Source organism: Mirounga leonina, unplaced genomic scaffold (assembly GCF_011800145.1).
Source record: "Mirounga leonina isolate KUSES-001 unplaced genomic scaffold, KU_Mleo_1.0 Mir_173, whole genome shotgun sequence".
Classification (NCBI taxonomy): Eukaryota; Metazoa; Chordata; class Mammalia; order Carnivora; family Phocidae; genus Mirounga; species Mirounga leonina.
Window position 1 is genome coordinate 82,600,224 of NW_023270447.1, and position 68,204 is coordinate 82,668,427.

Below are 68,204 nucleotides of genomic sequence, written 5' to 3' on the forward strand. Positions count from 1 at the left end.
GCCCGGGTCCTTGCCCTGCTGGAGGCCTCCAGCTCCATGCCAGCCTCCTGCCTCGAACCTTATTCATCCCTCAAAACCCTGCCCAGGCCATCACCAGGGTCTTGAGGGGAGCCAGTGAACCTGGCTTCCTCACCTGTAAGAGGTGCACAGGTAGGTGTAGGTGTAAAGAGGGAGATGTGTTGGTGCATGGGAAGGTCTGCTAGAGAGCTGAGTGTGTGCGTGCCTGTGTGTCAGTGTGAATGCAGATGACACATCCGCGTTTGGGGGAACCCATCACCCCCCAAATTTAGTGTGTGCACTTGTCTATGAGTGTGTACGAGTGCGTGGGGGCACGAGTGAGAGCGTGCTTGCAGGTGTGTGCCTGATGGAGCCGCCGTTGCCCAGGAGACAGGAGACCCGCGGCTGAGAAGAGGCGCTGGGCCGCGGTTCTCTTCACCCTGGCTGAGCCCAGGGAGCCAAGGGGTGATCGATTCTTGTCCAGCAGTGAGGCCGCTGTTACGGCCCCTCTGTACCTCCCTCTGTACCCCCACCCTTAGCCAGCGGGCCCGAAGCAGGAGCTGACCGTCAGAAGCCGCTGTCCCTCACAGCCAAGGGACCCCAGGCAAGGCATTGGCATCTGTGAGCCTCAGTTTCTTCTCCTGCAAAATGGGCGTCATGGAATTAGTGTTACTGCGCTCCGCCAGGTGTCTGGTCCAGGTTGTTAAACTAAGGTTGTGTGCTTTGTACTCCAAATGCTGGAATCTCCGCGCCTCGCCCCCTCCGCCCCCTTCCCCGACCTTCAGCCCGGGTCACCAGGTGGCGAGAAGGGAGGGCCAGATGGTCCCTCCCCTCTCCCCCGCTCCCGCCCCCCCTTCGCTCCCGCCCCCGCCAGCCCTCACCCGCGCCCCCCCCGGCCCTCCCGCATCCTCCTCCTCGCCCCGCCCCCCGCCCACTGACCCCGCCCCCCAGCCCGGGCTGCGGCCCCAGGTGCGCGCGGCTCGGGCTCCCCGACTTGGGGCGAGCGCTCCCCCGGGCCCCCCCGCCCGCTCGCCCGCCGTGCTCCCCGCGGCTGGCAGGAGCGGGCGCGGAGCGGGAGGCGGCGGCGGGGACGACGCGGCGGGAGCCGTGGGGAGCCGTGGGAGCCGAGCGGAGGGAGCCCCAGCCCCAGCCCCTGCCCAACCGCCCGCCCGCCCGCCGCGCCGGCGCCGCTCGTGAGCCCCGGGCCCGCGGAGACATGAACGCCCGGCGGCCCGACGCACCCGAGGCGCAGCGGCCCGGCCCCGCGGCCCCGTGATGGGCTCCTGCGTGTCGCGAGGTGAGGGGGCCGCCGGCCGGGTGGGGGTCGGGGCCCGGGGCCGCCCCGGAGGAGCCTGGGGGGATGGGGGTGGAGGGGCGACCCGGCCTTCCCCGACCGGCAGCACCCCACCCCGTCCCCCACCGAGCCCCAGGGGACACGGTGCCCCCCCACCCCGGGAGGACAGGGGGTGGGGGTGACAGCGCAGAGAGAGAGCAGGGGGAGGTCGCCGCAGCTCCAGCCGGGCTTGGAACCACACCCAGGCAGGTGGCGCGAAGCAGGGTCGCTTGCCGCCCAACAGCCACACGCCCCCTGTCGCGTGCTCTGGAGACGAGGGAGGCTTCTGGCTGCTCCTGGCTTCTCTGGAGGGCCGGTGGCGGCCCCGGGAGAACAAGCCGACTCTCCTTCCCACACTTCCCCAAGACACAGGCCTGACTTGCTCAGCGCCCCCACTTCTGTCCCCTTACCCCATGCGCTGTCTTCAGAGTCTCTGAACCCCCGTGGACAGCAGTGAGTTAATGGGAGATGAACAGGTTATATGGAAGGTATCCCTTCCCCCACTCTCATCCCTAACTCCCCACCCCACCCCCATCCTCAGTCAGGGGACGGGAAGGGACAGAGAAAGCTGATGTTTCTGGGAACTCCTGGGCCTTTCTTCTGTCTTGTGCAGGCGCCCTCTGCTCTCCTCTTGCACTTCCCAAGGTGGTACCCCAGGAGTTGGCGGGAGCTGCCCTGGGGGAATGGCAGTGGAGTCCTACACAGAGCAGGGGGACTGGGGGTAGAGGTGATTGAGGCCTTGGCTGCAGCTCTGCAAACCCACTGACCCCCAACCCTGGGGGCTGCCACCCCACCCATCACCCCCAAAACTTGGGGTGTGAACAGGCCTTGGGGAGGGGCTGCACAGGCCCTGGGGGGAGCGCTTGTGCTGGGGGATGCTGGGCAAGGAACACAACACCCCCCCCACCCCCCTCTGGCCTCTAAGGGGCTCACCAGTCCATGTGGGACATTCAGGTAGGTGGCTTAGGATGTCTCAGGAGGGTGTCAGGGCTGGAATCATGGGTGGGAGTTAGGTTGTGTGAGGTTCATTCACTTATTCATTCATCAACCTGGTATTAGCCTGGTACTGTGTGCCAGGCACTGTGTATATGCTGGGCATCTAGTGGGGATGAGTCCAGCACAGCCCCTGCCCTTGTGAGGCCGACAGCTTGCCAGAGGGGAAGTTAATTTTAAGAGGGAAGAGTATTTAGGGTTCTTCAGGACTGGCAGGCGCTCAGTGTGTCTCCAGAAACCCAAAGGCTCTGGGCAGGCTTTGGGTGTTGGGGATCTGGGATTGGGTGTTTCCTTGGCGACCGCGTCCCTTCCCTGTCACTTGGCCATCCCACACCCGGGGCCCAGCCCATGAGCCACAGACCCACTGAACACAGTCCAAGGGCCAGGAGGAAGAGCTGCCTGCCAAGGTCAGGCTGGTGCTCTGGTCCCTGGACCCCCCACCGGGGCTGGCTCCCTCTGCTGTGCCTGCTTGAGGTCACACAGACTGAGGATGGACTTTCTTCGCCCTTCCTTCTGTGGCTTGAGCTCCCGAGTGCCACCTCCAGATCTAGTTGTGTATTCGAACCTTGTTCCCTTCCTGAGGGGGTGGCACTTACAGTCTCGACATGCAGCAGGCAAGCTGGATAAAGGTAAAGAAGGGACAAGATACTGGAGCAGAGGACAACCGTGGTCTCAGCGACTGAACCGCTAAGTGGAGGGCACACCCCCCTCAGAGCGCTTCCGGCTTACCAGGTGCTGGTTGGAACATTTTAGGCACAACTAGCTAAGTTGGGGGAGGTACTGTCACAGTCCTCATTTTACAAATGGGGAAACGGAGCGGGGGGGCGGTAGCTGAGTGCCCTGAACAAAGCTAGGCCTGTGTCCTGAGCCTCTGCACTGCACCCCCAGCCCACAGCTAGTTGCCTGATCTGCTCCTCTCCAGGGGCAGGCTTCCATGAGCTTCTGAGCCCCGGGCCTGCTCTCCACACCTGCACCCAGTGCCAATAACCACCCCACTCTCCAAGCACTTCCCTGGGCCTGGTACGCAGTCCTGAAGCCAGGCCAGGGATTGCGAGGCTCATGCTGATACCGAGCCCAGAGCCTGCACCCAGCTAGGGCCGCCCAAGCCCCAGGTACAGGCCACACCTGGGAGAGCCTCCGCACGCCAGCATGGGGTGGCTGTTCGCTTCTCTGTGCCAGGCCTGAGAGGTTAAGGGTGCAGACTCTGGAGCCAGCCAGCCTAGGTTCCCATCCACCATTCCCTAGCTCTATGACTTCAGCAAGTTACTTAACCTTGAATGTGTATCTCAGTGTTCTCATCTCTAAAATGGGACCAATACCAATATTGATGTCCTAGGGTTGCTGGGCAGGGATTAAATGACTTAATTCATGTAAAGCACTCAGACCGGTACCTGGCACGTTTAGCTATTTCTTTCATTTTAAATTTGTTGTTATTACCCTTCTGTGCAGACAGCTAAGCGAGACCCTCTTGGCTGAGAAAGGGGACACTATGGAGGCTTCCAGCCCCATCCTGCCGCATGGATGCATGGCAGGCACTCAAGGTGCTGAGGACTTGGGGAAAGTGATGGGGACCAGAGTAAGGCAACACATGCTGTTTCCAGGAGCTGTTTTGTGTTGTCATCTACTTTTTTTTTTTTTTTTTTAAGATTTTATTTATTTGAGAGAGAGAGCAGGGGGAGAGGCAGGGGGGGAGGGAGAGGGCTAAGCAGGCTCCATGCTGAGTGCAGAGCCTGATGCAGGGCTCGATTTCATGACCCTGAGATCATGACCTGAGCCGACATCAAGAGTCAGACCCTTAACGAACTGAACCACCCAAGTGCCCCGTTCATCATCTACCTTTAAGCTACTGTTTGCCAGGAGCTTACCCTAAGCCAGGCTGAGCCTTTTTACTCTTCTGACCTTCTCATTCAACCCTGGTAGGGCTCAGAGACGGAAAGAGTCTTACCTTAGGTCACACAGCCAGGACACGGAAAGGCAAGATTTGGATTCAGGTCTGAGTTAGCCCAGCGCCTGAGCAGGGAGCTGCTGCCCTTTGCTTTCTGATGCGCCCCCTGGAGACAGGTCCTGAGTGCATGGCCAGTGCTTAAAAAAGCAACCCTCTGGAATAACTCTTGTGGTTGGTATTTGCTTGGGGCTTTGGTGCCCCAAGGGAGCAACATGTGTAGGGAGCAGGGGGAGTTAATATCTATTCCCCTCTCTCTAGCTCCAGGGTCTCTCGGGGCCCGCCCCATGCCCCTGGCACTGGAACCTCTCCACCTGCCCCAGCCTTGTCCTCCAACCAACCCATCAGCCTCCTGGCCTCACCGTGGGGGTCTCAGTGCCCTGGGCCCTGGGGCTTATGAGGACAGAAATTGGGGACTGAAGTCTTTCTTCTGGAAGGTCAGACATCTCTTATGTCTGGGAGAAGACTCCAGCTCTGTAGGGGCTGGCAGAGCACCCCACAGTACCCAGGGCCAACCAGTACCCCTCCCAGCCTCCTAGCGCTGTCTCACTTTGGCCCCTGCAGAACCAGTGAGCCGTCTGACACTGAAGAAGGAGTAGATGGGGCCTTCCCCCATCACAAGGGAGCTCACTGTCTGAGGAGAGAACTATAACCTTGCCCTAGGGGTAGTCTAATGGGGGAGGCAGGACACGGACATGGACACACCCACAGAAAAATAGCCTGAGGAGATCAACACTGGCTAGCGGTTTGAGCACAAGCTTTGGAATTTCAGACTGGCTTAGGTTTGAACCCCATCTCTGACACTTATTAGCTAGTGACTTTGGAGAAGTGATTTAATTTTTCTGAGCCTCAGTTTCTCCATCTGTAAAAACGGGCATAATGATACCTACCTACTTCGTAGGGTTTTAGTGAGAGTTAAACAAGAGATAATGGATGAAAAGGCCTAAGACAGTATCCCACACATAGTAGGTATTCAATAAATAGTGGCAGCAAATCATTGCTGGCCAGACTTTGCTTATTAAGGCTGTTGGTGGCCTATTACAGCTGAGGCCAATCTAGGCAGGCTGCCTGGAGGAGGTGAGGTTAGAGCAGGACGGGCTCTAGGATAGCTTGTCAAAGAGACTGAGCCCCGGGATGGCAGAGGAAGTAGAAAGGAGCTGAGGTGTGTGGAAGGTCCTGGAGAAGAGCCTGTTGTCTCCCTCTATCCTTGGTTGGGGATAGAAACAGACCCCCTTGTGCTGCATCAGCTCCCTGATGAAGTTACCACTGTGAGCCTGGTGACCTATAAACAAATGTCCTAGGGAGCAGGAGGGCACTTTGTCCACTCGAGGCCAGGCCTCTGCCAAGCTCAGAGGGACGGCCTGCTGTCATGGCAGTGACTCACCAGGCAGAGAGGCCAAGGGCTCACTCTTGGTGGCCTCCCTCTGCAGAGCCCCCAGGGTGACCACCAGTCCGAGGGGCAGGACCAGAGGTCGGCAAGGGGCACTGAGATCTGTCCTGTGGCCCAGAAAGAGGACCAGGTCCGGGAGCTGAGCGGGACAGAGCAGATGCTGCGGCAGGTGCTTCATCCTCTGGTAGCCCTTCCCCAGGGAGCGCGGGCGTCCTCATGTCACAGGTGAGAGCCCTCGGCTCGCAGGGTCTGTGCCACACGCCCACAGCCCTGGCTGGCAGTGACAAGCCGGGATGAGACCCGGGGCAGGGACTACGAAAGGAGCACTGGGCCCGCTGGGTCCTCCTCGGAGGCAGGGACAGGGCCTGGACCTCGGTGGGCCGGCAGCACACACGGGGGTGGGCGGGGGGGGGGGGGGGGCTGGCTGGAGGACTGTGTGGTGCACTCAGGGGTCCTGAGAAGCTTAGAGGGGAGGCCTACAGCTGTCCAGGGAGGGGAGGGTGAGGGGCTTCGGACCCAGGCTACTGCTCTGTTACTGTGTGCTTTCAAGAAGAAGTTTACCCTCTCTGGGCTGCTGGGAAAGAGCAGGGTTAACCTGGGGCCCTCCCTACCCTCCTGGGGTGCAGAGCCCTGGGAGACACTCTGGGGCAGATGGCAACCCCAGTGTCTAACGGGCTGGGACTCGAGCACCAAAGAACAGCTAAAGGGGCTAGATGGCTCGGAGACAGGGGAGAGGAGACTGAGCTGCAGACTCACCCAAGGAACAAGCCGAGAAAGCCAGGGTGATGCTTTGCAGCAAGGGGGGTTTAGGTTAGACATCAGGAGGTACTGTCTGGGTGGTTGGACTCGACAGCAGAAGGAGGGGCTGGGGTGAGAAGGCAGGAAGCATCCCTGGTAGGCAGAAGAGCGCTCTGCTGGAAGGCAGAGGGAAGGAGGAGACAGGAGACAGGAGACGTCTGGATGACACTCCTCTCCTTGAAGGGCCGAGATGGCCCCCTCCAAGTTGCCAGGGCAACCGGAGACTTGTCACTGCTGTGGCCAGGGGAGGTGGGGGAGGGAGCAGGTCTGAGAAGGGGCCTCAGACCTTGAGGTCAGAGGAGTAGGGTGTGGACTAGGGAGGAAGGGGGCACCCACAGGAGCCGTGGCCAGGGGTCCCCTCAGGCTACCCCCAGTCCCCACCCCACATGAAACACTGTGTTTTTCCAGCTGCTGCTGGTGACGTGGCCGCCGGTCCCAGCTGGGCGAAGAGCAGCCTGTGATTTCACCCTGGGCTGCTCCATTACCTGACATCTCCATGGCAACCAGCCCATGACATCACAGGGCCAAAGTCCTCAGGGGGAGAAGGCGGCTTTGGCGGAGGCTCCTGCACCCCAACCGAGGCCGGGGAGGGGTGGCGGCCAGGAAAGCTAGAGAGGGGCTCAGAGCCAGGAATCCTCCGAGCCAACCTTGACCAATGACCTTGTTCAAGTCAAGCCTGCTCCAGGCCTTTGACACTGCCTATCAGCTTCCTCGGTGCTCAGCTCCCCTTACTCCCCGGCCGGCAGTCCACAGTTTTAAAACAGCTTCAGGGACGGCCAGGGGCCCTAGAAATATTCCACACCTCGCAGAGTTCCCGGGGACAGCCTGGAGCCAGCACCCCTCTGCCCGCACCCCGGCGGGCCCCTGCTTATGTGTGCTGGAATCTCGGGAGTGGTGACTTTTCAAACGGTTTTGACTAGAACCCGGAGGAATGCGTATATTTTGCATCACGACCCGGCACCCTTAGAACATTCTTACCCCGGGAATGTGTGTATACACATTCACGTGGGTGCATGGGGGCCTGTGCAATTTAAAACCGAAGTTTCATGAAACAATACTTAACCTGACTCCTCAATAGGTTCTGGTATTTTCTGTTCAATTCTATTTTATTTTTTACACATATGACCTAGTCAGTGGCTTGCATGGCCCGCTGAAGGATGTGCCCCCCCCCCCCCGGCTTGGACACTGCCTTTGAGGGGACTGGAGCCTAGTGTTTGTACACATGGAGACTCTGAAGCTCAGGGAGGGGCAGGCCTACCTCGGGGCACACAGCCCGGACTTGGGATAAAGAGCAGATGTGCCGAATGCTCTGGTGCGTAAGCACACGGCTCAGCCCACACCGCTCTTGGCTCCTGGGTTACTGAGCTCTGAGTTCAGGGGTGGGGGCGTCCGTCCTAGCTCTACCTGCCTTTTCTTGCCCTGCTTCAGACAAGCTCATTCAGACCTCCTTCACCTGCCCGCCGGTAACAGTCTCCAGGTCAATCTCACAATTCTCTGATCCCTTAGGGATCCTAAGTCCAGTCCAGTGTGGACGGAGACTTCCACCTCATGTCCTTTTTTTTTTTTTTTTTAAGATTTTATTTATTTATTTGACAGAGAGAGAGAGCACAAGCAGGGGGAGGGGCAGAGGGAGAGGGAGAAGCAGGCTCCGCGCTGAGCAGGGAGCCCGATGCGGGACTCGATCCCAGGACCCCGGCATCATGACCTGAGCCGAAGGCAGACGCTTAACAACTGAGCCACCCAGGCGCCCCTCCACCTCATATCCTGTTCAGTGTTCGCTTCGACCCTCCAGCCAGGACTGGCCGCACCTTCTTCTGCTGGCCTCCCTCCTCTCTGGGTCCCGTACTCTGACACGCTGGGGTCTGGCATGAGGAACTTGAGAAAAAGTGGTCAAGAGATTTTTATTTATCTGGAGCTCTGGTGGTTCATCATGGCTGCCACTGGCTCCCTGTTGAGGCAGAGTTTGATGAGCAACAGGCCAGGCCCTGTGGCAGGTGCTAGGGCTATGGTGATGAATAAAGCTGACGAGGACCAGCAATCAGAGAGCTCATGGTCTAGTGAGAGACGGTGAACAAGGAAACGGACACATAAAGAGGAATGTCACCATGAAGAAGGACAGAAAATCAGGAGATAGGAAAGGATGGGTGCCATTAAACAAGGTGGCTGGAGGCCTCCCTGAGGTTCTAACATTTGAGCAGAGGCCTGAATATGGTGAGGGAGTGAACCTGCAGCTGTGTGGGAGGAGAGTGTTCCAGCTGGAGGAAAGGTGCAGCCAGTGCAAAGGCCCTGAGGCAGGAGTGTGCTTGGCGTGTCTGAGCGACCAGTGTGGCTGGAGTGCAAGAGGGAGAGTGGTGGAAGAGGAAGTGGCAGGGGGGCCACGGGCCCCAGGTTAGCATGTGTGAGTTCTCCCAGGGGCTGTTTTGGGGGGGGCCTGCCTGCAGCAGAACCCCTGTCATGAGAGATCTGACCTGGTTTGAACTTTTCCCTTCCCTGCCCAACTCCCTTGCCCACTAGGGAGGGCAAAATTGCCCACCCTCCAGCCTCTGGGGGCTGGGGTCCCCCTGCCCTGCAAGCGACCCTCCTAGGGGGCACCAGCAAAACTCAAACATGGCCCCATCCTCAGTGTCCTATTGACCCTTGAGAAACTCACAGTTCTTGCTGTGCAGGGGAAGGGAAGGCAGGCCGCTCCATCGCCCCTTCCCGTCCCAGCTGTGCAGACATCCGGCCCGGGGTGGGGCGGGTGGGTAGGATGCTGGCCTCTCCTTTGCAGGCATCCCGGATCTCTGCAGGGGAGTGTCTGAGAGCCCCTCACTTCACTTGTGGGGAGCAATAGGTGGTCAGAGTCCAAGGGATGGTGGGTGGCTGGAGTAACAGAGCCTGTTTGAACCACCTTGAAGAGGGTGTCTGCTCTCCCACCCTTGACAGTGGCTTTCTTCCAAAGTGGGGCACGCAGCGCCCCCTTTGTTCTGGTTCGGATGCTAGTAGGCAGTACCTAAAGAACAAGACCAGTCAACTGCCCATTTTACAGATGAAGAAATGGAGGATCCGAGCGGTAAAATCAAGGTCCCACAGGTAGTAGAGGGCCCAGCTGGGATTTGAACAGGCCCATCTGGCACCAGAACCTCACCCAGTCTCTGGAGCAGCGACTCAGGAGCAGACCCTGAAATGAGGATTTGGGTACAACTGGTATGTGAGGGAGATCCTCCAGAGGAAGGAATGGAGAGAGGAGACAGGCCACAAAAGCATCTATCGCCCTGCAGGGGTGGCCACAGCCCGATCCCACGGGCTCTGAGTTTTCCAACCCCCAAACCAAGGATCCCGGGGTCCTGCACCTCCCGACACTGCCGGAGGGCAACATAAATTCAGCTCCAGTTGCCGGAGGGCGGCAAAGCCCATGGGACAGGGCCGTGGGTGCGCAAAAACAGAGAAGGCGATCCGAGGGCATGTGGGGGGTCAGTGGGGCACCCTCGCTGTCCTCTAGTGCTCCGTCCTCCCCTCCGTGCTAACACCTTCCCAAGACTTCTAGTTGGTGCGTCAGCCCACTGCCCACGGCCCATGAGCGCCCAGCTCTGCCTCTGGGGGCACCTGACACCTCCCACCTCCAGCCTGCAGACGCTCCCTGGCCTCTGCTTCCTCCAGGAAGCCCTGCGTGCTTCCATGCTGTCAACTTCTGCAGCTCTGCCCATGGGTTGTCAAAGCCAGGGAAGGGTGGTGGGAGCCTGCGTCCCGCGCAGGACAGGCTGCAGGCCAGGACCAGTGTCCTGCAGAGGCCTCACCTCCCTGCCACGGCCCAGACACCCCTGCGCCTCACGCCTCCCAGACCTCACGATTTTGTGCAAGCTGCACACCCCACCCTCCCCTGCCTGCAACACTCCTCTCCTGGCACCCTCTCCTGGCTAGCTCCCCCATCAGCCCTCCCGTGCAGCCCCTGACCCCCACAGAACTCATCAAAACTCCTTTTGTGCTTTGGAAGAGAGTGAGCCTCAGCATCAGAATAACAGGGCTCAGACCCTGACTGCCCTCTATGGGCTGTGTGCCTTGGGCTAGTGAATCTAGAGAGCTGAGCTATGGATTCCTTCCTCTTTAGGTCGATGTGAGGAATCGGTGCCATCACACCAGGAGAGGGGGTGCTACTGTCCCCCCGGGGTCAGCCTTGTGTTTGAATGAGGGGCTCTGGGGCTGGTTTCCATCAGACTGGGAGCTCTCAGAGGGCAGGGATGGAGTCTTAATCCCACCTCGGCCCCCACACACTTGCACGGTATGGACAGTACATGGATGCCCATGGGGTGAAGGAATGAACAGATGTTTAGGTGAATGGATGAACTAGAATGTCTCTCCCACTAGAATGTCAGCTCAGTGAGGGCAGAAACCATCTCTGTCTTGTTTGCCACGGTGTTCCTTGTGCCCAGGACAGTGCCTGGCACATAGTGCTCAGCGAATACTTCTGAATGCGTCAGAAATAGATGCTTACTCCTCTGGCTGTGGTCTCTGTTCCCATGGCCTCACATTCACCATGCGGGGAGGGACCGGACACTTCACGAAAGCTTGACTGTGATGGGGAGTGACTGGTGCCCGGTGTGGGGACAGGGAGGGCCTGTCTGAGGAGGTGACCTTGAGCTGAGACCTGAATGACACGGTTCAGGAAGATCTGGGGATGGTGTTCCAGGTTAAGGGGATAGCAAGGACAAAGGACAAGTGGGCTGTTTGAGGAGCAGCAGGGAGGCCAGCGTGGCCTGAATAGTGGGCAGCCTGGCGTGCAGGCCCCTGAAGGCCCTGGTAAGAGGCTGGCTCTCCTCAAGTGCAGTGGAAGGAAGCCAGGGGCAGGTTTTCAGCAAAGATGCAGTCTGACCTGTAGCATCCCTGTGCGGCGGGGTGGAGAGTGGGCTGTGGGCCAGGAGAGGAAGCAGAAGGCTGTGGTTGGTGACCTCCAGGTGAGAGAGGGTGGTACCCCCAGGTGGGGAGCGGTGGTGGGGATGGAGAGGGCTCAGTCTGGAATGGAGGTTGGAGAGAGAGCCAGTAGGACTTGCTGGTTGGGGGAAGGCAGCACTCAGAGAAAACTGGATATTTGGTTGGTACAGCTGGGTGGGCTGTTGCATCATTTTCTAAAATCGGGGAAGTGGAGATGGACCTGGGTTTCCCTGAGCCGGCTGTTGGCTGTCGGGCATCCAGGAGGAGAGTTGGCTATTCAGTCGGGGGCTCAAGCAGTCAGGGCTGCAGGTGTAAATGCGGGCATCAGCCGCAGATGGAGATGTCCTGGGAGAGACCCCCCCCCCCACCAGGTGAGAAGGTGAGATGCCAGGCTGGAGAAGAGAAGGGGGACCAAGTGGGGGGGGAAGCCCCAGATCTGAGATGGGCGTGGCTTGAGGGGGAGGGAGGGAGCGATGGGAGGTGTCCCAGTGCAGCTTGAAGCCAGTGAGAAGACGAGGGAAGTCCCTGCTGGACTGTCTCAGGAAAGGCTGCCTGAAGAGGGTGGAGGAGAAAATGGGGGGAGGAAGTAGAGGTCATGCACAACTCTCTAAGTGTGGCCAGGAAGGACGCGGAGGAGTGGGCAGGGAGCTGAGGGGAAGCAGGGGTCGAGAGGTCTTTAAAGGATGGGAGATGCTGGGTTGCTTTGGTGGGTGGGGGACTGACCCAGGGGTGAGGGTGGGGGGCAGGGATGCAGGCGAGAGTCCGGACTGGAGAGGCACTGCAGCACCTGCCGCGCTGGTGGCCAGGAGGGAGACAAGAGCAGACGACCAGAAGAGAGAGTGCAGGGCCCCTGGTGGGGGGCGGTTCAGGCTGGGGGGGTCCCCAGGGTGGGGGGCTGGTCTTGGATGGAGTAGGGACAGTTCTTCCTTTGTCAGAGGAGGGAAAGCAGATGGTGTGGGCAAAATGCGGACACGGCAATGATTTGAGGTAGAAAAATGGGGCGATGCCTGCTGAGGGCTTCTGGACCTCCGTGAGGGATGGGGCAGCAGCCAGCAGCGGGGTGTGGGGAGGGGGCTGCCCGGGCTGCAGGTTTGAGAAGGAAAGCCGCATGAGGTGGTCAGCCTGGTGGGAAGCAAAGTTAGCGGGAACTGGAGACCTGTAGAAAGTTCCCTGGACAGTGTCCTGTGTGAGGCCGGGGACTTTCTCCAGCAACATGCTGGAGAAGGGTCCTGGTGTGGAGCAGGCGGAGGGTGAGACTGGACAGGGTTGGGAGTTGAGGGTGTCTGTGAAGGAGACCTCCTAGGCCGTGCCAGGGAGTGGGTGCTAGAATTTACGAAAATGGAGGAACAGGCAGATGGGCAAGAATTCCCAGTCTGGCTGGACTCCTCACCTTCTGTGGGCTTGGGTCTTTGTTTTCAACAAAATGACATCGGGGGCAATAAAGTAGTGCCCATCCCTCGGGGCTAGCTTGAACAAGCCCCGTAAGTAGGAGAGTGTAGGGGGTGGGGGGATGGGGTTTCTAAGTTCCTCCTGTTGTCCTATTTCCAGATCTGTTCACAAGTGCCCACAAGGACTGCCCCATGCCCCAGGGCACAGACCCCCTGAACCCGGACGTGACCTCCAGCCACCCCCCCACTGTTGCTCCAGACCATGTCACTGGCAAGGTAACTGGTCCCACTTGATCCTCACCTTCACCTGCCTAGGCCCTGGTTCCTGGGATGTCCCCTACAGCGTTCCACAGGGAGCTGAAACTGTTCCAATCTTCCCTCCTTGAATCAGAGCCCCTAAGGTTTGGTATGCATTTGGATGAAGGTCTGAATCGGGCTGGGCATCCAGGGACTTGGACCAGGACCAGAAAAGACAGTCCTGCCATGGAGGTCTTTCCACGCAAATTACCCCAGCCTTGCGGATAACAAGTTCCCTGACCAGCCCACCACCCCTTAGCAGCCTGCCCTGCCTTCTGGAGGGTAAAGGAGTGGCTTTTTTTTCAAGTTTAGTTATTTAAGCAATCTCTACACCCAACATGGGACTCAAACTCACAACCCTGAGATCAAGTCTGCTCTGCCGACTGAGCCAGCCAGGTACCCCAAGAGTGGCATTCTTAGTCCACTGCATTAGGAAGAGCTTGCTGGGGACCTCAAATCTTGGTGCATAATTTCCACCCCACCCCCAGACTTGTGGCTTGAACCTACCAATTGATATAATTACTTTTTTTTTTTTAGCACATACCACATGCTAAGCGTTATGCTAGACACTGTCGACGTCATGTCATTTGCATCCCCACAAGCCAAGATAAATGGCATTTATCACCATTTTACAGAGGAAGAAACTGATTTTCTGAGCTCTTAAGGCCCTAGTCTAAGGATACCCGGGTAGAAAGGGCAGAGTCAAAGCTCGAACCCAGGTCCGATCGACGCCCTGCGCCTGCTGCTTTCCTGGCAGAGCCACCACGGCCCCCCCACCCCCACCCCATGTCTTTCTCTGCATGGTGGTGAGGGAACCCCAGGGGGGCCCGACCCAGGAGTAGGCAGAGCCCGGACCTCAGGGAATAGCAGAAGGCTGACCCGCACCACCACCCGGGGCTCGAGGACTCGTGCCATCTGCTGGCACCATCTGCCAGGCCCTGCCTGACCCTCTTGCTCCTCTCGTTTTAGGACAAACAGATGGATTTCTGTTGGGATCCTTGGCAGGTCAGTGCGCTTTGCCCATCCCCTGGTCTAGCCAGCCACCGCGGACACCGTCCCCCTCGCTCTGCAGCGCCAGCCTGGACCCACAGCCCTGCCAGCCCTGGGGGAGGGGGCCTCACAGGGATGGTAGTGGCCGGGAGATGTCCTCTGGCTGGCAAGTTTGCCCCACTCTACTCACCCCTCCTGTCCTTCCTGCAGAGGTGCTTCCAGACCACCAATGGCTACCTGTCTGACTCCAGGTCCTGCTCCAGCAACTACAACGTGGCGGCTCTGGCCACCTCGTCCCTTGTGGGTAGGCTCCGACGGCCCTGTCCTGCCCTGGGGTTAGCGCGGCCCAGCCCTCACCCCTTGCTGCAGGCAGGGCAAAACAGAACTGCAGCTGGAAGGCGTGCAGCCCGTCGGAGCCAACATTTCCTGGATCCACATTCCACGCCGGGTTCTGCAGGGACGAGTGACTTAGGGTTCCCGTCCCCCCACCCCCTGTTAAATTGTTGGGGGTTCCCGAAGCTGTGAGGGAATGGCCCCAGTCTTTCAGATGTCGGCCTCCCCGGCTTCTGCAGCAGGTGCAGTCTGCCCATCACCCCGCCGTGGGTCGGGTTCCCCAGAAGCAGAGCCCCAGACGGGAATTGTGTGAGCGATTTATGGAGGTATTGTTCTCAAGGGCAAATTGTAGGAGTGAGGGCATCGGGACTTGGCAAGGGAAGGAGCTCGGCAAAGATGGGACTGCGGGAGGAATCTGTCCCAGCCCGATCCCTGGGGAGCTCAGGAGCCCAGATCGAACCACAGAACTTAGGCTGGCGGCTGCTTGGGTGTCAGTCCCCCGCTGGTCGGTGGTGGCCCCTGGGAAGGCTCTCCCTGGGTGGGGCTGCTCCCATCAGCTAAGGGCAAGTCTCTGGAGAGGGCTGCCGGGGGGAAACAGCAGCAGCTGGGAGGTAGGTACGCAGGCCAGCAGAGGGGTCTCCGGGGGCCGCCTCCGCCTCTGCCCCCGTCACCCACAGCACACCTTCCGGGCCATTCTCGGCTGGCCAGCTCTTTGCCCACCACTCTGTTCCCTGTACCTCAGGCTCACGTCTCATTAAATCCCTCACAGCTCCTCAGAGTGCCCGTGCTCCCCTCCCTCCCATTTGCCTCGACTCTTCCCCCACCCCTTCCCTCTGCCTCACCTGCCCTGCAGGGGCCACTCGAACCACCTCCTCTAACCACCTCCTCCAGAACTTTCTCTGGTTGCCCGCACTCCTAGCTTGGGAGGAGGGTCGGGGGGGTTCTCCCCCTTCTTCCTCACCTCCATCTTTCCCATTTTCTCAGTATCGTGTCTCTAGCTTCCTTTGTGGATCCCCCATCTTGCTTAAATATTGCCAATCCTCACGTCACGGCTCTGAGACCCCAGTGTCTGTATGCTCAGCCTTGGTTCAGAGAGATGCTAAATCATTCCTGACAGCCCTGTCTGTCCACTTCCACATCGAGGTGGTCTACTCCTGAGAGCCCCTCAGGCCCTCCTCCCCACTGCGCAGCCCCTGTCCTGTCTCTTGCTGGATCCCTTCAATGGCTCCTGATGGTGCCTGGTCTCCACCCTTGGCCCCATCCTCTAATTGGGATGCTTTTCCTAAACAACAGATCTAACCTGTCACTCTCTTGCTTATTACCCTGCTGTGGCTCCCCATTGCTAGAAGGAAAACTCTGGAGTCCTCAGCTTGGCTCTCTCAGCCCAAAGTCTTGCCCCTGATGGGCTCCCCAGCCTTTTCTGCCATCCCAGTCTTAGTATTGCCCCCATATCTCACCCCTGGCAGTCCCGGAATCATGCCAGATTCTGCCATGCCTTCCTCCTCATCTCATCTCTGAAATAGCCTCCAGTCTTGCCTCCATCTGTCCAACGCACCTACAAACCTACCAATTTACATGTAAAGTTCAACCCCGGTCCACCTCTTCCAGGAAGCCTTCCCGGTCTGCTGCATCCCACACATGTCTCCCTGTCAGCAGAGCTGGCACTGGCCTTGGCATAGGGGGTGCTCTCTCAGAACTGGCTAATGAATGAATAAAGGGACAGAAGGGTCTGAACCCGGTCAAAGGGAATGAGGGATGTGGCAGGTCTGGGGGAGAAGCACCAGGTGGAGGGGAACATTGCCTGGGAGTGGGATGTTGGGAGGGCATGGGGCCCCTGCATGGGCGGGGATCTAAGTAAGGTGGGGCCTTGGGGCTCGGGGAGGGTGTGGGGTGCAGAGTGGACATAGGCACTAGTCGGGTAGGAGCACTTGCGGAGACAGATTCAGGGCTTTGTGGGTTTGGGGCTGTGAGGACCCGGCATGGGGCGAGTACAGAGCACTGAATGGTTGTGGGGTGCAAGCCACTGGCTGGGCCTGCGGTAGCGGGGGTGGGCCCCTGGGCAGGGTTTTGGGTCAGAGCAGCCTCCCAGCTGCCCTCAATGCTCCCAGGGGTGGTGCAGAGCATCAAGGACCACATCACAAAGCCCACGGCCATGGCACGTGGCCGCGTGGCCCACCTCATCGAGTGGAAGGGCTGGTGCGCTCAGCGGTCACGCTGGGAGCTGTCCCCCGCTGAGGATGAGCATTACTGCTGCCTGCCTGATGCGCTGCGTGAGGCCCGATTTGCTGCAGGTCAGTGGCTGGGGGCGGGGGAGCCTGGGGACGGGGACTGGTTGGGGCTCTGGTCCTTAGGGGACCGAGGGTCGCCACATGGGCCTTGTCGAGGCAGGGCAAAACAATGCCATGGGGTGGACAGGGCGTTCGGGGGGCCATCTGATCACCGGGACCCGGATGGTCAGCCCAGCAAACCGCTAGGCTGTTGGGTGCCAGGCCATCCTGGCGCTGTGCTACCCACCCCCCCCGCTGTGTCCCTGCTGAGCTGGGTCTCGCTGTTCCCCCCGCCCCCCGGCAGGGGTTGCTGAGCAGTTTGCTATCACAGAGGCCACACTGAGCGCCTGGTCCTCGCTGGACGACGAGGAGCTGCACCTCGAGAACGGCCCTCAGGACATGGTCCAGCTCCAGGGTACTGCCCGGGTGGGCGCCCGGGCGGGGCGGGTGGAGCAGAGCAGGGGCTGGGTGCCTGCCACCAAATGCACGGTGACCTCGGACGAGCCCCTCCTTCCCTCAGCCTGGGTTTCTGCATCCGTGGGCTAGAGCGGGGGATCCTTGCCCTGCCCACTGCCCACCAGGCGCCGTAAGCGTAAAGGAAAGAACGAGTGTGGTCACGGGCCAGGGAATGAAGTGCTTACCGAGTTTGGCGTTTTCCTGGCCATTTCACTTCATCCTCACCACACCTCTAAGAAGGAGGCCCTGTTATTATCTCCATTTTACAAATAAGGGAACCTGAGGCACCAGGAAACTCACCCTGGGTTACATCAGAGCCAGGATCTGAACCTTAATACCAAGCACAGCCAACCACCTTTCCAGAACCCCAGGTCACTACTGAGGGCCTGGGTCCTGGGTGACCTGCAGGCCCATTATCTTACTTAATCCTCCCCGCCGGCACAGCCTGCTGTTAACTCCTCCAACTCGCTCCACCAGCCCTGTAACCCCCAGGGAGAAACTGGGGCTCAGAGAGGCTTGCCCGAGGTCACACAGCTCGGCAGTGACCAAGCAGGATTTGGAGGCCAGTCTTCTGCCCCTCACCTTCCCTCACACGCCAGGAGAGGGTGAGGAGCAGGGTCTGGGACTCCGTTCCTCACGCTCCCTACCCCTCCCGTTGGTTTTCCAGACCTGGAGAGCGTCTACCTGCAGGACAGTCTTCTGAGTGACCCCTCACAGGATGACAGTCTTCTGGCCTTCTCCTCCCCTGGCCTCTCTCCCGACGGCTGGCCCTCACCTGACGAGCCCCCCATCACAGCTGTCGGCCCCCAGCCCCCCAGCCCTGAACAACAGCATCAGCTGCAGCTGCCTCGGGGCCTGGGGCCTGAGGGTGGGGCCCATCTGCAGGGTTCCCTCCCCTCGGTGGACAGCATCTCCCTCCCGGAGGAGGAGGACGAGGTGTTCTATAACTGAGGTGGGGGCTGTGTGCCTCGGAGCCTCCTCATACTGTGACCTTGCCTGGTGGGCAGCCCAGGCAATCAGGATGTCGGGGTCTGGGCTGGGCATTTCTTGACCCCTCAGGGCAGGCAGAGGGTGGATGCGGCAGGGATGGGGGGCCAGCACTCCCTGTGGACCATTCTGTGCCTCCATGGACCTGCCCCAGCAGTGGGAGCCATAATCCCCCTTCTCCTTTCTTTACTTGGCTCAAGTGGGCACCTTCCCCTGTGGGGTTTCCGCCATCCGTGAGCTCGAGGACTCTCAGCAGGCACCAGGCCCAGCTGCCCAGAGGAGCCGGCCGCTGGGCCCCGGGCAGACAGCCACAGAAGGACCTGGGAGACCCCCTTGGAGTGGGGCCTGGGGACCCTGCCTTGACCCTGGGGCTCAGTCCTCCCCCCTCCCTCTGTGTTTGTGCCCCCCATCAGAGGCAGGACAGCCTCTTTGGTAGCTAAGCGTCTGCTCCTCAGCTCCCTTCATGAGGATCTCGGTCTTTGGAGTGTCTGTCTGTCCCTTACTCTCTGAACCTGTCCCTGGTGCCCCTGCCCCCTTCCTTGCACCCTCCTCCCACCTCCCGGAAGGTTCTCTGCAGACATTAAAGTGTGGGATTCACCCTGGATGAACTTGGCCTAGTCTCTGGGGGAAGGGGGTTCTAGAGGGATTTAGGGGAGGGTCCCTACCCCCCCAGCAGACATACAGGTGGTCAATCTGTGCCACCCAGCCAGGAGAGGACCATGGAAGATGCCCAGGGTTGTGTGGGGCCCCTGGAACCACACCTAGGGACGCTGCTTTATCAGCCCCGGCTCAGCCAACAAGGAAGCTGGGGTGACGGTGACTGGGCCACAGGGTCCTTCTTATACCTGAGGACAAGCATCATAAGACCTGATGGGGGACCTGCTCACCTGCCCTATCTCCCTGCCAGGAAGGGGGCGCAGGAGGAGCGGTGGGAGGCCAGGGACCCGGGCCCGCGAGGCCCACGTGGCCACCAGGGGGCGCCAAGAGCTCACGCAGGGCCAGCACAGGTCTGTCCACACCCTTGTTGCTGAGAGAGAGTCTACAGCTCTGGGAACCAGCTTTATTTTTCTCAGGAGCCTCTGGTTGGGAGTCCTACAACCCCAGAGGGCATCTGTGCCTGCCCTTGCTGAAAGCCATATGCTAATGTCTTCCCTGTGAATTTGGTGAATTTTCAGTGAGCCACCCACTGTCCACGGGTTTTCCGCGGTCTCGAATCCTGCTCGGTCCAGGGTGGGATTTGTCTTTTACAGTATGGAGCGCTTGTTCCACCCAGGATGGAACATGGTGAATGTGGGGCCCCCTTCGGGGCTAGGTTAGAGCTGCCTCCTTCACCGAGGAGTTGAGCTGGGCTGCAGGGGTGTGTTGTGATGGGGGAAGAGAGGCAGGGTCTCCTTCACTTGTTTCATCTTGCCAGGCTGGTTCACTTTGGGGCTGGTGGGTTTGTCAGGTTGGAAATTGCTTTCTTCAACTAGAACAGAGAAAGAGGGGTTTGGGGGAGGGAGGGTGTAGAGGAGGCTGAGAGTGGGGATTCCAGGGTTGTCTGGCTGCCCTAAGGGTTGATTCCGGGGTAAATGCTAAAGCCAGTGCCTCCCCACAGCACAGATGGCATCATTTAGGCCCAGAGAATGGCAGGCACAAAACAGTGGCCAGGCACTCTGGGCCAAAAAGTGGGGCTCATCAGAATCCAGAGTCCTCTCTAAATTTGGATGGGATGATACTGTGCCCCCCGTCTCCCAGCCTGCTCAAGCCTGGCTCTTCTGCCTTGCTCTGCCCCGGGACCCTCGTACCTCCACCCAAGACACGGAGCCCACAGCTCTGCCCAGGGACGTCACGGGGAGGGACTGAAGGTTCAACAGCTCGAAGAGGTTGTGTGCCTAGAGGGCGGGGGTTGTTAGGAAACATTGGAGGATAGATGGTGTTCAGCCCATTGGGCTTCAGTCTCTCCCTAGCTTGGGGGCTGTGAGCTGGGGTGGAGGCTCTGGCCAGGGCTCTGTCCCAGGGGTGCCCACCCTCCTGTCTCAAACCCTGGGAAAGGGGTGGGGCACAGTAACAGTGGGTGGGACACCAGGACCTGGGCCTGCAATGTCCACTGTGACCACCAGGGGTCTCCAGAGTCCACACAAGGGACCAATGGAAACGACCGGTTTATTTAGCATGATCCAGCATCATCCAGCAGCACAGAGGGGCTGAGGCCACCTCCACGTCCCCAACCTGCTTCTGTCCTTCTCCGACCCCATGTGCCAAAGCCCCTGTTTTGCAGGGTGGGAAGGGGTCAGCATTCAGAGTGATTAAATAATTTGCCCAAGATCGCACAGGGAGAATGTGGTAGACCTGAAATTGAGACCCATGTGCGCCTTGATGCAAAGACATCTTCTCAACTACTGTCTCCACCCTGAGGCTTCTGCTCCCCCAAGCTCTCCCTCTTCCCTAGTCTTTGCATCATCCCAAGAACCCTAGAAATGAGGGATGGGGAGAGGACAAGGACTACTATGCTCATTCTACAGATGAGGAAGCCGACCCAGGAGGAGCAGAGAGCCACAGGGTACCAAGAAAGCTGGAGCCTACGTTTCCCCTCTGGGGCTCTTCCCTTCTATCCCACAGTCCTCGTCTGCCCGCATGCCTGAACCTTCCCCACTACCTGGTGAAGGGAGGTCTCCGGAGACAGCTGCAGGGTCACTGGCTCCATGGGACAGCCCCCAGCCAAGAGGTCCCGGAGATGCTGACAGTGATGGGGGAAGGATCATGGAGGGCTGGGCCAGCCTCCGCCTCCTCCAGGCTGTCCCTCTCAAACCCCCTTTCCCCGAGGCGCCCCCCTCACTCCCCGGCTGACCACTCCCCACCCTGACACCCCACAGGAGTACTCACCCGGTGCCCTGGAGCCCAGGAAGGTGGCTCAGCCTGGAGTGCCTGCACCAGGTATGCCCTTCCCACAGTGCCCACCAGTATCTGAGACTCTGCACACGTGGAGAGGGAGAGAGCCACATGACATTTACTGGGCAGCTACTATGTGCCAAGAACTGTACTGGGTGTTCTCATGTCAGGACCCTACAGCAGCCAGTGGGCCAGGAGCTATTACCACCGATTTTATACAAGAGGAAGCTGAGGCCCAGAGGCACAGAGAGGTTAATTATCTTGCCCAAGGTCACTGAGCTTCTGATGTGGAGGTGTGGTAATGGAAGGCAGCTGGGTAAGGCTGCGCATCCTGGTTCCCCCCGTGGCAGGCTCTCCAGGCAGGAGCAGCTTTGGGACACCTGCATGAAGAGGTCTGTGGGTCAGGGCTGGGCTTTGCCCCTCATTTCCCACAGGAAGTTCCACACCTGGCTCAGCCCAGTGAAAGTGTGAACCCCGAAGGCCCCCATGTTCTGAGGTCCTAGTGTGGGCTGAGGGCTTGGCATGCCTCACTCTGGAATATCACTGGAGTTGGCAGGTGTTGGGGTTTGAGGGGGCAGCCTGGCATTTTTCCTTCTTGTCAAGTAAAATCAAGACTTTACAACTCGACATATAAATGCTCTCCCTTTAAACAACAACAACCACAGTTAAAGCTATTTCTTGGGTGCGCAGCAGGGTCCCACAGCCTGGGCCTGTGCTGGTTGGGGGCTCTTTGCTTTCTGTGGCTCCACGGGTAGAAGTGGTCTTTGTCTTAGAGGCCAATTTCGTCTTCGTTCCAGGAGGTGAAGCCTCTTGGAGGAGTCACCCCTATGCAAATATTTCCAAATGGCGTATTTGGTGTAGTCTGTGGGATCATGTGAAAGGTATCCCAATTTGAGTGGGGAGAGGGCATGGCATTTGGGATGAGAACCTCTGACAACTCCACGTTGGTCCCTATTTTCCAGGCGGGGAAACTGCAGTTCATAGAGCTTAAGGGGTTTGCCCCTGGTTCTGCTGCTCGTATGGCTTTATGGGCTCTTGGGTGGGTATGGGGGTAACCCACAGGGTTTTGCAGGTTGCTCACTAAACAAGGTACCTGCCCAAAGGATGAGTAGGACTCAAACTCCTGCTGTGCTATGCTTGACAAGTGTGTACCTTGTCTCGTTTGCATATGTGGGCTGACAATGGCCCTGAGTGGACATGGCTACCTTCCCCCCCGCAAATCTTTCCTACTTTTACTGTACTTGTGTCCCAGTGGGAAATGATGCTCTAGCTAGATCCTTCCCCAAGATGCAGCTTATGTATCTTTTCACAAGGGCATCCATTCATTTTTCTTTAAAAAGACATTTTTCTTGTGGCAACAGGGTTTCAGGAGAGTTGAGTTAGCTGGGCAATGAAGGGGAGGCCCAGGTAAGGAGTCTTCTGAGACCTTACAGTGTTGCCATCATTTACCCCCACTCCCAAGCACACCAGGCCTGGCTTCTAGAATTCCTAAAGCTACCCATACAAGACTCCTCACATCTCATTTAAACGTGTCAACCACCCCAAGCTAGGGAGGTCCTTGTCTCCATTTTACCAGTGTGGAAACTGAGGCTCAAGGAGATGAAGTGACCTGCCCAAGGTCACACAGTTGCAGAGACAAGATTCAGATTGAGGTGACTGAGAGGTCCAATGCCCTGCTTCCCCTTTCCTGGACCCGACCCTCCAAGGCCGAAGACAAAGGTATCCCCACCTATGCTCCCCCACTCCTGCTGGGTACCTGTGCTCTCCACCAGGAAATACTTGGCCAGGTCTGTGGAGGTCACGACCCTGGCCACTTCTTCCAGAGGTGTGTCCTTGGCCAGTGTGGTGATAGTACAGTTCATGAAGTGCCCCACGATCACACACTGAGAGCTGGAGGCAGAAGGGTGCTCCCCTCAGGTCCTGGAGTGAGGTGATCTCCAGACCCCAGGTCAAGGCAGGGGTACCTGGGGGGAGCTGGTTCTTGGGTGCGGGCAGGTACTGAGAGATTCCTAGGTTCTAGCTTCTAGAACCCCAAGGTGGGGAGGAACTTGAGGACAGCTCACCTATGGCCTAGCTCTGGATTCCCAGCCCCTGAACTCCTATCTCCTCCCCCTTACCCCCCACCTCCAGACCGGCTCCATTTTGCTCTGTTTTACTCAGAAGCCTTCCCTGGAGAATTTCATTTGAAGAAAAGTTTTATGGCAAAAGAAAAATAAAAAAAGCTTTCAAGTTTGAAAATCACTGGAGTAGCCACCCCCATTTACAGATGGAGAAACTGAGGTCTGGACCAAGGTGACGGCTTGCGCATGTTTGGAGCTGGACCTTGGACCCGAGACTCTCAGAGCCTCTTAGTCCTGCTTCTCTGGGAACAGAGGCTGCTCTGGTCCTGCCTGGCCAAGGGAGATTCCAGCTCCCAACGTGCCAGCAAGGACAGCAGGGCAGGAGTGGGAGAGAGGAGGGGACCTCCCGGATCTGGCGCTGCCTCTTTGTGTGATGGGGAGCAAACCACGGCACCTCTATGAGCCCCAGTTTCCAGCAAATGGGCAACATCTGTCCTCCTGTCGTGCAGACAGACAACTAATAAGACACTGGAGCCCGGGAGGCCAGGCATTTGCCCAGGGTCGTGCAGGGAGCTGGAGAGAGTGGAGACGAGATGGCTGTGTGTAGGCCCCTTCCACACCACCCACGTCCAAGGTCAGCCACAGTGAGGGTCTTTTTTGGGGGGGGCCTTCACCCCAGCCCACCCAGACCCATCACCTGCATCAGCCAGCCCAACGTGGGCACCACTCACCTGATTTTTCGGCCTCGGATCCATGGAAGGTATGGCAGCTTTTTGACGATGATGGTGCCGTCATAGAAGGAGGGCTGGCAGCTCTGGGCGATGGCGTTGGCTGCCAGAACAGCCATCAACACGGGCAGGGCGTGCACTATCTGGCCAGTCAGCTCGAAGGCCAGCAGCGCCGTGGAGATGGTGTGGGTCACGGCCCCTGAGAAGGCTGCAGCCCCTGCAGGGGGCAGAGCCGGGGAGGGGCAGGGGTGGCTCAGGCCAGGGGCCAGCCTCATGCGGACAGCAAAGCTGCCGTGGCCGTGGCCATGTGCTAGGTGGGAACTGTCCAGAGGCCACGTGCTGGCCACTGCTGGAAGCGCCCCGGAGCCTGGGCTCGGTGAGGGGCAACTTGTAAGGGAGAGGATGGGGTATCAGGGACAAGATGGGAGCTAGAGAGGATAACGGGGGCTCGGGGGACGGGGCTCAGGGAGGGGTCTCACTGGGAGGCTCAGTGATCTCTCCATGCCCCGATCCTCTGGGTCCAGCCAGCCCCCCCCACAAGGTCTGCCTCTCCCGTGGGGACCCAGCCCACTCACCTGCCAGGGCATACCCCCCAGGCATGATGGGGTTGGTGACTCCTCCAGCCACAATGCCCTCGGGGAAGGCAAGAGCGAGGGCCTCCCCTATGAGACGCCCAATGGCAGCTCCTGGCCACAGACAGGGTGAGGAGGGGAAGGCAGGCTGACGTGGCCCCCACAGCCCTCCATCCCTGGGGACCAACCTCAGCACCGTCTGAGGAGGGAGGGAGAGAGCCAGGAGCCGTGGCCCTGCCCCAATAACCCTGAAACTCTCAGGCCCTGGGAACCCCAGACTCACCAAAGATGAATATGGGCATGAAGTACCCAGCAGGGATGGGGATGGTGGTAGCCAGAATCAGCATCCAGAACTGGAGGGGCGTGGGGGGGAACCCGGAGAAGCCGAGGTTAGAGGCAACTGGACAAGAGTGGGCAGGAGAGGGAATGGGCAGGGGACAGGGGAGCTTCCCGGGGAGAAGGAGGCCGCCCAGGCACAGGCCCATTGCCAGCGTCTGGTGTTAGGAGGGTACCGACCGAGGGAAGGAAACCCACCCCGACAAAGAGCCTCCTATGTGCCTGGCATCGCGCCAAGGGCTTTCCTTTCTTCCTGCTCAACCTCCCCTTGGAGGTAGACACAGCAACGGCCCCATTTTAAAGATGAGGAAACTGAGGCTCAGAACTGAAGCAACTTGGCTGGGGGTCACACAGCGGGCAAGAGTGAGATCAGACAGCCTGGGTGGAAGGCCCGAGCGCTGTGCTACACTCAGTGGGAAGCATTGCTCCCCATCCCATCCAAGGCCAGTCTCCACTCTGTGCACGACTCCGGGGGGAGCCCCCTGGCACCCACCTTCATAACCAAAAAGAAGGCGAGGGTCCCAAAAATGGTGAACCGTGGGTGGTACCATTCAAACCACAGGTTCTGGGGGTCGAGCTCCTCAGGCCAGGGAGGGGACGAGTTCCGGGTCATCAACGCCCACGAGTGGTTGTCGAACAGTGAGTCCAGATGCTCCTTCATGGACAGCTGGCTCAGGGGACAGGTGGGAACTGCAGGAGGGGGCTGGGCAGCAGTTGCTGCCACCCCTTCACCCTGACCCCACCTCAAGTCCTCCTCTGCCACTTCCCACCTTGGGAAGGGCTCTGACCTCCCAGGCCTGCAGTGTCCTCATCTGGAACATGAGGATGACCCACAGGCTTCCCCTTACAGGTATTGTGGGGATTAAGTGAGATGACAGGCACAAATGTGGGTGACAAATGGGGGTTCTCCACTCCCACCCCACCCCAGCTCAGTGCCCCTTACCCGAGAAGCTAGGAAGTGGCCCACGCCAGGGGGGTAGGTGATGGAGGCGAGAACCAAGGCCGCCAGGGCGGAATACAGAGGCTTGCTGTGGGGCGTGGGGGTGGGGGGTAAGCTCCAGTGCTGGTCCTCCTCTTCCCCCACCACACGGAGGGGGAGACGGGCAAGAGCAGGCCCCACCACCCCGAGTGGGGGCCATAGGCCAGCCCCCCTCCAGGGGAGGAAACCTGTGGTGAGAGTTGGGGACAGAGCTCCACCAGGCCAGGGTGGGCCATGCATGGCCGGCCTGGGGCAGGTGCCAATGCCAGGGGGCAGGCAAGGTTTGGGGAGGAGAGGGGCTTGGTTAGGGCTTCTGGCTCTGTGGGAAAGTAGGGCTTCGGTGGGGGGGGGGTGCAAGCTCCGTGATAGAGCGAAGACTCAGGAGGAATGGGGAGAACATGGAAGGGTTGGTAGCCTAGCAAACTGGGGGTGGTGGTGTAGAGCAGTGACTGTGGGGAGCTGGAGAGGGGTGTTAGGAGGGAATAGGGGTTCCTTAAGTGGAGTGTGGGCTAGGAAGTTTTGGGGGGCTCAGTAGGAGGATGACAGTGCAGTCAGAGGGTGGGGCTCTCTATCAAAGGGAGCTATGGGCTCAGGAGGCTGAGGAAGGGAGGGGGGTTGTCCTCCCTGAGAGGTCCCCAGTCCCTGTCCAGAGCCCACCTGGTGGCCAGCAGTTTGGAGATGACCCGGTTGGTCTTGACAAAACCAAGGAATGTTCGCTGACAGAAGAGGTAAGCGCAGCTCAGGATGCCGCAGATGGCCCTGGGGAGGGAAGGTGAGGCCAGAGCCCCGCCCCAGAAACAAGGGCAGTGGCTCAGGCCTGGGCGAGGCCCCCAGTTGGGCTCTCAAGGGACCGGAGGTGCTCACTCACCCCAGTGCCACAAAAAAGAAGATCTCCGGCAGGTCGAACGGGACATCCACCCTGAAACTGGTCTTGTAGAGGGAGGTGATGGTCTCTGGGGCAGGAGGGGAAAGATCAGGGACCATACCCTGACCCCAGCCAAACCCAAGTCCCAGACTTGACAAACAGCAGTGGAGGTGGCGCTAAGTCAGGTCAGGAAGGAGCGGAGAGAGGGAGAAAAGATGGGGGGGGGGGGACAGGGAGGGAGCCAGGGCTGGGGTCTGGCAGTCTAACGGGGACTCACCCTGCTCGCTGTTGAAGACCGCCAGGAGGCGGAACATAAAGGCTCCGCATGTGGCAGCGAAGAAACCCCTCCAGTAATCCCAGACAGAGAAGTGGGAAGACATGACCTCAATGCTGAACAGGACGCCTGAAGGTGATGCTGAGCTTAGGCGGAGCCCCACCTCCATCCATCCCAGCGCCCTGACCCCTCCCGTCCTGCTCTCCTACAGCCCCCGCAGACAGGCTCCCCCCTCTCTTTGGGCCTGAGCTGGAGCAAGGGAGGCCAGGCAGGAGCCCAGGGAGTGTACCCGCCTGTGCCCTCCTGGGCCATCTCAATCCCTACAACAGCCCTATGGCGTGGGGCGATTAGCCCCATTTTACAGACGAGGAAATGAGGCTCAGGGAGCTGAAAGCTGAACTCGCTGGCCCAGGGTCACACAGGGGAGCGGGATCTCCAACCCAAGTCTACGGGATGTGACCCTGAGGCGTCTTGACAACCACCTCCACCCCCCCCTGGGGTGGATGTGCCCCCAAAGGACTGCAGTAAGCCCGCACCCCTCCTCTGGGGCCCTCAGCGGGACAGAGGAGTGAGCGGCGAGGTCGGCAGCGCTGGGGGACAGGAGTGGTGTGGGGGGCCCCAGGGTGCGAGGGAGGGGCAGGAGCTCACCACTGAAGGGTGCTGCGAACACCGTGGCCACGCCCACCGCCGCCGCCGCCACCAGCATCTCGTTCTGCTTGCTCTTGTTCTGGGGGGGCCCCGAGTTGGGGGCTCGGAGTCAGCCGCCACCCTGCCCTCCCTCTCGCTCCTCCAAGGGGGGCCCTCCCCGGCCCCCTTACCTCAGATTCCCCAATGGCCCTGGTGTGCACCCGGCCCAGGTAGGCTGCGATCATCACAGACAGGTGCACGAAGGGGCCCTGCCGGGGAGGGGGGGAGTTCAGAGCCCTTACTCCTCCCCCTTGGGGCCCAGGGCTGGGGGGCAGAGAGAGCCTCATCCAGACCTACATGGCTGCCCATCCGCACCCTCGTCCTCCGTCTCCCCAGCTCTTTTGTCACACTCTGGGGACCTAGCCTGCCCCTCCCCAGGCCTGAAGCCCTGAAGGCAGGCACTGGCCTGAGTCGCCACTGATCCAGCTTCTGTGGGGCAAGAGGGAAAAGGCAGAGGGGCGGGGTGGGGCGTTCTCACGCCTGCCGTACCACTTTGCCCAGGAAGACGGTGCTGCCGGCGGCCAGGGTGCAGGTGAGGCCTGCCACCTTGGCCCCGAAGTTCTTGATATCCAGGTAGTCCTCCAACACCACGCCTGACAAGATAGTCTTCAGCTCCGGGATTCCAGAACCTTGGCAGGGGATGGACAGGGGGCAAGAGGAGGGACGGTCTCTAGATTACACTCTCAACACTTCACCCTGCCCAAAATGTGTCACATCATGATCTTGTCAGGTCCTCCAAAACCCTGAGTTAGGATCTGTAAACTCATTTGCAGATGAGGAAGCTGCAGGTCAGAGAGGGGACGGGAGTTGTCCGTGTTATTCCAGCTGAACCTGAGCTACGGCAAATGTGGGGGACCCAGGATAGAATATCAGGCCACCCCTGGCTGCACCCCTGGAGCTCCCCAGCGCTGGCCTGGAGCTGGATGCAGAGCTGAGGCCTGGGGGAGCTGTGCCCCTCCCTCAGCCCCTCCCTGGGGACCCTGCCGCCAGGGCTCCCCATCATCAGCCAGAAGCACCCTCAGAAAGGAAGCGGAGCCAGCAGTGACCCCAGAGTCCTTCTCACGGTGTGACTTTGGGGCAAGCGACACGACACTTCTGAGCCTGGCTTCTCTGGCTGTGACATGGGGTCACTGCCTCCTGCCTGCCCCCATCAGAAGCCCCGAGGGATACGGAAAGACTTTGGTGCCAGGCACACAGGCACATGGCTCACCTCCAGAGAAGGGCGTGATGCTCTGGGAGAAGCCGGAGGAGAAGGAGACCAGGGCCACAGGGTACACGGTCCAGGAGAGATACCGGAGCAGGTGGCTGTCCCCAATCTCCCGGTATAACCATTTGTGTGCTGGGGACACGCCGGGAGTCAGGGAGCCATCATAGCCTTGGCAGCCCTCAGGTGTCCACTGACTGGAAATGGAGGCTCGACGAGGGGAGGCCCAGGGCCACCCAGTGAATGTCAGATGCCCAAACGGAGGCAGGACTGGGACCCTGGATCCACAGCCCAGTGTTACTACTACCCACTGAATGATCTTGGACAAGTGACTTAACCTCTGTGAGCCTCCATTTCCCCATCTGTCAAATGGGCTAGTGATGGCAGCTCCCTCATGGGGTCATTGCGAGAAAGCACTCAAATGATGTCCAGTGCATGATGCATAGCAGGTCCTCAGGATGGCACCTGAGCAAGTCTACCAGGGGGGTTTTAGAACCTTCTTGCCCATGCCCCCTGTTCCTGGGAGAGCTCAGGGTGGAGAGAGCCTGCTCAAGCATGGGGAAAGAAAGTTCTATGTCTGGTGGTCTAAGCAAGTGCCCTCCCCTGTTACTGAACTGAAAGCAAGGAGGGAGGGAGGAGAAGGAACAGGGGCAGCGGGAAGAGGTGGGCATAGAGCTCAGAGGAAGAAGGGCTCTTGGGAACACTCAGGTCTCTCTTGCTCATTGTGCAGATGAGGAGACTGAGGCCCAGAGAGGGGCAGGAGCCTACCCAGGGTCACACAGCAAGTCAAGAGCAAATCCTGGACCAGACCCAGGCCTCCTCCCTTACCCCGAGCCCTCCTCCACCCGCGATGCACCTGGCGGCCCATCTGGCATCCCAAGAGCGTGCGTGGAAGCCTGTGTCCAGAGTAGGTGTGCGTGCCAGGGAGGGGTTACCTCGGACCACGCGCCCGATGGCGAAGTTCATGGTGTAACTGATCAGGGCCATGAGCACCCCGAGGGTCATCAGGAAGTACCAGTCCTCCCCCACGCGGAACAGCTTCTGCTTCAGCCACTCCAGGCCACCTGGGGCAGGGGCACTGGGTCATAGCCCAGGGCCGGGGGTGGGGCATGGACAACCCCTTCCCTGGAGGCCTGCCCGGGCCCAGGGCAGGGAGGGCAGGGGCAGTGTGGGGCTGGGGCCGTGGGGTCAAGTCCAAGGTGGCTCAGAAGGGGTTCTGTGCATGAGGGGCAAAGCAGGAATTGTGGCAAGTGGAGGCAGCAATACAGTGGGTGCCAGGCCTGTGGGCCCCGCTAGGGGACCTTTGACCTGTGCACCCTCCCCACCCCACCCCACACTGGATACTCATGGAAGATTGATGGAGCCGGCAGGGGCTGGGGAGGGTGTGCCGAGAGCTACGGCTTTCTCCAGTGTCTCCACAGGGCACAGCACAGAGAACACAAGTCTAGCAGGAACCCCCTTGTCTCCAGACCTGCGGGCCTATCCTACAGGCCGCTCTGAGGTCAGGCCAGGCAGCACATACTGGGCCCCGAGCAAGGCCCCTAGCACGGCCATCAGGCTTGGGGGCTGCTTTCCCCGAAGGCAGAGAGCAGACCTCTAGACCCACAGGCAGATGGACTGGCAGACAGGTCCCTCCCCTCTCTGCCACCCGGAGATTGTGGGCACATGAAGGCTGGGCAGCTCTTGGGTTTCAAGGTGGGTGGGGGAGGTGGGGTCCGGGTAGGGGCGATGTCCTGAGGGGTCTTCGACAGGGAGAGGAAGGGGGCCTAGCTCTCACCTTGAATGCCTCGGCGGACGCGGGGACACGGGCCCCATAGCTCCCGAAGACTCACAGGGCTCTCCGAGGAGCCCTCACGCAGCCCCACCAGCTCTTCCATTGGGTCCCTGAGCAGACAGACAGATAGACCCTTGGTAAGCTGCTCCCATACCCTTACCCAGCCACCTGGCCCTCCCAATACCGCTACTTCCCAGATAAAAAGGAACAGAGGTGTTTTCCTGTGCACACATGTGCGTGCATGTGCGAGTGTATGTGCAGCTATCCGGAGGGGACAGAGGTCTGATGTGTCCTCATCACAGAGGGGGTGTCGCCGAGGGTGCGCATATCTGTGTTAGGGTGTGGGGTGGGGACTGGGGTTCCTGTGTCCTCTGTGTCCAGCCCCAGATTGGTCAAGGTGGGACCCCGGGCCTCAGAACTCCCTTCCCCCTGCTGTGGGCACCGATCCTACCCTCAACGCTTGGCTGCCTCCACTGCACAGAGTGATCTCCTTTCCCAGCAGTCACTCACACTGTGGGGTCCCCCATGCCCGTCCCTGAGCCCCCTCTCCTCTGCTCAGGCCACAGAGGCAGGTAAACGGCAGGCCCAGAAGGACAGCCCAGGAGGGTTGTAATGAGGTGCCGGCTCCCTGCCGCCCAGCCTCCTCCTGCCCCGCCTGCCCTGGCCCTGGCAGGTTCTACCCAAGTCCAGGGCCCCGCTCCACACCCAGCAGCCCCTCACCTCTGTCCGTCGGCCCTGCTGTGGCCCCAGCCGGCCCTCCTCTAACAGAGACTCCTTTGCCTGCAGCCCAGGTGCTCCTGGACAGGTCTGTGCTCCACCAATCCACATCCTGGGTGCCCCCCCTCCGTCGGGGTTTACCCTGGCCATTAAGAATGTCCTTGACAAACCATCCAGAACTGCCCAGGCCGGTTGAGCCATGCAGGCCAGAACAGCCAAGGGGGGCCAGAAGCTGGAGCTCCCTAGAACCCAGGAGAGCCACGCAGAGAGTGGCGCTCGACCACGCTGGGGCTCCCTGCTGCAGGCTGGGGGACATGGGGGGAGCAGAAGCTCCTGCACACAGCAACACAGTGAGGGGTCCTCTGCAGGGGCTGGATTCTCAGAGCTGGGCACAGAAAGGGTTTGAGGAAGCAGAGAAGGGAGAGGGGAGAAAGCCGACGGAGCTGGAGGGAGAGCTTGGGCAAAGGCGAGGGGCCCCATCACTACCGCGCCCTCACTGTGGGCCAGGCACTGTGCTCAGCCATCCCCAGAATCAGTGAGTGCTCACAGAAACCCAACAAGGTGGGAGGTACTATCCCATGTTAAAGAAATTGGAGTCTCTGAGGGGTGATGGTGCTTGTCCAAGGTCACAGAGACCGAGGGGCAGAGCCGGAATTCCCAGCCAGGTTTGCCAGACCTCAAAGCCTGCACACGGCTCCGCCGCCCACCTTGCTCAGGGGTGGGGAGGAGACCGACAAGCCGGAGCAGGGGCGGTGATGTGGGGCCCCGCAGGCCTCTGAGGCCTGGGGAGGAACTTGAACTTGATCCTCAGGTCCAGCCCCTCTAGCCTCAGAGAACTACCCCTCAAACCACAGTGCTTCCCAGTATATGCCGCAGATGGTCCTGCCCCAGCAGAGGGTAGGGACGAGGACATGAGGGGGAGGGAACGAGCACAGGTTATGTGCCAGCCACACACCGGGCCCTTTATGTCTGCAACACAGTTCATCCTCCCGCATCCTTGTGAGTCAAGGGCAGCATCACCATTTGGCAGATGATAGTGGATCAGAGAGGTGTAGTGACTTCTCTAAAGTCACACAGCAGAGGCTGAACCCAGACCTAGACTGTCTAGCTTTTCCCCTCCCCAGAGCTCCTCCAGCCCCCGTGGCTTTCATCAGTCAGGTCAAGGGTTTGGGCACAAAGCAGAGGATTTGGGTCTGATGTCACTTTTGGAAAGATTTGGGCAAGAGATTTGGGATAACTCCTCTCTCTCCCTCCCCCGGACAAATCTCCTCTCTGAAAATCATGATGGCCCTTCGGGGACTTGTTAAAATCCTGGGACCCTGAGCCACCCTCTGCCCCTGGGTGCCTGGCTACGTCCATCCAAAATAGGAGCACGTGTGTATGTGGTGGGAGGCGGGACGGGGCTTGCAGCTCTGCACGGGCTGGGCCCACTGTCACCTTGCCACACCCAGCTGGTGACTGCGTACAGTAACAGGATACCTGGCTGCCCTGTTGACATCCCAAACCCCAGTATAATCCCACAGCCAGCATCAGCTGCCCAGCAGGTGCTGCATGTCCACGCCCTCACCTCCCAGCCCTGGGAACACCAGGAAACTGGGGAGAGGGGAGCAGAGCCCCTCCCAAAGCCACTTTCCTGCATCAAGCCCCAGCAGCTGTGGAGGGTAAGAGCAGGCTGGATGCTAGAACAGCTCTTTCACCCCAACGGGTCCTCCACCACTCAGAACCTTGGTGTCCTCTTCTGTCCCATGAGGAGAGCTGGGGAGTCATGCACGCATTCCTCATTCATCATGACTCCCCCAGAACCTAGAACAGGGCCCCCCCCCCACAGAGCAGGTGTTCCATAAATATCTGCTGAGTGATGAGCAGTTTCCAAACGCTGGCCTGCCGGCTGGCTGTGCACAAACCTAACGGAAAGAGATGCCTGCTCGTTTCCCAAGACCATAAATCAGAATCTTGGGGTGCAGAGGGAAGAGTCTGTGTGTGTTGAAAGTTCTCCCAGGTGATTGGGATTCAAGGCACTGGATCATCTCGGAAGTTCCTTCTATCCCTGTGATCTGGAGGGAGAGCATGCCCAGAGACAGGGGGAATGGCCTTGATGACCTTTTGAGGTCCCTCCTGGCCCCTGAAGTCAGTAGATCCAGTACATTTATGGGCGATGCCTCAGGGATAGGAGGAAGGGGAGGAGGAATGGTGGGCGGAGGTGGGTAACGGGATCTGACGTCCAGGAGCAGTGACTCAGGCCCTCAGCACCATGACAGCGTGTCTGCATTTAGCCACCAGCTCCTGTTTCCCTGGCGGGCGGGAGGCCTGTGGGCCCCCCCCCCCGCCCCTACCCTCTTTCCATCTTGCCTTGTGCTGGTCACTTCCTGGCAGTCCCACTGGAAGCCCTCAGCCAGTGTGGGTGACACGGGCCCAGCAGGAACCTCCATTAGAATGACAGACCCCTCTTGCTCCAACCACCCCCCAGCTCCCAGCTCCACGCTGCCCCCACCCACGGACCACCAGCACCAGTGATTACCTCTAGATGGAGCCCCACAAGGATGGTGTTCTGTGGGAGCCAAAGAAAGACAGTCCCCACCTTCAGGAGCCCCCAATCTAACAGGGAGACAGGCGGACCCCTGCACCAGGGGAACCACCAGTCTGATGGGGGAGTGAGGACACGACAGAGAAGTCACGGACCCAGGAAGACATGTCAGAGTGCCAGGTGCTGGGGTGGGCCTCTGGGCAGGGGCCCCTGTGTGGCTGCAGCAATCACAGAGGCCTTCATGGTGGCGGGGGGGTGGGGGAATCAGAGCAGGTCTGGGCAGGAAGGGCAGGATTTGGAGAGAAGAACAGAAACCCCACACCGTGGCCTGGGCAGCACCCACCGCCCAGAATAGCCTCTCCTGCTTCACCCCCTGGCCCCGCAGGATGTCAGTCCTGGCTCTGCTGAGCCGTGGGTGGCTAGAGAGGGGCTTCTGGGCCAGTCTGTCTCCATACACGTATGGTCAGGTCACCCCAGCCTCCTGGAGGGTTTTTTCTTTTTTTTAAGATTTTATTTATTTATTTAAGAGAGAGAGAGAGAATAAGCAGGGAGCAGGGGAGGGGCAGAGGGAGAAGCAGACTCCCCCCGAGTCTGAGCAGGGAGCCCTATGTGGGGCTCGATCCCAAGACCCTGGGATCATGACCTGAGCCGAAGGCAGCCGCTTAACTGACTGAGCCACCCAGGCGCTCCTCCTGGAGGGGCTCTGAATCAGACCCACCTGGGTCCGAATCCCAGCTCTGCCACTTACCCACGTGCAAGGCCCGCCCCCTCGGTGAGGCTCCGCGTTCCCGCCTATAAAACGGGAACAACACCTCTTTCCCAAGCCGAGCTGTGTGGAGATCAAGTGGGGCGGTGCTGGAAAGCTCACAGCCAGGAGGCACTCCAGAATTCAGAGCTAAAATAGCGTCTTCCGGAATTCTCCTTTACCTCTCCCTGAAATCCAGCCCACCGGAGTCCTGAGCATCTCCATTGAGCTGGAGGTCAAGCAGACAGTTCCCAGCAACATAACCCTCTAGACCTTTAAGGACACTTACCACCAAATTATCTGCCCCCCTCCCCTGAGTCCTGGCCCAACCCCCACCCTGGCCAAGGGCCGCCAGCTTCCTCCTCTTGGGGCCCCAAAATGTTCTGAGAGTGGGGGGAGGGCAAGCACAGAATCTGGGTCCCCGTGGGAATGGGCAGGGGGACAGCTGCACATTCCCCCCGCGCCCCCCTCCAGGGCTCTCAGTCCTTCCTAAGAGATGGCTGTAAACATTATCTGCCCTGAGGGAAGGAGTCTCTCACCTCACGCAGGGGTCCAACAGGTGGAGGTCCTCCACCAACCCCTACCTTCTGATCTTGCATCTCCTGCTCTCCCCAGAGCCAGGTGCTTGGGCCTCTGCTGACCTGACTGCCCATCACCTAGATCCCCTCTTACCAAGGACTGGAACTTTGGGGGAGAGGGGACAGGAAACAGAAAACTCTATCCTCAAGAAGCTTGCAATCTGATGGGGGAGGCACAGTCCTTAAGCCCCTCCCCCCGGCCAGGCTGATGGGGGAGACAGGGACACAGAAACACCACGCACACACACACACAAGGTCCTGTGGCGGGCATGGGGGGTCTGAGTGGCGAGAGGACAGGTTGCCCCCGGCCCCGCCGCTGCGGGGGCCCCGGGCTGGACTTATCGGCCTGGAATGCCGGGCTGTGAGCTCAGCCTGGGCCTGCGTGTGCTGGACTGTCAGCAGTGTGGCCTCACCAGAGAGGATTTCCAGCCCCCTCTGGGCCGAGGCGAGGCCTAAATTTAGCTGGGAGACAAGGGGCTGGCCCCAAGCCCAGGGACGGTCGGGCCCTTATAAAGCGCCGGCAATCAGGGCCGGGCACGCTCCCCCAGAGCCTGCTGCCCACACGCTCTCCTGTCCCCCTGCCCGCCTGGCCAGGGCCCGGCCGCTGGCCCGTGGATGAGCCACAGGACCTCCTCCACCTTCAGAGCGGAGAGAAGCTTCCATTCCTCCTCGTCCTCATCCTCGTCCTCATCCTCGTCCTCCTCAGCCTCCCGTGCCCTCCCAGCCCAGGACCCGCCCATGGAGAAAGCCCTGAGCATGTTTTCCGAGGATTTTGGCAGCTTCATGCGGCCCCACTCGGAGCCCCTGGCCTTCCCAGGCAAGTTGTTAGGGCTCGGAGGGGAGATGCTCAGGGAGGGAACCCCTGCGCCAGGGCACCTGTGAACGCGGCCGCCGAGCTGCCCAGAACGCGGTGCCGCCCGACCGGAGCCACGTGTGGCTACCAGGACAGATGTGGCCACAGAGACAGATGTGGCCCCAAGAACAGGCCGACCTCTGAGAACAGCTGGGGCCCCAGGGGTCAGCTCGGACACCAGTGGCCACACAGGGCCTGTGGCCAGGTCCTCGCTGGAGCTCTGGAGGACTAGATGGGGTTGAGGGGTGGGAGACATCCCCCAGCCTCCAGGCCTGGGTGGGCTGCCCCACACATGTCACTCAGCCCACCACGGAAAAGGTGGGCTGCAGGAGGTGAGGGGAGGTGGGCAGGGGCGTTAGGAACAACAGCTGAGGGGGAGTCAGGCCTGGGGGCCTGCCCCTTTCCCCAAGAGGAGCCAAAAACCCGGGTTCTAGAGGCAGGCCTGCCCGGGGCTCAGCTCACAACAGCCTTTCCCCCATAGCCCGTCCCGGGGGGCCGGGCAACATCAAGACCCTCGGGGATGCCTACGAGTTTGCAGTGGATGTGAGTGACTTCTCACCTGAAGACATCATTGTGACCACCTCCAACAACCACATCGAGGTGCGGGCTGAGAAGGTGAGCCTGCCCATCCTGCCCGGTTCCACATCTGTACTCTCTGCCCGGCGTCCCCACTCCCATGCCCCTGCCAGGACCCCAGACGCTGACTAGTGCCCCCCACAACCTCCCAGGGCAAACTGGAGACCTTGCTCCTGTTGCTTGTAGGCCGAGGGACCCCCACCGCCCCGTCCCCCCACCACTGCCTCTCCCTGCTCCAAGGCGTTGAGATCCTTTGTTCAGGAGCCAAAGGGCAGCTGAGGGAGTCACAGGGGAATGGGAGAGGGCTGGAAGGATGCAGGCAGGGGGCACCTGAGGAGGTGAGGTGAGGGGGGAGCCGAGAGGATGCAGATGGTAGCTGAGTGGGGACACCTTTTCTGGCAGGCATGTGGGTAGGTGGGGGGCTCCCCTGGGAAGCTGGGGGGAAGTGTTCCCCCACGTGACACCCTTCAAGCCCCTCTTTCCTCCCCCCTACCCGGAGGTTCAGGCCCCATCCTGGGATCCTTGAACGGGGCCCAAGGCTGGGCAGAGGCCCTGCCGTTCAGGGTCAGACGCACTCCACACCCCACAGTCCCTGCACTCACGGGTCTCAGGGTCACTGGGTCACTAGGGTCTCAGAGTCCCAGCTCCCAGGAGGCCTCTACTGGGGAGGAGGGTGTGGCCCGGCCTGACCAAGGGTGCTGCCCCAGAGGGTCTGTCCAAGGCTTCCTGCGGATCCTCCAAGGCCTGGCTTCCTCTGCTGAGCACAAGAGGCTAGCTGCCCTGGCACCTCTACCAGAGAAGCCGAGGACTGTGGGCACCAGGACCAGCGGGCAGCACGTGCCAGCCTGCATCTCCCCCCGCCGCCCCAGTGACTCAGCCACCCCAGGCTCCTCTGGACACTGCATGCAGGCCAAGCCACGGGGGGAGGGGCGGCCCGACCGCCGGGCTGCTGACACCCCGATGTGTCTGGGCCTTCCCGAGGGCACGGCCCTGCTCCCCCCTGCTCCGGGCTGTCTTCTCTTTGCTACTCCAGAGCTCCTCCCTCTCTGAGCTAGCCACCGGCCCCCCCCCGCCCCCGTGGAAGCACTGGGGCTCTTCTGAGCCCCTCTGTCGCTGTCCCTGCCACCGCCACCCGGGCCAGCCCCTCAGCACGGGCGCGTGGGGGCCTGGCTGGCGTGACACGAGGGAGAAGGGACTGCGGCTTGACCCGAGCGGGACGGGGCGGGGTGGGGCACCCTGCGCTGACCCGTCACCCCTCCCCAGCTGGCAGCTGACGGCACGGTCATGAACACCTTCGCTCACAAGTGCCAGCTGCCCGAGGACGTGGATCCCACCTCGGTGACCTCCGCCCTGAGGGAGGACGGCAGCCTCACCGTCCGGGCCCGGCGCCACCTGCACACGGAGCACGGCCAGCAGACCTTCCGGACAGAGATCAAAATCTGAGGACCTCCCCGTCCCTGTCCCCTCCTGCTCCCCCCTTCTCCCCACACTGGCCTGCCAGAGAAGTTTGCCTCACCCCTCATGACAGCTTGCAGCACTTCCCAGCTCAAGCTCCAGGCCCTGAGGTGGCTCATCCCCCCCCCTAAACTGAGGCCTTCTGCTCCCCAGGGCAGGCCAGGGAAACTTTTGCCTCACCTACGGCCCCCAGATTCCAGATGTAGCCTCTTTCACTGAATCCAGGATAAAGGGATTGAGATGGGAAAGGAAGCTCCCAGAGAACCCACTTTGGGGAAAGGGGGACTGGGACAGGCAGGATCTCCAGGCAAATAATCTGCAAGACAGACAGACGGACAAATGCTTTGATCTCTGGAGTCTCTGCAGGGCAGGGGCGGAGGGGACAGGGACCTGGGACCCCCTTGACCGAGGGGAGCGGGGGGGAGGCAGAGGTGCTGACCCAAGTGGAACTGCACAGGGAAGCCAGAGGGGACAGCCCCGGCGGGGAACCTCTCCTCTGCCACGCCCCAAGCCCCAAGCCCCAAGCCCTAAGCCCAGGGCCAGGCTGCCTGCCTACCTGGTGCCCCCACCAGCCTGCTGGGCCGGGGCGGGGCCACACAATGTCTGTATATAGATGGGGTTCTTCCAATACACCTGGTTCGTGATAAACTGTACAGCACCCCTGCCCACCCCCCGCCGCTTGTGTCCCCAGGCAAGGCCTCGCTGAGGGGTGGGGCTGGTCCTTCCTCCCACCCTGAGACTGGGGTTCCTGCGGCTGCCTCCCCTGCAGACAGGTCACCCAGCTGAGGTGGGAGAGACAGCATGGATGGGGCCTTGGGTCTTCAAGGTTGGACCCCAGCTTCTTGTCAACCTTCCCCTGTGGCCAGGCACCTCCCCCATCCTTGCCCCTCTTTAATCGATGAATCTATAGGCTTGGTGTGTGTATATATACCACATACACGTGCCCATAGTCACGTCCTTCAAATACTGAACAATACCATTAGCTGAGGCTGAATTCAGCATATTCGAAAATCAGATTTTACAATCTCTATTTTTATCAATGGGGAAACTGAGCAGTTGAAAGCCTGGCTCATTCATTAAAGGCTGGATTTGAACCCAGGCTGTGAAAACTGCTCTCAGACTGACCCCCTCCCCTCTGAGCACTGGGGAGTAGCGCCCCTCCTTCTGCCTCTTGTGACCTCTGCATCCTGCCCCACATCTTCAAGCTGGAGAGTGCCGGATTGCAGGAAGAGCCCCCAACCCAGTTCCCTCCTAGTCTCCTGTCCAGGGCAGGGGACCTCCAGGGGGGTCATCCTTCATCCTAGGGAGCCTCAGATAACCCCAGTGACGCTGGCTCTGTCTCCAAAATACAGAAGCAGTGGTGGGGGGGACGGGGTGGTTCACAGTAGTTGAGGCCCTCTGGGGGCAGGAGGCGAGGCCAGCTTCTCCCTTCTGCACCGCTTGGGTCAGTGTTCTCTAGGGTGGCCTCTAACCCCTGCCATTCTGGGGCCCTTAGGGGGCGGCTGGGGGAGGGTGGTGGAAGGGGGCACGGAAGACCCTAGCATTGTACCCTGCACATACAATAAACAACGGAATCACAGACTCCTGGAGATCACCTGCCTAAGTTCTCAAACTTGGGATGGGGCTGGAGGCAGCCAGGGGGAGAACCCCCAGAATAAACTGACATGCCTTCCTTGAGATGTGGGGCCAGGCGTGGCAACTGAAGTACATTTCAAGGACCTCACAGAAATGTGGGTGTCCCTTGGCCTCCTCCCTCGGCTCCCAGACCCACCTGAGCAGGAACGCCAGCATCATGTCCCTGAAAAACCTTGCAGTGCCTTCTCTCCCAACTGCCAGGCACTGTCGCAGGCACAGGGACACCAAAGGCAGGCCAGCTGTCCTGAGTCACCTGCCCTCTTGAAGCCCAGCTTGTGTGAGGGCTAGACTGGCGGAGTGACCGGCTCAGGGTCGCACAGCCCAGCGGCAGGGCAGGGCTGGACCCCGGCTGGAGGGCTGGCTGGGTCGGGGAGTCTGGGTGCGCTCTGGAGGGACCCCACCCCAGCCCCAACACCACGAGGCGCCACTGAAACCCGAGCGCCAGGCGCTCCCCAGCACAGCGCGGGCTGCAGGCGGGAGGAGGGGAGGAGGGGAGGAGAGGGAAGAGGGGGTGCGGTATTTCCAGCCTCTGTGACTCACTGATTCCACTGGGCTATTTGCAGCCCCGAAACTCATCCGCGGCGCGGGGCTTGGGGGTGGAGCCAGGGCAGCTTCCCCGTCTCCCTCGACCCCCACCCAGGGTCAGGCTCACCTTGGCTTCCCGACACCCTGGGTCGCGAAGGGGGCGGGGCTGGGCGGCGGGCAGCCCCGGGCTGGGAAAAGGGGCAGCTACCCCCTCATGGTCGGTGGGGCCCAATGCACCCACCCGCCGGCCCCAGCAGCTCTCTCCCCAGACCGAGGTTTGGGGAGATGAAGATTTCGTAGGGGACAGAGCAGAAGCTGTGTCTGAGAGAGTCCTCCCACCAAGGTCACCCTGCGGAGGAGGAGGAGGGCGGGGAGATGGGGACGGCAGGCCCTCTTTCATCGGCTCCGCCCCCTGGGCGCTTGGGCTGGCTCTGGCGCTTTGTCTCCCCGGGGCCCCCCACCCTTTCCAGGCTAAATATAGGCCTGGCTGCCGGCCCTGCGCCCCACCCCCACCCCCACCCCGTGAGGAGTAATTTTAGCAGCCCCATTCATCGAGCGCCTAGTGTATGCCAAGCATACTGCTCATCCCCACAATAATTCTGCAAGATAGGTACCAAGGAGGTTCAGAGAGGTCAAGCAACTGGCCCAAGGTCACCCAGCTTGGAAGGGGCATGGCTGGGATTTGAATCCTTGTCTATGACTCTAGAAAGTTCTCTGCTGAGTCTAGAAAGCCCAAATCAATCCCTCCTCCTCCCCCTCCCCCCACACCACCATCCGAGGGTTAAGTGAACTCCCCTGCCCCTATCCTGGCATCCTGTACAGGGAATGCAAACTTGTACATTTTATATAGTTTTTGGAGTGGGCCTGGGCAGGAGGGCAGGGGAAGTTGAAAAGATGCAGCCTTCCAGGGCTGGAGACCTGAGAGTAGGTCCAGGTCACAGGATGCCACAGACCCCCGAAGGGTGCCAAGGACCTAGAAAGTTCCCTCTCGTTCAGGTCCAAAGCCGCCTCTTCCAGAAAGCCTTCTAGAGCTACCAGCTCAGGGGCACAGACAAGTCCGAAGAAGCCTGGGCCCAAACTTTGTGTTCAAAAGAAACTGAAACTCAGATGATAGGGCCACTTGCCTGAGGGTGAGGGCAGACCCTGAGGCCCACCCACTTGTTTGGCCAGCCCTGTCCCCTTAGGGAGTCACTCCAAACTCCTCTTGGTGTGGTGGGGAAACTGAGGCCCAGGGAGGGCTAGAGCCTTGCCCAGGGTCACACAGAAGTTGGTGGCAGAGGTGAGATGAAGACCTGGGCCTCCAGAACCTCAGGCCGGGGCATGTCTTCCAGACCAACCCCCCTCATGCCCATGGCCACCTTTCCATGGCCCAGAGGTAACTCCCTTCTCCCACAGTGTGCCCCCCAACCCCCCTTCCTCCCCAGTCTCCTCCGATCCTAGTTCTGCAGTAGCGGAAGATGCCTTATTCTGCCCTCTTGCTCCCAAGCCTGGCATGGGAAGGGAGCTAAGTGTGTATTTGTAGGATGTTTTGAAAAGCTAGCAAGCCTCAGTAAATAGTGGAGGGTCAGCACAGACTCTGGAGCTATACCCCTGGGTTCGAATCTTGGCTCTCTCTGCTGCTTCGGAGCTGTGCGATGCTGAGTAAGTAACATAACCCCTCTGTGCCTCAGCTGGCCCATCTGTAAGTGGTGCTGATGGAATCCATTGCCAGGGTTGTTTTGTGATGCGTGTAAAGGGCTTGGCACGTGGTAGCTGACTGGAGCTCACGTATGCCATGCTCTGAAAATGCCCAGTAGGGCTCAGCTCCTGTGACTTCGTTTAGATTTGGATCCCAACATCTCCAGCTTCACGCACACCGTGGCTCTCTCGAGGCCAAGACTCAGGCTGGAGGGGCAGGAGAGCCCTGGTGGCTGCTGTCTCCTCTCCATCAAGAGCAGGTAGGCAGAGCTACAAGGTCCCCTGGCCGTCTCAGACGATCCCGTCTGGGCCCTGGAGGTGGAGGTGGGGGGAGAGAAGCCTCCGGAAGCTTTAGTTTCCTTCATCCCATAAACAAAGATCAGGCACCACCCTCCCAGGGCTCCTATGAGGAACCAGAGAGATGGTGTTTTAGTATAAGCTTAATAAATGCTAAACTCTTGTTAAAACTGTGCTTGTTTTCTGAACAAGGAAAGCCAAGCTTCTACCCATGGGGCGCTGCCCTCAGACAGCAGAGGGTCCTGAGGGGCATGGTGCCTGAAGTCTGCAGGGATGGTGCCCAAGGCAGGAGGCTCCGCGCGGAGTGGGGAGTGATATTTACAGTCAGCACAGCTGGGCCGGTCCCCAGCTCTGAGGCCCTCCACAGCCGGGACCCGGGGACAATCTTTCATGGGAGTCTGGGGGCTACTAGACCGGGTGTGACCTCTGGGCACAAAGCAGGGCTGCGGGCCCTAGGAGCCCCAGAGGAGAGGACAAGACAGCAAATCTGTACCTTCCTTCCATCCTTCCTTGTCCTTCCCTCCCTCCCCTCCTTTTTTAAAAATGTAATTTATTTATTTATTTTTTTAAAGATTTATTTAGGGGCACCTGGTGGCTCAGTCGGTTGTGTCTGCCTTCAGCTTTGGTCCTGATCTCAGGGTCCTGGGATCGAGTCCTTCATCGGGCTCCCTGCTCAGTGAGGAGTCTGCTTCTCCCTCTTCCTCTGCCCCTCCCCCCACTCATGGGCACTCTCTCTCAAATTAAAAAAATCTTTAAAAAATAGACTTATTTATTTATTTTGCAGGGGAGAGAGAGAGAGAGAATGAGACGGAGAGAGGCAGAGGGAGAGGGAGAGAGAATCCCAAGCAGACTCCCTGCTGAAAGCAGATCTGGAGCTTGGTCTCACAACCCTGAGATCATGACCTGAGCCGCAACCAAGAGCCGGATGCTCAACTGACTGAGCCACCCAGGCGCCCATCTCCCCTCCTTCTCACACAATTCTTAACCACATGCTATCATGTATAGACATTTTTTTTTTAAGATTTATTTATTTATTTATTTGAGAGAGAGAATGAGATAGAGAGCATGAGAGGGGGGAGGGTCAGAGAGAGAGGCAGACTCCCTGCTGAGCAGGGAGCCCGATGCGGGACTCGATCCCGGGACTCCAGGATCATGACCTGAGCCGAAGGCAGTCGCTTAACCAACTGAGCCACCCAGGCACCCCATGTATAGACATTTTAAGGCACTGGGGACACAGTCCTGATGAAGCATGTCTGCGAAGCTGGAAACACATTCACTTACTCACACTTTAACTCACTGGTTCAATAAAGTCTTTCATTTATTTATTGATTCATTCCCTTAACAGAATTTTGTTGAGTTCCTTCAGTATGGACGGTAGGCAAAGCTCTGAAGTCAAACTACCTTAATTTCAACCCTGGTTCTGCCACTTGCTAGCTGTGTGACCTTGGGCCAGTTGCTTTCCCTATCTGAGCCCCTGGTTTCCACATCTGTAAAATGGGATAGTGCCTCACAGGATTGTGGGTAGAGAGACTAATTGAGCTCTTTCCTCCACCTGTGAGTTCCATCTCAATGAGGGCCCTGCTCACCTGTTTAGCCCCACACACCCTCTGCACACTGTCAGGCCCTAGGCTGGTTCCTCGTAAAACCATTTGCCCATTGAAAAAATGTGAACACAGTGCCAGCCACATGGCTCAGGGTCATGATGCCGTGGCTTACAGGTGTGTATTCACGCTGCCTGGGGTTTGGATTTGGGCTCCGCCTCTTTCCTCATCTGCAAAATGGCAGGAAAAGTCGTACCCATCTCTCTGGTCTGGTATGAGAGGAACAGAGGTGGTGTGTGGTGCATATGAAAATATACATAGTCATGGGGTGCCTGGCTGGCTCTGTCAGAGAGCAGGTGACTCTTGATCTCAGGATTGTGAGTTCGAGCCCCATGCTGGGTGTAGAGTACTAAAAAATAAATAAATAAATAAAAAATATATATACACACACATATATACATGTAGTCATTATCGGGACGAAGAGGGTGTTGGTTAGAATGAAGTTTGGCTTCTGGAAACATGGACCCCACTGGGTGGCCGGCTCAGGACTCTGGCTTCTTGCCCAGCTGTTGCCTACCCTCCCAGCTGGCCCGGACAATGTGCCCTCCAGTCTGATGATGGGGCGACACCTGCTGTTACAAAGCTGGATGTGCAGCCACAGGCCCACCCTCTTCCTTGATGGCCTCCAACTCCCTTTGCAGCTGCGTCTTTGGGCTCTTCCAGTCCAGGGATTCTCAACCGGCGAAGGGGGGAGGAGGGGCAGATATCATCCAGATTACTCCGTCACTACCTCTCTAGACCAAGTCGCCACCCCTCTTTGTCTGGATTAGGGCGCAGCCTCCTAAGCTTCCCACCCCCCTCCTGCGCCCCCACCCATGACTTCTGGTCCCAGCACAAGAGCTAGGGAAAGTTTTGTTTTGTTTTTAAGTAGGCTCTATGCCCACCTGGGGCTTGAACTCACAACCCCCAGATCAAGAGTCACATGCTCAGGGCGCTCGGCTGGCTCAGTAGAAAGAACATACAACTCTTGATCTCAGGGTCTTGAGTTCAAGCCCCGTGATGGGTGTGGAGATTACTTAAATAAATAAACAAACAAACAAATAAATAAATTTTTAAAAAGTCACATGCTCTACCCACTGAGCCAGCCAGGCGCCCCCTACAAGAACTTTTTTTAAAGGTAAGTCTGGGCATGTCACTGCTCACAATTTCCAACAGAACCTATCTTAAAATCTAAAGGCCTCACATGATGAGGTCCCTGCCACTCCTCTGGCCACTGTTCCGTGTACACATGCACGTGTTGTCTTCCTCCAGCTGGAGAATAAGCTCCTTTAGGGCAGAGCCTTGTCTGTCTTATCACTGCTCCAGCTGAGGGTCTAGCCCAGAGCCTGTCACACAGTGGGTGCCCAATAAATACTGAGTGAGTGAATGAATACTCCAGCCAGACTGAATGATGCTGGTCCTTCTTCCTGGAACACTCCCCACCCCTGTTCCCTTGCCTTTGTGTGGCTCACTCACTGGTCACACCTTAGTCTAGACATCACTTCCTGTGGGAAGCCCTCCCTGATCTCCTCTCCCCAGAGTGGGCTGGACACCCTCCTCCAGCCCCAGCATTATTCTGTACGTCCTTACTGTTGCACTTATCAGATGCTGTGGTAATAGTCATCTTCCTTTCTTGTCTCCCCCACCAGGCTGTGAGCTCCCGGAGGACTGAGTTATGGCTATTCTCTCTGGATCCCCTCTGCCTAGGAGAGATTCTGCTGGGAAGAGAAGCCACCGGCCCTAGGATTGGGAGCAACCTGAGCACCAGGCTTGCCTGGGGTCTGATTGGATCTGTACCAGTCTGGGGGACCTGAGTGCATCCCTCAGCTCCGTGTACCTCAGTTCCCTAATCTGAGCTTCCTCACCCAGGCACATCCTCACAGGATGTCTCTTCCCTGGCACAGAACAAACGGCCAACACATCTTAGCTACTAGGGTTTGTAGGAAACTAGTTGAATAGTCATTGAATAAATACGTGAACATTCGGCAATTTTGGTTTTTAGAGAGGGAATGGGGCAGAGGCAGAGGGAGAGAGAGAATCTGAAGCAGACTCCCCGCTGAGCATGGAGCCTGAAGACACGGGGTTCAATCTCAAGACCCTGAGATCGCGACCTGAACCGAAATCGAGAGTCAGACACTTAACTGACTGAGCCACCCAGGCACTCCGAACATTCAGCAATTTTAACGAGAAAGCCTTAAGACACACTTGCTCAGCTGAGTTGATGTAGCATTCCGCACAACGCCGTGCATCTTAGACCTGCACACACCCTCATACGCACTCCAGGGAACCCCTTCCCGCTGGGTAACATGACTGCCCCGGGAGGCAGGGACCACCTTGTCTCCCTAGGGGTGCATGAGCCTGGTATGTAGTAGCTGCTCAGGAAATAAGAGCTCTTATTTGTATCTGTTCAAACATGATTCCCCATTACCTTCCTGAGCACACCCCCCACCCCACGCCCAGGGCCTCTTTTTTTTTATTATTTTTTTATTTTTTATTTTATTTATTTATTTATTTATTTTTCCCAGGCCCTCTTGAGAAGCAGTTCCCCTTATTTCCTATTTTGGATCGCCAGGCCCCACCTGGGCCCCCGGAATTTCCCCACCCGGTGTCCGGACCTCCCAGGGACCTGCACAATTGCACAAAAGCCAGGATGGCAGCAGACAACTCGCTGGCCCTGCCCGTTGCACTGGGGCATCCTCACCCTGCTCGGGTTGGCCCCTGATTTTCACAGTGCTGGCTCCTTCTCGTCTTCGAGATTATACTTTGTTACCCACTCAGAGGCCTTTCCCACCCACCGTATCAGAAAAGCTCTTTGCCCCCCATCACCCCCCATCCCGGCACCCCATTTCAGTTCCTACACGGCACTCATTCCATCATTGTTCAAAATCATCTTTATTTATTTGTTTACTTATTTAACCCTTCCCCTCACCCCCACCCACTGCTCGGAGGATAAGCTCCAAGAATGCTGTGGTCTCTTCCCTAGTACTTTGCAGAGCCTGGAATGCAGAAGATGCTCCGTTAGGATTTGCTGTAGGAATGAATTAGTCTCTTTCCATGCATAGGTGTCTTATCCTGCTTCTAGTGAAAGGTGAACAAAGATAAGGAGGAGGAAGGAGAAGACCTTTGAGTGTGTACTTAGTGGCTGTTTCAGATGTCCTTGATCTGATCCAATGCTCTTCCTTGGCTCAGGCACAAAGACTTCTGCTTGGTGGGGAAAGAGGGCTGGGCTTTGGGAACTGCAGCCCCCAACCCCCACCCCGAGCTCTCGAGCCTGCTGTGCCAACCCCCTCCTCCAGGGCCAGGCTCTTCCTGTTACTCTGCCTGCCCACAGACACAGGAGGAGAGGGCTTTGAGCGAGCCGATGACCGTGCCCCAAGCTGAAGACCTTGAGGGCACAGTCTTCAAGGGGTTCCCCTTGGCTTCAGGAGCCTCCTGGGGGACACGTGGACCGACTGGGGAGGAAGCTGGGGCCACCGTCCCACTGCGGGGTGGCAGGGTCCCCCCGGCGTGGGCCAGGTGTCCCCCACCCAGAGGGGCCCCCTGAGTCAGGTGGGGCCGGTTTTCTCCACAGAACAAGATATAGGTCTTCATTGGAGGAGTGACAGGTCCTAGATGGGGACCGGGGGCTCGGGGCGGCACTGGGGGTGCCACCAGGGAGAGCTGTTTGCCACGAGCACAGTCGATGACAAAAGTGAGGTGAGCGGTGGGGATGGCCTTCTGATGGCAGGCCGGCTTCCCACCTGGAAGGAAGGAGAAGACCAAAGGTTTGCATTAGCGTAGTCAGGTGTGGTTCCATTCACTCACTTCTTCCTTCCCTCCGCGAGGGTCTCACTGCCCAATTGGTTGACACACAAAGACCAGAAGAGTGGGGTCTAAGAGCATGGATTTCAGCATCAGGGAGACATGAGTTGAAATCCTGGCTTTCGGGGTGCCTGGGTGCTGAGTCGTTAAGCGTCTGCCTTCAGCTCGGGTCGGGATCCCAGAGTCCTGGGATCGAGCCTTGCGTCGGGCTCCCTGCTCCGTGGGAAGCCTGCTTCTCCCTCTCCCGCTCCCCCTGCTTGTGTTCCCTCTCTCGCTGTGTCTCTCTCCATCAAATAAATAAATAAAATCTTAAAAAAAAATTAAATTGAAATTCTTATTTAAAAAAAAAGAAATCCTGGCTTTCCCCTACTCAGCCGTCTGCCTTCTGGAGCAGAGCCCCGGGCCTCAGAGCTTCTGTGCGTAGGAACCTCCCCTGCAGACTCTGGTGCGCCGGTGGGGTGGGGGGTGAGGCTCTGCATTGTTAACAAGCTCCCAGGGAATGCTCACGCTGCTGGTCCACGGACACACTGTTGAAGTAATGAGGTCCTCGAACAAGGGGAAGGTCCTGCCACCTTTTACAGACGAGGACGCTGAGGCCCAGCTTGTGCAAATGGTGGTTCTCAGGGAGCACCATGATGCTCTCCCCTCCCCGCCACAACCTCGTCCCTAGCCTTGGAGTCCACCAGTAGTGCCTGGGGCTGTCTGTCCTGGGCATCCCTGCAGTCTTACTTTTGTACCCTCCCGACCCAGCTCAGGGAGAAGCCATGAGCCAATTGACTTATCAGTGAAGCGGCTCCATGTGAATCCAGAGCCTGGACTCTTAAACAGTGAACTTCTTGAGTTACCCAGATAGCAAATTCTCTTCACTGTGGGCTCTTCCTCACGACACAGGCTCAGAAGGAAGCTCGTGTTCTGGTAGGTTTGTTAACACAGGGAATCAGCAAAGCCCACCACCCACGGCTTGAGAATCCCGGCAGCTCCGGGGAGGGTGTGTGCCCTCCCCAGGCCCACCTCGGCTGGTCTTTCTGTGGTGCTGAGGCCCCTCTGCCACCTCTTACCCGAGCTGGTCTCCAGATCTGTCTCAAGGCCCATGACTCTGGGGCTGGCTTGTTGGTCGCTGGGGTCTTCCGAGTGGGGCGGGGGTCACAGCTGCTGCCACAGTGGAGAACTTCTAGCTCTGGGAGGAGGAGAACTTCTCAGCAGCCTCTTCCAGGATGTAGCTCCCCACCCAAGGACCAGACCTTTTATATTTACTGGACCAGATCCAGATCTGCTGAGTGAATTCCACCAGGAGCCACAGGAACTGGCCTGGGGCAGCTAGCGGATTGCTTTGATCCACAGGGTTATGTCAACAGAATTGTTGTCAGGTCACTGGGAGGCTGTTCTACCAAACAGACCCTGTTTCTTTCCACTGCAGCCGCTTCCTACCTGTTCTTTGCCTTAGCCTGTCCAGACTTCAACAAGAAAATGGATTTCTCAAAGTCCTGGATGCTGGGAAGTTCAAATTAAGATGTCCACAGATTCCGTGTTTGGTGAGGAGTCACTTACAGGTTCAGAGATGGCTGTCTTTCTGGCAGGGTCTTCATGCGGCAGAATGGGCAGGGGCTCTGTCTGGAGTCTCTTATCTGGGCATTAGCCTCATCATGAGGACTCCACCCTCATGATCTAATCACCCCCAAAGACTCCACCTCCAAATCCCATCACCCCCGGGATTCAGTTTCAGAATATGAATTTGGGGAGGACACATTCAGTCGACAGCATCCTTTAAATCAACTGACTGTTTTTATTGGAAAAAACACATATACTTTATTATCATTTTTTAAGGGGAGTATAGTTGACGTACAGTATTATATTAGTTTCAGGTGTATGACATAGACATAATGATTTGACATTTACACATAGTAGGAAATGCTCACCGTGGCAAGTGTAGTTACCATCTGTCACCATACAAAAATATTACAATATTATCAACTACATTCCCCATTCCCATACTGTAGTTTTCATCTTTATGACTTCTTCATTTTATTTTAAAATTATTATTTTAAGATTTTGTTTATTTACTTTAGCAAGAGAGAGCATGCGAGTGGGGGGAGGAGCAGAGGGAGAGGGACAAGCAGACTCTGCACTGAGCACAGAGTCTGATGCAGGGCTCCATCTCACCACCCTGAGATCACGACCTGAGCTGAAATCAAGAGTCAGCCGTTCAACCAACTGAGCCACCCAGACGCCCTGACTTATTCATTTTAAAACTGGAAGTTTGTACCTCCTTTGTTTTAAATTAAAGATTTTATTTTTGGGGTGCCTGGGTGGCTCAGTCGGTTAAGCGTCTGCCTTCGGCTCAGGTCATGATCCCAGGTCCTGGGATGGAGTCCCGCATCTGGCTTCTTGCTCAGCGGGGAGCCTGCTTCTCCCTGTCCCTCTGCCTGCCGCTCCCCCTGTTTGTGCTTGCTGTCTATCTCTGTGTCAAATATGTAAGTAAAATCTTTAACAAATATATTTTATTTTTGAAGTGATTTCTACACCCAATGTGAGGCTCAAATTCACAACCCCAATACCAAAACTCACAACTCTGAGATCAAGAGTCACATGCTCTAGGAACTGAGTCAGCCAGGCGCCCCTATTTTGTAACTGGAAATTTGTACCTCTTAATCCCCATCACCTATTTTGCCTATCCCCCCACCCCCACCCCTCTGATAACCACCTGTTCTCTGTATTTATGAGTCTGTTTCTGTTTGTTTGCAAATTTGTTGGAAATACACTTTAAAATGAAAATTGGTACTGTTTCATTAAATGTAACATATCACTTCTGTACATTACAAGTAACTCTGTATGGTGTAAGAATAATGGTCCCCCAAAATATCCATGCCCTAGTCCCCAGAACCTGTGAACATGTTTCCTGACACAGCAAAAACGACTTTGCAGTGGGGTATTTCACTTCTAACATCAATTCTGATGTGTGTGTTTGTTTTTTTCTCACACCAGCAAGCAATTAACTCTTCCGACACCACCTACCTGGAGATAGAAAGATTCCACTGATTAAGGGCTCATTCCCACATGACTGCCAATCCCCGCATTGCTCATGCTAATTGTAATTCCACATTGTTATCTGTGATTCGGATTTCTAGATCAGAGCGTCCCATGACCCCCATTATTTGCTAGAGTGGCACAAAGAAGTCAGAGAAACATTTTATTTACTAGATTACCAGGGTTTTTTTTTTTTTAGGTTTTATTTATTTATTTGAGATAGAATGAGAGCGAGAAAGATCATAGAGGGAGAGGGAGAAGCAGACTTGCCACTTGCCGCATTGGGAGAGCCCAATGCGGGGCTCGATCCCATGACCCTGAGATCATGACTCGAGCTGAAGGCAGACGCTTAACTGACTGAGCCCCCCAGATGCCTCTAGATTACCAGTTTATTATAAAAGGGTACAACTCAGGAACAGCCAGATGGAAGAGATGCACAGGGCAAAGGATGGAGAAAGAGGCGGAGCTTCTAATAGTCTCTGAGCCGCCACTCTTCCTGAATCTCCTCCACTATGTTCACAATTGATTAAATCATTGGCCATTAGAGACTGAACTCAATCTCCAGCCCCTCAACCCTCCCTGACGTTGGTGGGTGGGGCTGAAATGACCAACTCTCTAATCACATTTTTTTGGTTCCCCTGGCCACCAAGCCCATCCTTAGGTGACCTAGGGTCTTTCTAAAAGTCACCTCGTGGGGCACCTAGGTGGCTCGGTCAGTTGAGCATCTGGCTCTTGATTTCAATTTGGGTCATGATCTCCAGGTACTGGGATCGGGCCCCGCCTGGGGCTCTGTGCTCGGTGTGGAGTCTACTTGTCCCTCTCCCTCTGCTCCTCCCCCTGCTCACGCTCTCTTTCTCCCTCAAATTAATAAATAAAAACAAAATCTTTTAAAAAATTTAAAAAATAAAAGTTACCTTGTTCATATAACAAAAGACACTTAAAAAAATGTTTTCATTTATTCATTTGACAGAGAGCACAAGCAAGGGCAGCGGCAAGCAGAGGGAGAGGGAGAAGCAGGCTCTCTGCTGAGCAGGGAGCCTGACGCGGGGCTCGATCCCAGGACCTTGGGATCATGACCTGAGCTGAAGGCAGATGCTTAACCGACTGAGCCACTCAGGTGCCCCCAAAAGGACAACTTTCTTGCTCTCAACACTTGGGCAATTCCCAAGGGTGTGAGGAGCCCTGTGCCAGGAATTGGACAAAGACCAGATGTATATATATGTTATTATAACATATATATGTTATTATAAATCATAGTATCACAAGTATGGACTTTGAGAGGGGGAGATTATCCCGAATTATCTGAGTGAGCACAATTTAATCCCACTAGTCTTCAAAACTGGCGAACATTTCCCACCTGGGTTAGGAAGAGATGTGCTGATGGAAAAAGGCCAGAGACAGGACGTGAGACTCACCCGTCATTGCTGGCTTTGAAGATGGTGTAAGGGGGCCATGAGCCAAGAAATCCGGGCAGCCTCTGTAAACTGGAAAAGGCATGAAAAGGGTCTTTTTTTCCCTAGGACCTGCATGGAGGAACCTCCCTGGCAACATCTTAATTTCCGCACCGTGAAACCCATGTCGGGCTTCTAGACCAACTGATACAAACTTGTGCGGCTTTAAGCCACTAGATCGTCGTACTTTGGCACAGCAGCGACAGAAAACTGATAGGCTGTGCAAAAGTCAAAGAAAAGAAAATTAAATTCTAGCTGGATATTGTTGCTTATGTGATTTGACTTAAAAGTGACCGGGCACCTGTGGACACCTGTACTCCTGAGATCATGTGATGAGAAGGGCATGTCTCATCTGTGGCCTCCTTCCCCCCAAACCCATAACCCGGGTCTAACCATGAGAAAAATATAGGGAAAACCAAACCAAGGGACATTCTGCAAAATACCTGCCTGGTGCTCCTCAAATGGTCAAGATCGTGAAAAAATAAGAGAAACCATCACAGAAGGGAGGAGACTAAGAGGACACCGTGATGAAAGGCATTGTGGGATCCTGGATTGGATCCTGGAATCAAGAAAGGATATTAGTGGGGAGCCTGGGTGGCTCAGTGGGTTAAGCATCTACCTTCAGCTCAGGTCATGATCCTGGGGTCCTGGGATTGAGCCCCCATCAGGCTCCCTGCTCTGCACGCTCTCTCTCTCTGAAATAAATAAATAAAATCTTAAAAAAAAAAAACCCCATGTTGTGCAATTCCATTTATATCAAATGTCCCAAATAGGTAAAGCCATAGACACAAAGTGGATTAGTGGTTGCCAGGGGGCTGGGGCAGGGGATGGGTGAATGACTGCTAATAGGTGTAAGGGTTTCTTTCTGGCATGATGAAAATGTTCTGAAATTAGAGAGTAGTGATGGTTGCACAACTGTGTGAATATAGTAAAACCGACCAAAGTAGACACACACTTGCAAAGGGTGAATTGTATGGTATGTGAATTATATCTCAATTAAAGCTCTTATTTATTTATTTTTTTTAAGGAAATGAGCTCTATCCTACTTCTCTGAATGAACTATATTTCCAGGTAACTATGGTCCTAATTGATGAGTTTACACAAGAATTCCAGGTGTACCTGGGTGGCTCAGTCAGTTAAGTGTCTGCCTTTGGCTCAGGTCATGATCTCAGGTCATGGGATCCAGCCTTGCATCAGGCCCCCTGCTCAGCGGTGGGGGGGGGGGGGTCTGCGTCTCTCTCTCCTTCTGCCTCTCCCCCCACCCCCTGCATGTGCTCTCACTGACTCTGTCTCTCTCTCTCTCAAATAAATAAATCTTAAAAAAAAAAAAAAGAATTCCAGCTGGGGAGTCTGGCTGGCTCAGTCGGGAGAGCATGTTACTCTTGATCTCGGGGTCCTGAATTTGAACCCCATGTTGGGAGTAGAGGTTATTTAAATAAATAAGTAAAAACTTAAAAAAAAAAAGAACTCCATCTAATAAGTGTGGAAAGAATGATAGCATCAGAAATGCATCATTTTACAACTTCTAATGAAATCATTGAATCAGGGAAGGATCTTCAAAGGAAGAAACTGTTACATGGGCAGTTGATGGGGAACTTTCCAAAGAAGGAATCGGGCTGCTCCCACCCAGACCCACCATTGATCTTAGCACCACTGAAGGGGTCCCTGATGTGACTCAGCAGCATCTAGAACATGTTCTTACTGAAAATGTTGGACCTGAACCTACTTATCCCTCTCCAGCTAATTTACAGGAAATGGAGAGAAGAGCTACTCAGATGACAGCACGAGGAAGCAGAGAAATCCAGAATGTGGGATGTTCTACAGTACATTCTCTGTAATTTGACTTAAGATTCTCTCCAAAGAATATTCTTAAAAAAAAAAAAGATTTTATTAAAAAAAAGATTTTATTTTTAAAATCTTACATCATGGAAACATAAGACAATTTTTTAAGAGTTGCACACTGAATGATATGAGGTTTGAATGACATATCTGGGGTTTGCTTTAAAATACTTCAGTGAGGGGCACCTGGGTGGCTCAGTCATTTGGGCATCTGACTCTTGATCTCAGCTCGGGTCTAGATATCAGGGTGGTGAGGTCAAGTCCCACGTTGGGCTCCATGCTGGGAGTGGCGCCTACTTAAAAAAGTAAGAAAGAAAAAGGAAAGGAAGGATATATTAAGTACCTGTAGTAAAGCAACTGTTGAATCTGGATGATGGGCATGCAGAAAATATTTTATTATTTTATCTAGTTTTAATATTTTATTTTATTATTTTATATAGTACTTTATTGTTTTTTCATTTCTTCTTAAGAAATATTTATTTATTTATTTATTTATTTATTTATTTATTTATTTATTTATTTATTTTAGAGAGAGAGGGAGTGGGGTGGGGAGGGACAGTGGGAGAGGGAGAGAATCTTAAGCAGGCTCCACACCCAGCACAGAGCCCCACGTGGGGCTTGATCTCACAACCCTGAGATCATGACCTGAACTGAAATCAAGAGTCGGACACCTAACTGACTAAGCCACCCAGGCGCTCCTTCTTTCCTTTTTTTTTTCTTAAGTAAACTCTAGGGCACCTGAGTGGCTTAGTCGGTCAAGCATCTGCCTTTGGCTCAGGCCATGATCCCAGGGTCCTGGGATCAAGTCCTGCATCGGGCTCCTAGCTCAGCAGGGAGCGTGCTTCTTCCTCTCCCTCTGCCTGCTTATCCCCCTGCTTGTGGTCTCTCTCTGTCAAATAAATAATCTTAAAAAAAAAAAACCAAAAGGGGCGCCTGGGTGGCTCAGTCAGTTAAGCGTCTGCCTTCGGCTCAGGTCATGATCCCGGGGTCCTGGGATCGAGCCCCGCACCGGGCTCCCTGCTCAGCGGGAAGCCTGCTTCTCCCTCTCCCACTCCCCCTGCTTGTGTTCCCTCTCTGGCTATGTCTCTCTCTGTCAAATAAATAAATAAAATCTTTAAAAAACAAAAAACCCAACTCTACACCCAACGTGGGGCTCAAACTCATGACCCCAAGACTGAGTCACAGACTCCACCAACTGAGCCAGCCAGGCATCCCTAATTTATCTAGTACTTTATAACATTTTCCATTTTCAAAATGGACGTGAATTAAAAAGTGTATGTCAAGGATGCCTGTGAAGAGTTAAGAAAACCGTTTCATGACAAATAAGCAGAGAAAACATCGTTGCATTTATAAATTATTATAGTGTTACATAATTCATGATTTTCAACGTGTGTGTAATCAAATTGATAAACTAAATTATATAAATAGACATTTGTCAGTTTATCTACAGCCCTTCAAGTTATAGCCACAAGTTAGCCAACCACTGAAGTTCTCGTTGGGAAAAGGCCCACGTGTAAATAATAACCGAGCTTTGGGAGGCCATTAGGGTGGAGGGTGGATGAGGTTTTGGCTGGAGTCTCCAGAGATGGTGAGGGGCCCTGTGTGTCCCTGGGACAGCTAAGGGGAGAATGCATTGGAGGGAAGAAGCCCCGGGGTGGAGGGAGTCAGTTAGCAACAGACTGCAGCAACACCCCCTAGTGAGAAACCAGGCAATCATCACCGTTCACTCATTCCAGCAGCAGGGGTATCCTTAGCTCCTGCTCTCAGCCACCTAGCCTGAATTTGTAGATTCCTCCTTCTGTATTGTTCTAAGGAATTTCTGGCATCTCAGCTTCATCTAATGAAGACCACTATTGGGTTTCAATTATCGATCAACCAACTATGCTATTAGAACCATTCTCAGCTGTTGGAGCTGGGACATTAAAACCCCAAAGTCTCTTGGGGTTCACTTATATTTATAAATTCAGCCAAGTTTAATGTTATGTTCCTTCCTCCCTGACTTAACATGTCTAAGTTACATGTATATTCTCTAGGTTTCAGCTCACTTATTAGCTAAGGCTTGCCTTTTTTTTTTTTCCCTTTCCCTCCCTGCTTGCTTGCTTTCTTTCCTAAATCAGTAAATCACCTCTAGGGTCAAACCATGGGCTTGTTCCCTGGGGCACTTTGGACTGGGTCAGATCTGGAGACCAATAAAGGATAATGATCTCTGAGGGGAATCAGCATCTCTTTGCAAAGTAGCTTCCTCAGATAAGGCCATGACGTGCTTTCCAGGGAAAGCAGGGTCAGTCTCATTCAGTGGGAGGAGGGGGCTGCATCGAATGCATCTAAGGCAAAAGAGTTTCACTGAATTTTGGATTAGGGAATTTAGTCATCTGCATCCACCCAAACACCTCCTTCTTGATTGCTAAGTGCCACTTGTTTCCATCCAATGCACCTGGCCAGCCTGTGAACACAACTTCTATTGCAATTATATTACAATTCAGCAACCCACAGTATCAGCTCTGTCCAATTTTTTGGCAACATAAGCCCTGTAGCTACAAGAGAGGAGATAAATTTTTTAGAGTAGTCAGGAATGGCCCTTGCTTCTCTGGTCCTGTCTTGAGCTGAGAATTTAAACCCTAAATATTTCTTTTTTGAAAGTCTTCAGTGCAATTATAAATAGGCAGCCTACGTGACAGTCCTTACAGTCCTCACTCTCCTCTAATGGTCAGTGTGACAGTCACTCCATCCACCAAAGCCTATCTTTATTAGGCACTTTCCCCCAGGCAACAATACTTACTGTGATAAGTGATAACTTCTGTAACTACTTTTTCCCTGTGCGAAGTAGGCTAGATCTGCATCACCTTCAAATCTAATGCCTTGACCCCTTGGAGGTCAGTTTCCTGCAGAAATAGAAACCTTGCTGGGCATTCTCTTTAAACTTTTTATTGTGAAGAAAATGTAAGTTCACATGGAATTGTTGTTGTTTTTTTTTAAGATTTTATTTATTTATTCGACACAGAGAGAGAGAGACACAAGCAGGGGGAGCAGCAGGCAGAGGGAGAAGGAGAAGCAGGCTCCCTGTCGAGCAAGAAGCCCGATACGGGGCCCCATCCCAGGACCCTGGGATCACGACCTGCGCTGAAGGCAGACGCTTAACCGACTGAGCCACCCAGGTGCCCCTGTTTTTTGTGTTGTGTTTGTTTGTTTGTTTGTTTTAGAGAAAGAGAGAGCGCGACTCAGCGAGAGCAGGGGTGGGAGGCCGTGAGAGAGGGAGAGAATCTCAAGCAGATTCTGGGCTGAACTCAGAGCCCATGACCCTGAGATCATGACCTGAGCCGAAATCAAGAGTCATCAAGAGTCAAATGGTCAACCGACTGAACCACCCATGCACCCCGGTTCATATGCAATTGTAAGAAACAATACAGAGCAATTCCACCACCACCCTTCTTTACCCAGTTTCCGCCATGCTCACATTTTGCAAAGCTAAGGTACCATCATATCACAACCAGGATATTTACATTGATACAGTCAAGGTACAGAACATTTCCATCCTACAAGGATCCCTCACGTTGTCTTCAGACTTCTTTTAAGCAGAAAGGGATTTCATACAGAAAATTAAGTGTTTATAACATTATTGGAGGGGTTGAAAGAAGGGTCTCTAGACTGGTCCTCTAGTCATGGCTCCCAGAACACCATAGAACTCACCAACCAGAGGATATTACTTCTGCCACAATCAGGAAGATGAGGAATCAAGAAGTCATCACCGAGATTATTGCATTCAACATATTGCCAGCAAGAATCCAGGGATTTAGATTTGGGGCTAGAAGCTGGTTCCCAGGCACTAGAATGCTGAGTTTGGCTGTCAGCATCTCACAGATGCTTCTGAACACTCGTGAAACTGGACACTAGCCAGCTGCTGAAAACCCTCACATCTGCATGACCTTGCTTGCCAGCAGCAATCAGCTAACATTGGTAGGACAATGGCTATTGCCTCACTTCTGCCTTCCATCCAATCTTACCAACTGGCAGAATCCATCTGTATCTGGAATTCTAACTGCCACTGAGTCCGGGAAATGGAATTTTAACTTTTTAGATTCTGGAAGGAATGGATGATGAGTCCCAGCTGACTACATCCAACACAGATGGACACAGAGGTAGATCTGTGTCCTTTGTATTGGGAGGACAAGAGGGGTCCTATCAGATTTGCTATGATTTTCCTGTAAAAGAAAGGGCGAAGTCAACTGCTGCTGAGCTTTTTAGTTTCCTTACTGATTGTGAAGGGAGGAGTAGTGACTTGGCCAGATGGACATTTTTTGACGTTCCTCTTCAGGCTAGTGATCATGAATTTGTAGGGAACAGTCTGTCCCTTTGGGTATTTTGTCCAACTGTGCATGGCTGTTTGGGTGCAAGCAAAGAGAAAAGGTGCAGCTGGATTTACTGAGGGTTGGAAAGCTTACCAAATCCGTGTGACAAAAAGACAAGGGAGGAAAGGAGTTCAGGGTGGTGGCAAGAGTGTTATGAAAACCCATGGGAGTGGGGCGCCTGGGTGGCTCAGTCATTAAGTGTCTGCCTTTGGCTCAGGTCATGATCCCAGGGTCCTAGGATTGAGCCCGCATGGGACTCCCTGCTCAGCGGGGAGCCTGCTTCTCCCTCGCCCTCTGCCTCTGCACCCCCCACTCCCCGTTGTGCTCGCTCGCTCTCTCTCAAATAGATAAATACAATCTTAAAAAAAACAACAAAAAACCTCATGGGAAATAAACAGGATCAGAAGTGAAGAAAAGAGAAAGCCCACGAACTGTGAGGAAGTAGAGGTGCAGAAAAGTTGGAAAGAGGCCACAGAGGGACTGTTCAAGTCGGTAGACACGTTTGTTTCCAGCACCCTCGTTCACACCCAGGCTAATCCTAGATCTGCCCTAAATAGGAAATGGGGCAGTGGTTGGCTCAGAAGGTAGAAAAACATAAGCGGGGATCTGCAACTTTGGAGGCACAACTAGGTTCACGTCTGTGCTCCTCCACTTATAAGACCCGTGACAATGGGCGATTCATTTACTCTTCCTGAGCCTCCGTTTTCCCTTCTTCAAAAGGGGGGAGAAAAAGACTATCCTACCGTTAGCGAGAGGACTTAATGAGATCATGCACGTAAAGTGCTTAACACAGTGCCTGGCACACAGTGAGCGCTGAACGCGGGGAAGCTGTTACAGTTATGTTTGGAATAAGTTATGTTTGGAGCCAAGGAAGGGTTACAATGAAGACAATTCTAAGTGCAGAAGTACTGTAATACAGAACTTCTGGATAGGTAGGCGCATGCGCCTGCCGGCGGTCCTCGGCTAGCGCGGACGTTGCGCATGCGCCGGAAGTTGCAGCCGGGAAGCCAGCGAGGTCGGTTCCGCCCGACTCTAACATGGCGGCGCCCTTTGTCTGCTCTGAAGTGCCGTCCCCGGCCTTCTCGCGGCCGTGATGCCCCTCCCTCTACGGTGGGGTCCGGGACATGGCAGGTGAGGGTCAGCAAGCGCCCGGGGCTGGCCGAGTCTCGGGAGCCGGGCGGAGGCGGCGAAAGATGGGGCGCGGCGGGACGCCGGGGACGGTTGTGTGGGGGAGGGGAGGGAAGTGGAATGAGAAGGGAACCCGGACTGAGGGGACCCCGCGGGGTAGGAGGGTGCAGGGCAGCTGGGGTGGGGGGCGCCTCCAGGCGAGCGGGCGCGGAAGGGCGAGCGGACCGGCAGTTCCTGCGAGGGAGCGCGGGTCGCCTCCCGGGTTGGGTGACACCCCAGCTGGTAGCATCTCCGCCCCCGCCGCCCGGCTGTCACTGTCCCTTGACCCCGCGCGCCGCGCGGGGTCGTTCTGCGGCCGCTGGCTGGCGGGGTGCCGGGGCAGCTCACGTCGGCGGGTCGGGGCCGGAGGGCACGGGCCTGCCAGAACCAGGAGGTGCTTGCAGAGTGGGAGGTCGACACTGCCCCTGTATAAGATTATTTCATTCATTCATTTCTTCCGCAGACGGTGGCCCGGCATCTGATAGGTTGTGGGGATAGAGCAGGTGAACCGGACAGACTTGCTCCTGGTGTAGTGGTTGGAACCAGGCGGCCGGGGTTTGAATCCCGACTCTCTGCTTGCCCGCTGTGTTCTGAAGCACGTTAGGTTCTCGCTCTGTCTCAGTTTCCTCAAACTTAAAGCAGAGATAATAATAAAACCTGCCTCCGAAGGTTGTTCTAAAGATTTAATAAGGTGATACGTGCAAAGTGCCAAGAACATTTCCTGGCACAAAGTAAATACTGTGTGTGTTTGTTGCTGCGATTATTTGTTTCATGAGACTCATGTGGGAACCATAGAGATAAACAGCACCTCTGATACTGCTGTAATGGAAGAAAAGCAGAAAAGTTCTCCTTGCTCTGGAAAGAATAGAGGCACCGAGGCACCTCACTCGGTCTAGGCGAATCCAGGGAGGCTTCTGCCCCCCAAGAAGCGGAGACCTAAAGGATGCTTAGGAGAGTGGAGGCAAGAAAAGGGGGGAGTATTCTCAGTTGAAGATGGAGTTTGTGAGAAAGCTTAGGGGCTAGTGTAATAATTAATTTTTCTCCTAGAGACAAAGCTAAGAGATAAGACTGAAGAAGCTGGCTGTGGTCTGGTCCTACGGGGCCTTGTAAACCTAGTTAAGGACTTGAAGTTTTAGGTTAATGGGAAGCCATTTAAGAATCAGATTTGTGGATTAGAACAATCACCTGGCTAAATCTGTATGAAGAGGCTGCTAGAATAATCCAGGTGAGAAATGAGGGTGGCCTCGAGTCAGGTTAGAGGCACAGGGTGGGGAGGGAGGTTTTGGAGAATTGACAAAACTTGGTGATTACTTAGATGAGGAAGTTAGAGGCAGAGAGGTGTCAGGATTGACCTCCTCTTCTTGACCGGCAGGTGGTGATGCCACACAGTGAGATAGGGAACAGGATGGAGAGCGGATGTGAGAAGGGAAGATATATTTAGTTTCGAATATGTGGAAAGTGGGTGCCTGTAAAACAGTCCAGTGGAACTGTCCAGTGGTGAGCTAGCAGTTGTCATCCAGCAAAAGTCCCTAAAGTTGTGGGAGGGGGTGTGCTCACCGAGGGCAAGGGTATGAAATGAGAACAAGAGCGTCTGAGACACCCCGGGGGAAATGCTAATGCTGTAGCAACACGGGAACCTGGGCACAGTCTTGTTGCTCTTGCTTTTCAACATTGTGTTATGTCTTTTGGTAAGCAGGTATTCCTGAGTGTAGGAACCAGGAGCGGGTTTACTCATCTTTGTGTCCCAGCTGTCGAGCATGGTGTCTGGCATGCAGCAGGCCAATAATGATCCAAACAGACTTGTCCTGAGCGCTTACATTGTGCCAGGCTCTGTGCTCAGGGCTCTGGATTTGCCTATGTTTCTTGGATGCATAAAAGGGCAACTCTTAGGGAGCAGGTGCCTTTCGGGTTCTCATCAGATTTTCCACTTGGGTGTCTTTGATTCAGGTAATGAGCTGGAGGAGGAGAGCCAAGCTGGAGTTTACGCAGACAAACTGTCAGAAAAGAGTAGCCTGGGCTTCTTGGAAGTCTGAGGTATGTCTGTAATGCTCAAGGATGAAACAAACCAGGAGGTCAGTTTGTTTGTCCTTCTTCTCTAGGCTCAGCGTGACTCAAATCACCCTTTCAAGATAGCTTCTTCTTTCAAGTTATACAGTAATGACAACATCTGAGTTTGGTTGGGAAATTGTGGCTATCATTTATGCTTGGTTTACCAACAAAGACCGAACTAGGTTAATCACTGGGCAAATGCTCACACCTTGTTTTAATCAAGTACAACCTAACATGCTCCAACAAAGCAATTCCAAACTACAGTGGCTGAAACAAGCTCAAAGTGTATTCCTCCCCTCTTATTAAACGTCTAGAAGTGGGCATTCCAGAGCTGGTAGGGCATCCTGCTCTGTTCTGTGAAGTATCCAGGAACAGTTCTAGTGATCATGTGGCTCTCTTTGCTCAAACCCAGGCTTCCATCTCATGGTCGAAGCTGGCTGCTGCAGCTCCTGCCATTGTATATACACTCCGTCTGGCAGAAAGGGAAAGACAGAGTGGGGAGCACATGTTCATTCCTTTTAAGGTTCTAATGTTTAAAGGTACATATTTTTGTACAACATGTCCCCAAACATAAGCATCTGGTGTACAACCAAAGAGCGAATCATGACTGTTCCAGTGCTGGAGGGAAAGCTGGCTGAGAGAGCCTGCTTGGTCCCTCGTGTGACTGAATTGCTGTCCCCGAGGCTTGGGCCTCGGAGAAGGGAAGTCCACTGCATTGGTGGAAGAGGCAGGCTGCTCTGGCTTTGGGTAGGTTGATGTTGCTTGGGCCCAGGGAGTCCAGGCTTGTTTATGCATTCAGTGTTTTCTGTGTCCAGCGTGTCAGACACTGTGCTAGGGGTGTAAGACTGGATCCCGGGAGCAAGGAGCTCTTAGCTATGTGGATGATCACAATACAGTACAAGGAGCACCACGGGGGAGACGCACAGGAGAAGGATGACTGATGTTGGAAGGCTCTACCGAAGCGGGGAGATGAAGAGTGAACAGCGTGCTTGGATTGACATCTGTGCAGGTCTCCTCAGATAGAGGCAGCGAAGACTCTGATGCCGGGTGTGAATCCCTGCTTCCCTGTGTCGTGGCTCTCTGAGGGCCAGTTACTTCACCGCCGTGCCTCCGTTTCCTCATCTGTCAAATAGGGATAACGGTATCTAGCTCCCAGAATTGTTTAGAGAGATCAAGCGTGTACTTCATGGGGTTTGCCGCGTAAAGCGGAATGACCTCCTGCTGCAAGGTGTGGGGTGGTTCGAAGCCAGAGAGGCTAGTGAGGACTGCAGTCAAAGAAGGCCCAAACCTGTAGGGAAACCAGGTTGCGGCCTCCCTCAAGGCAGGAAGTATCCAGATTGTGCAGAGGGGGTCAGCAACTGCGCTGTGAGTTCTACCAAGCTCTCTACTGAAAGGTGTCCATCTGTGGATTCTCAGAGACCATACTCTAACAGGTCTGGTGAGGGGTCCTTTGGGAAGGGAAAGATTCCCTCTAATTCCCGCAAGCTCAAAAGCTTCTGGAAAGCCTTCTCTGGGCCCTGCCCAGCCACCCACCCCCCACTGAGTTTGGATCTCCTTCTCCGTTGATCTCTTAGCATCCAGCACTGATCTCTCAGTGCATTCGTATCTCACATTATAATCCTGGGTTTCTTTGTCTCCTCGTTGGCCCCCAGCACCTTGCAGGCAGGGACAGGGGATCGTTTCTCCTGGTAGCCCCACTGTGTAGCCCATTTCCTGGCACATAGCTGGTGCTCAATAAATGTTGTTGGAGGGTGGATTATCAGCCCTGATTGGCTGAAGAGGAACTGGCAAGCTGGCCGGAACTCCAGTGTGATGTGGGGTGGCGCGCTATTGACTTAAGAGAGGAGAACCTGATGGTTGATTTGGTATCTGGCTGGACTATGGACGTAAACATGGTGAACTGTAGTATGACCTGAACGATGAGAGTTTAGGTCAGAAGATAGTTTCTCTGTCTTTCTTTTTCCAGTAGAGCATGGTTTCTCAGCCTTGACGTTATTGTTATTTGGGCTTGCATAAATCTTTGTTGTGGGCTGTCCTGTGCACTCCAGGATGATTATGGCACCCCTGGCCTCCACCCATAGATGCCCGTAATACCCACCCACCTGCAGCTGTGATCGTGGAACATGTCTCCAGACATTGCCAAACGTCTCCTGGGACAGATCGTCCCCAGCTGGAACCCACATATAGGGTACTTCTAAGTCAGGCATCCCTGGGCTCGTAGTAGTTCTTATACTTATTAGATGTGTCCCTTTGGGCAAAATACTTGGTCTCTCCAAGCCTCAGTTTTCTCAGTTGCAAAGTGGGGATACGGATGACCTCACACAGTTTTATTGGCCAGAATTATCGATGAGGTAATGCATGTAAAATGCTTATTCGAGTCCCTGACTCCATCATTGGTGACTGGTGTTATTACGTGTTAGGAGAAGAGGACCCTTGAGAGGGTCAAGAAAGAAAGTGTGTAGAGGAAGAAAAAAAATGTTTGGTAGAGGAATATGCACAAGGTGCACAAATCAGAAGGTTCTAAAGAATGCGCCATGGAGGGGCACCTAGGTGGCGCAGCCCATTAAACATCTGACTCTTGTTTTCGGCTCAGGTCATGATCTCAGGGTCGTGGGATCGAGCCCTGGGTCAGGCTCCACGCTCCCCGCTCAATGCAGAGTCTGCTTGAAGATTCTCTCTCCCTGTCCCTCTACCCCTCCCACTCATCCTCTCTCCCTCTAAAGTAAACAAATAAATCTTAAAGAAAAAAAAAAAAGGAATGCACCATGGAGAGTAAATCATGCTTCAGTGCCTGACCCAGTTCCCCTTCCAGATAAATGTTAATAGTATCTGTGGGTCCTTTCAGAGCTATTCCGTGCATCTGTATGTCTCTGTGTATGCCCAGGGAAGACCATTTAAAAAAATTTTTTTTTTAAGATTTTATTTATTCATTTGAGACACAGAGATGGAGAGCATGAGCAGGGGGAGAGGCAGAGGGAGAAGCAGGCTCCCTGCTGAGCCAGGAGCCCGATGTGGGGCTCTATCCCAGGACCCTGAGACCGTGACTTGAGCAGAAGGCAGATGCTTAACCAGCTGAGCCACCCAGGCGCCCGGAAGACCTTTTTTTTTTTTAAGATTTTATTTGTGAGAGAGAGAGAACGCACGTGCGCACCAGTGGGGGGAGGGACAGAGGGAGATGGAGAAGCAGACTCCCCACTAAGTAGAGAGCCCGATGTGGGGCTCAATCCCAGGACCCTGAGATCATGACTTGAGCTGAAGTCTGATGCTTAACCCACTAAGCCACCCAGGCGGATGGAAGACCATTTTTAAAGAGTCACATGATTTGATTAGGTTGCACAGACAGGAGCCCCTGCGGGTAGGAGGGCAGCCGCCGTGGGCGGGGCTTCGGGGTGTCACCAGTTTGCCATGTGAACGACCAGGTGGCTCACTCTTTTCTGGAATTCCTCGAAGGGTGGTGCCTGAGTGGGTGGGAGAAGGTACCCAGACCCGGTGTCTCGGCAGGGTAGCACCACGAAAGGGAGGGACCCAGCCCGAGAGAACATGAAAAACTAAATATATTGTGTGCCCAAAGCAGGTTGTCCTGGAGACCATTATCTCCTCCTTTTGCCGGTCAGTTTCTAGATGATTGAAATAATAAAGGTCAAAGAGTAAGCCTTTCAGTGCTGAGGGGCTTGTGCCTTGGCTGCAGGCGTGTGTGTTGAGCGTCGGTACAGGGCCCTGGCCTCTCAGAGGTGCTCCGGCCAGCAGCAGCTTTACCTCAAGTCCAAGGGCCAGGTAAAGTAGACCTCCGTCTACTTTAGATTCGACAGGAAACCAGGGCTTGGGCTTGGGGAGTCAAGCCTGCTTGTTGGGAACTGGAGACACGTAAGCCTTGAGCTTCAAAGGAGGAAGCAGAGGGCCTGGTTAGAATGGAGAGTTGCACTCCTGTCTACGTAGTGGCAGGCAGAGGCTCGGAGGTGGCAGGTGGCGGTTCCAGCTGAGGGTGGGACCGGCTGGAAAGCAGGTGTGGTGGGTTTTGTTGTAGCATCAGAAACCTGCTGGACAACTTGACAAGGACAGCTGACACTGTGACATCTAGGGGGATTGTTGAGAGAGTAAATCCTGGGAGCCCTCATCACAAAGAGAAGATTGTTTTCCTTTCCTTTCTTGGGTCCCTATGAGAAGACAGATGTCAGCCAAACCTGTTGCAGTCATCATTTCACAACACATGGAAATTCAAACCACCTGCTGTACACCTTAAACGGACACAGCGATGCGTGTCAATTATTTCTCAGTGAAACTGGAAAGAAAAACCAAACCAGGGGTGCCTGGGTGGCTCAGTCGTTAAGCGTCTGCCTTCGGCTCGGGTCGTGATTCCAGGGTCCTGGGATCGAGCCCCGCATCGGGCTCCCTGCTCGGCGGGAGGCCTGCTTCTCCCTCTCCCACTCCCCCTGCTTGTGTTCCCTCTCTCTCTGTGTCTCTCTCTTCAAATAAATAAATAAAATCTTAAAAAAAAAAAAAAAAAACCAAAAAAGAAAAAAAAAAAGAGAGAGAAAGGAAGGAAAGAAAGAAAGAAAAGAAAGAATCGAGCTTCTTGTCTTAAGAGCCCTGGCAGCAGAACATGTTCTCCCCGCCCCACCCACACCACTTCCCATGCTGGAACTGTTCAACTAAGCAGCCACCTTCCTGTCCCGAAAGGGCAGGCGCTGCTGCCCAGCGGGAAGCCGTGTCTCCATGGCTCCGAAGCCTGCTAGGTGAAGCACTTCTCATTCCGGTAGTCTCGGGGCAGCCGGGCCCGGTGAGGGACTTTCCTGGTTCACTGTAACTCAGCTTCCCAAGTTCGTGCTTCCAAACATTGTTGCAAGTCAGAAAGAACATTGTTTAATTTTGTAAGTTGTTAAATATTGAGTAGATGCAAAGGAATATGCGCAGTATAAAGAATAAAGATACAAGGAAACCCATGTACCCCATCAGTCAGTTTACAGATAATGTTACAGTTAGGTTTGGAGCGCCCCTCTGACCGTGGCCCACCCCACTCCCAGGTCATCGCAGTTTTGCTTTTATCACTCTCTTGCCTTCCTGTAAAGTTTTACTGTGTGTGTTCGTATTGCTAAACAATGTTGTCTCATTTTGCATGCTTTTGAACTTAATATAGTCACGTTGTTTTCTTCGGTGTCTTAAATTGTTGGCTTACTTGACTTTCTCAGATGGATATGTTCTTTTTTTTTTTTTTTTAAAGATTTTATTTATTTATTTGAGAGAGAGAGAATGAGAGACAGAGAGCCCGAGAGGGAAGAGGGCAGAGGGAGACGCAGACCCCCTGCTGAGCAGGGAGCCCGATGTGGGACCCGATCCCGGGACTCCAGGATCATGACCTGAGCCGAAGGCAGTCGCTTAACCAACTGAGCCACCCAGGCGCCCATCAGATGGATATGTTCTATTGCAAGAGAATTTATTTGTCCTTTCTCTTGCTGACGGACATTTGGATTGTCTTCGGTATTTTGCTGAGACAGAGTGCTGCTATGAACATTTCTGGAGCATACGTGCAGCGTCTGCAGGGTACAGCCCCAGAAGTGGGGCTGAATCACAGGGTATGTGAGCTTCAGCTCGACCAAATAATACCTAACTGTTTCCAGAGTGCTTTCCCCAGTTTACAGTTCAACTGACAATTCTGTTTGTTTCACATCCTCCCAACTCTGGTTTTACTAGACTTTAAGATTTTTAGTAATCTGATGGGAGTGATATCTCATGTGGTTTTGATTTGCATTTTCATGATTATTAGTGGGCTAAGCATCTTTTCATATACTTATTGGTCATTCAGGTTTCAGCTTCTGTGAAACAGCTGCTTATATCTTTTGCTCATTTTCCTATCTGGTTGTCTTTTTCTTGTATATAGACTTCTTATTTGGTTTTGGTTTTTATTTTGTATGCTAATCCTTTGTTGGTTATATGTGTTGTAACTATCTGCTTCCAGTTTGTGGCTGGTCTTTTCACTGTAGGTTTTTGTTTTTTGTTTTTTTAACAAATTCTTAATTTTAAGGTTCATCTTTTTTTTTCTTTTATGGTTATCTTTTTCCGTTCCTTTTAAAGTCTCTACTTCAGGTTTATAAAGATAATCCCCTAGGTATGGTCTTCCAAGCATTTTATGATTTTGTGTTTTACATTAAAGTTTTCAGCCCATTTAAGATTATTTTTGTGTGGGGGCGCCTGGGTGGCTCAGTTGTTAAGCGTCTGCCTTCGGCTCAGGTCATGATCCCGGGGTCCTGGGATCGAGTCCCGCATCGGGCTCCCTGCTCCGCGGGAAGCCTGTTTCTCCCTCTCCCCCTGCTTGTGATCCTGCTCTCACTGTGTCTCTCTCTGTCAAATAAATAAATAAAATCTTTAAAAAAAAAAAGATTATTTTTGTGTGTATTATGAGGTAAGGAACTGATTCCTTTTTTTTTTTAGTAAGTGTACCAAATTGTCGTAGTACTATTTATTGAAAAAATACATCCCTTTCATGTGGATCTGTAAATGTCCCCAGTAACCCTTATATATAGTGAGTGTCCACAAATGTGTAGATCTGTTCCTGAGCTCTTTACTATTTATTCTCTATATCTGTCCTGATATCACACTGACCTAATGACTAAATTTTTATGTAACAGTTCTTGGTATCTGGTAACGTCTTGGCCCTTTGCTCTTCTGTCTTCATTTTAGATTGTGCTTGTCAAATTCCATAAAAATTGTTGGGATCTTTTATTAGAATTGCTTTGAACTTAGTCCACATCAGTTTGGATAGAATTGACATTTTTATGATATTGAACCTTCCATGAACATGGTATATCTCTCAGTTTACATAACTTACCAAAGTCTAACTTTACTGTCTCACACCCTACTCTCAAACAGTTAAGGACCTTAGCACACTTTAATTCCCATCACTCCTTCCTTTTATTCTATAGGTGGGTATTTTAGTTCTTT

At 55.6% G+C, this 68,204-nt stretch overlaps 5 protein-coding genes across 7 annotated transcripts in view; 3 read left to right on the top strand and 2 right to left on the bottom strand.

Annotated features, from left to right (window-relative positions):
- The first annotated feature begins 1,184 nt into the window (after positions 1–1,184).
- FAM131C (family with sequence similarity 131 member C) lies at positions 1,185–18,683 on the top strand. The gene is made up of 7 exons (XM_035020239.1): positions 1,185–1,294; positions 12,910–13,025; positions 14,016–14,051; positions 14,247–14,340; positions 16,478–16,660; positions 16,941–17,051; positions 17,760–18,683. Exons 1-7 carry the CDS (start codon positions 1,273–1,275, stop codon positions 18,041–18,043), a joined length of 846 nt encoding a protein of 281 aa, XP_034876130.1. The 5' UTR covers positions 1,185–1,272; the 3' UTR covers positions 18,044–18,683.
- A 502-nt stretch (positions 18,684–19,185) lies between these two features.
- CLCNKA (chloride voltage-gated channel Ka) lies at positions 19,186–39,729 on the bottom strand. Its single transcript, XM_035019707.1, has 20 exons — positions 39,649–39,729; positions 30,433–30,539; positions 29,591–29,719; positions 28,662–28,790; positions 27,941–28,080; positions 27,583–27,660; positions 27,413–27,491; positions 26,768–26,893; positions 26,494–26,578; positions 26,283–26,384; positions 25,590–25,674; positions 25,140–25,313; positions 24,594–24,663; positions 24,314–24,424; positions 23,742–23,955; positions 22,707–22,840; positions 20,945–21,033; positions 20,718–20,798; positions 19,867–19,953; positions 19,186–19,547 (listed from the first exon to the last, which is right to left on the bottom strand). Exons 1-20 carry the CDS (start codon positions 39,669–39,671, stop codon positions 19,500–19,502), a joined length of 2,091 nt encoding a protein of 696 aa, XP_034875598.1. The 5' UTR covers positions 39,672–39,729; the 3' UTR covers positions 19,186–19,499.
- HSPB7 (heat shock protein family B (small) member 7) lies at positions 35,512–38,976 on the top strand. The gene is made up of 3 exons (XM_035019705.1): positions 35,512–35,810; positions 36,328–36,461; positions 37,686–38,976. The coding sequence occupies exons 1-3, from the start codon at positions 35,609–35,611 to the stop codon at positions 37,863–37,865; spliced, it is 516 nt and encodes a 171-aa protein (XP_034875596.1). The 5' UTR covers positions 35,512–35,608; the 3' UTR covers positions 37,866–38,976.
- A 7,174-nt stretch (positions 39,730–46,903) lies between the features above and the next one.
- Positions 46,904–48,535, bottom strand: SRARP (steroid receptor associated and regulated protein; the record flags this gene model as incomplete). Its single annotated transcript, XM_035019021.1, has 2 exons — positions 46,904–47,331; positions 48,451–48,535. Coding segments are annotated over 2 exons (513 nt in total), but the record flags the coding sequence as incomplete, so codon positions are not given.
- Positions 48,536–59,063: 10,528 nt separating this feature from the next.
- ZBTB17 (zinc finger and BTB domain containing 17) overlaps positions 59,064–68,204 on the top strand; it is a 32,356-nt gene continuing 23,215 nt past the window's right edge. For 2 of the 3 annotated variants that reach the window (XM_035019713.1, XM_035019715.1), the window contains exon 1: positions 59,064–59,183. In XM_035019713.1, the coding sequence (XP_034875604.1) occupies positions 59,177–59,183 (7 nt within the window). In that variant the 5' untranslated portion in view covers positions 59,064–59,176. Of the gene's footprint in view, positions 59,184–61,166; positions 61,254–68,204 lie in introns of all 3 variants that reach the window. The other variant, XM_035019714.1, reaches the window with a different exon arrangement.

Bases quoted from the DNA above. Each gene is read 5' to 3' on its own strand.
- HSPB7 (XM_035019705.1), top strand. From the start codon at position 35,609: ATGAGCCACAGGACCTCCTCCACCTTCAGAGCGGAGAGAAGCTTCCAT. The intron at 35,811-36,327 runs GCAAGTTGTTAG...TTTCCCCCATAG, and splicing joins GGAGCCCCTGGCCTTCCCAG to CCCGTCCCGGGGGGCCGGGC. The intron at 36,462-37,685 runs GTGAGCCTGCCC...ACCCCTCCCCAG, and splicing joins TCGAGGTGCGGGCTGAGAAG to CTGGCAGCTGACGGCACGGT.
- CLCNKA (XM_035019707.1), bottom strand. From the start codon at position 39,671: ATGATGCTGGCGTTCCTGCTCAG. The intron at 25,314-25,589 runs GTAAGGGGCACT...CCCCTGAGCCAG, and splicing joins GCCACTTCCTAGCTTCTCGG to CTGTCCATGAAGGAGCATCT. The intron at 23,956-24,313 runs GTGAGTGGGCTG...TGCCCCCTGCAG, and splicing joins TGGGGGGTATGCCCTGGCAG to GGGCTGCAGCCTTCTCAGGG.
- FAM131C (XM_035020239.1), top strand. From the start codon at position 1,273: ATGGGCTCCTGCGTGTCGCGAG. The intron at 13,026-14,015 runs GTAACTGGTCCC...CTCTCGTTTTAG, and splicing joins CAGACCATGTCACTGGCAAG to GACAAACAGATGGATTTCTG. The intron at 16,661-16,940 runs GTCAGTGGCTGG...GCCCCCCGGCAG, and splicing joins TGAGGCCCGATTTGCTGCAG to GGGTTGCTGAGCAGTTTGCT.